This window comes from Anabas testudineus, chromosome 24 (assembly GCF_900324465.2).
Source record: "Anabas testudineus chromosome 24, fAnaTes1.2, whole genome shotgun sequence".
Taxonomy (NCBI): Eukaryota; Metazoa; Chordata; class Actinopteri; order Anabantiformes; family Anabantidae; genus Anabas; species Anabas testudineus.
Genome location: NC_046632.1, coordinates 9,612,496 through 9,669,336, shown reverse-complemented (window position 1 = coordinate 9,669,336; position 56,841 = coordinate 9,612,496). Strand labels below are relative to the sequence as shown.

Below are 56,841 nucleotides of genomic sequence, written 5' to 3'. Positions count from 1 at the left end.
CATTTATGTTGAAAAATATAGAAATATACGTAACAATATAGAAGTTCTTTTTCACAAATGTTTTTGTGTTTGTTTGGAGGATTTTTAGTATTTACTAGTAGGCCTACTCCTGTTATAAATGAAAGCATTCCTGCATTAGTAACCTTTCTATCTGTATTTTCTCACCACCAGAGGGAGACATTTACAATCACATTTGCAACTGATCACCGACTGTACAAAAGCAAAAACAGTAACGGTCTAGCTCTCAAATGAGCCACCAACTAAACATAGATAACAACAACAACAACAACAACGACAACAACAACAACAATAATAATGTCAGGCATAATATTATAATATTATTTGATTTGTTCATAAGTCACAATTTAAATAAAAAAATCTAAAAAATAAAATCTCTGGGCTCACATCATGTGTTCCCATACAGCCTGCATGTTGTTGTTTTATACTCAGGAACCAACTGTGTGAGTTCAGACTGCTTTTAGCAACAGAGAGGATGGCGAGGGAGGGCAGTGGGAGATAAAAGACCAGTGACTTTAGGTTGCCCTTGAGGTCTGATACACATAAGAGTATTTTTTCCTTAAGATCACCGGTAAATCTGTATTAATTTTGACCAGAACCACTTAAAAAGAATCGTTAAAGCGGATTAATCAAGCCCGCCCTGTTTAATGTCTCCCGTTAATTAGTTTGTCAGCAGTGTTTTAATATCGCCTAATGACTTCATATTTCACTGATGACATTAAAGGGGTGTTAAAAGAGGGGAAATGGCCCATTCAGGATTCAGTTCTTTCGCTTAAGACGCCCTAGATGAATAAGACAAGGTCATGGAGGCCTAGCCTTTAGGGAGAGATACATTATCAGGGGATGGGGGTGGGAGAAATCCCATAGAGGAAGCGCTCTCCCCTCTAAAACAGCATGACGGGCACAATGTGATACAGTTTTGTCTTAGAACAACACACTGCACAGGGAATTCATAATACAGCTTAGGGCAGCCACACTGTATTGGATGGCAGGATAGCCCCACAGTGTACAATAATACTGATACTACAGGACTAATGCATGGAGCTTTTTAGATAGGAGAAGTGAGACAGGTTGTCTTACAGCTCATTTGTGTGTTAAATATATTTCTGTGTTTATTGGCTGTTTTGATGAATGCACACAGATTAGCTAAAAAATGTTATTTAATACAAGAGTATACTAAAGAAGGAATGTATTTTTCAGTTTTTGTTTAACTTTGACTGTATTATGTTGTTTCTGTTACTTTATCTACTGCATTAACATAAATGAAGCAGGGTTAAATAAGAGGAACACCTCTTTAAAATGCAGTAAAACTCAACAGCAGTACAAATTACATCCTAAGTGTCGCACACACTGAGTGTCTATCATGTTAAACAACAGCCTGATATTTTCAAATGCATCGGCAGTTAGCCCTTTTCAATCTTCATCAGCACTTTCTTTCTTTCTAAGAAAGAACAAAGAAAACAGAAATCGTAAAGTTGTAGCTCAGAGTATTGAGGACGCTGCATTTTCTCTGTGATGAAAATCCTATGTTAAACAAAATGCTCAATGGAGGCTAATGGATCCCAAACAAGTGCATGTGCTGCTTCCAAAATGCTTTGTTTGACAAATCAATTTTCCCATAACCCGGTGAGGAGAAAAGTGATGCGGATTGATCGACCCCCCCGACTTTGTTTCCAGAATATTGTTTGATGGCTGGATAGATTAATTGGTATGACATCTGAAAGCCTTCTCTTGACTGTCAGCATTCAAGCCTCTGTGCACCAATCGAAGCTCGGTCTAATTGTCTCCTCCATAAAACCTCACTTCACAAATTAGAGACGCCCCCTGTATAAACTATTCCCAATGTAAGACCCAAACAACATCAGGCTGCATAATCAGACAAAGGTTTGAACAGGGGCGATGCTGCGATAGAGCGCATTAAAGGGCATCACTCAAAACGCTGTGCCAGCACAACTTCCTCTCGGCACAGTAGATCTGAAATATCCAAATCAGATCACAGCAGCTGCTCCAGGTAAACACGCTCTACACTCATCAATCTATAGCAGTTCATGCCACTTCAATCTGGAAACCTAAATTTAAATTAGACAATTACTGTGAGGACTACAAAGGGCAAATCAGCTAAATCAGTGACCTTGAAAGCACTGGTTATGTACACACACACATATATATATACATATATTTAATGCTGTTTAATGCTGTGTTGGTTATTAAAGTCTGAAGTTCATGTTATGTAATTGTTGCCTTTTTCCTTTAGCTTTTTAAATCAACATAAAAATAGAAATGCACAACATCAGAGCAGTCAGAAATGCAACCATTACATTTCTTGTTAGCTGTTTCCTGCCTAAATTTTAACTGGCTCAGCAATCAAGCGATTGCTCAGTTCTCAGCAGTCAAGGTAAACACATCTGTATTTGTGTTTTGGAAAAAGAAGACTGGGACAGTTGTAAAAATAATAAAACAGCCAATAATCTATGTTGTGTTGTCATTGTTCTACATAAAAAAGTAAAGAAATAAGACTGTAGTTAGTCGGGTATCAGCCCTCCACATTTCATCACTATTTATTTATCATTTACAATGACTAATTGCCTGACATGGCTTCAATTTTGTGGGCTGGGTTCTATACAGGGCAAGCTGCTCGGCTGCCCACCTCCCTTCACACGGCGCACCTCCCTATCACCCCAACACACCCACTTGCCTTTGAAAAACTGTAATTGAATGAGTTTATGTCGTCAAATTGATTAATCATATTAATTTGTACTTATTAGTGGGATGGTTGAAAGCGATGACAATTAGATTAATGAAATTAGTTAATTCTTCCTACCCACACCATGCTTCCAACCATAATGAACCAAAAAAAAAAAAAAAAAAAGGAAAAAGAAAAGAAAGGGAGACTGTTATGACAAAATTGGCAATCAAGATTTGGCTGCTAATTGAATGTCTGCTTTATTAATGACGAGTTTTATAAAAAGACCTTGAGAAAGAAATATTAATTGATTAATCAAAGTGCTCCAAATTAAAGTGGGAGTGTGCAAAGAAGAAGTCAAAAACATTTCAGTCACATTTGATTGTAAAGAATGCTGCAACGATTTTCACACAATGCTAAAACACTGTCTGACATGTGGCTTTAGATTTCCTAACTGAAATAAATTTAATAGGTTTTTATGCTGTGATTATTAAAGTGAAAATAATTATGTTTTCAGTATTTTGTGATTTGATTGTGCATGTCTATACCTCAGGTATTTGTGTATCAGTAAACATGTTTGCAAAAACATCGATGTGGTTAAGTTGCTGTGAAGAAAACAGCGAGTGCCTGTTCACTGCAGAGGATCCACTGTTACAAAGTGTTGCACTGGTTGAGAGACTTTACAGTAAAGTATTGAAGTTCCCGACCACATCAGTCCCGCAGGGGAGCCACGTCCCGGTGGGACCACAACCATACATTCATCATGGCTGTTTGCCTGTTGTGGAAAAACAAAAGCCACATAAATATATGTAAATCTAAGTAAACAGAGTGGGAGATCCTTTGTGCAGATAGACTGCTTTGAATTTCATTAGCTGTCCGGCAGTTATAAACGATACTCATGAAAAAGAAATGATTGTTCGATATGATAAAGATGAAATGTAATAGTTTATGCCACCATGAATCTGATTGGAAAGTCCACACTATTAGAGAGGCTGATAAGAGCATTTACGACTATTTGCTTTGTGTCATGAGGGGAAGTGGGCTGTTTGATTAATACGAGCAGCTGGCTGGCTCCAGGTTCAACAGATTGTGTTGTTGCATATAACTTAGAGAGGCAATGGACTGGTTTATACACTAAAATGGGAGCTGTCACACACGTGAGATAAGCAGGATTATGACTAACACATTATGCATTTACAAAGTAGCCTATGATGTCGGATATGCACGCAGTGTAAATGCAGGTGAGTAATGTTTTTATTTTCACTGGAGAAATATTCACTTAGGTGGCAAGATGCTATCTGCTTATGTGGGCTATACAAAAGTGTAAAATAGGCTGCTTTCCACATTCAAAAAACATATAAATCTTGCTCATAGTTATGCTGCTGGAATGGATTACACCATGAATTCATCCATTCAATCACTGTATTGGATCAGAATGTTTTTTTTTTACACACTTATACTGTTCTTTTCTTGCAAGTGGAGCTAAGCTTTTATGTTAAACCTTCCTCTTTTAGTCTAAAATAAAAAGAAAATGAACATTTGTTTCCTTTCTGTGTGTAAGTTTTCCTACAAATGTAATTTGGTGTGAAGAAAATTTTACTGCAGGTTGCAACACTTATTGTAACATAACTCCATCCACTTTATATTATTTTCACTGTTGCCTTTTAAAATATATCAATCAACAATCAGTTTGCTGTAATTTGTCTGTTGCTGTCACAGGGGGGTGTGATTATTAATGGTTAATTAATAATCCTGTTGTAAGCCTCCAAATGTCCTCAGATGAAATCTGTTGGTTCAAGCCTTGTGAGTGGGTGTTAGCGATTGTAACCTAAAGGTTAGAGGCTGAGGCAAATAGTTGCATTCACTGTCTATCACAGCTTTTCTGTATTGACAAAACATATTTCCTAATATCTTCTCTCCTCTTCCCAAAACACGGAAAACACAGACAGTTACCTTTAACCAGAATCCTTTTTATCCTGTCTCCTCGGCATTTAACATTTTTGGATATGAATGGATCATTTGACACATATCAAAGATTGATTTATTATAGTTGATAGTTACATACTGTGCACTGTAATCAAAAAGTCATGGAATAGTCATGCCATTACTCCTGGAGAATATATGTGTAGCAATAACAAATTATAGCTTCAACCAATAAAACCCATAATCTGCATTTTAACTCGAGTGGACAGCTTGTGATGAAAAAATAGTTACACTTTTTTAAACAGCATTTTAGATTTCTGTATGTGTTAAATTATTCCTTAGTGGTATCTTGTGCTGTTGTGATTGGGGCTGCAACTAGAGATTATTTTCATTATAGATTTATTTTCCTTGCTTATTCTATTAACCTTTTTTTTTTAACGTCAAAAATGTTCATCACAGATTTCTAATCCCAAGATAATGTCTTTAAATGTGATGTTTTTGAGCCTTTGTTACTGGATACCCATTTGCCAATGACTGCCTGCAACTCTGGCTCCCTAATGGTCCGCATTCATTCTTAATTGCAAGACTAAAAAATAAATTTATTTAAGAAAGTAACACAATTTTTTTTGCTCCAGCCCTATACATTTCAATATCTTGATGCCTCCGTGACAGGATTCAAAGCTTTCTGTGCCAAATGTATTGACAGCCATCAATGTTCGACTTGATCAAATGCTGCCGCACCAGTCAGAGGCCATCAGTGGTCAAGGTATCCTCATTGGCAGGATCCATCGTCTCTATTTACACAGTCCATCCTCTTTAAACTGTGCTATTGATCTTGGCCTAGGTCATGAAGGTTTGGCATCAAGCTGGGGGCGGAGGTGTGTAGGGTGGGTGGAGGAGAAGGACAGAGTAGGAAGAGAATAAGGACACAGAGGAAGAGGCTTCCCCTGGGTGTCTCTAGTGCCACTTTCTTCTTATTTAGCATTTGACCCTGGTCTTGGATTTACTGCTCAATGCAGGGGCCTTATTTTCAGCATATTGTCAATAACTGCCAATGTTTTGAATGAAAAGTTGGCACGGCTCTGCAAGAAAAGCTTAAAAATACTCTAAACAAACAGACCTGATCTATCTGAGGTCAAGTTTGAGATTTTTGGTTTTCTTTTCTCAGAATGTCTTGATATTTTCATAGGCTACTCTCCTGCTTTTCACAATGTGACATGTACTGTGTTCCTCCACACTTACCGTTCAATTATGGGTATTTCTTGTGGTCGCCTGTTGCTGTGGTTATTTTACAGCTCCACGCTTCAGTCCATTAGCAACACCGCTGCCAGAGTAGAGCCGATAAACCATCTGGCCTGGCTCCTGAAACAGATAGCAGCCTCTTAATGGAGTGAAAAGGTAAAAGCAATTAATGTCACATTAGCACATCACTAATAAGGCCTGATCTCCAGTATGCTGCAGTGAGAATGATCAGCCGGTTTGGACTGAGGTGCCACACCACAACACTTCTTTGTTAGTGCTGACAATGTGTTAGGAGAATTCATTTCCACAAACAAATTAAACACTTTCAGGTCAACTGATCGTTCACTGGGAACGTAATGACAATGTCAAGTTTTTGAGTATTATTATTTAAAGCTGCCATAACTGATTGTTTTTGGCCTCTGGGGGGCAGCACTACAAGCTATCACTAAAAAAGTGGAATCTACTTATATATAAAGTATATATATATATATATATATATAAATACATATAATATATATTTAACTCTTAAAAGAACATTGTTAAAATACTATTTTCTTATATACATGTAGTAATAAGAACATTATGCACTTACAACAATGCACCTAAGTATTAGACCTCTGTGCTGCATGTTTGTTAATTGATGAGATCCCTCGTGTTTCTTCTTGAAGGCTGCATTACTTTACCACAATCACTCCTTCCTCTGAAACAAACATGGCACCTGCAGTACTCTAGCTGTATGTGGCCTTGACTGAATCCCCGACACCGTTGTCCCGACCTCGCTCACTTTCAGCTCTTGCCTTTCAACTTTAATTTGAACTTCACACGACAGCAGGCCTTTCTCAAGAGCTTTCGCGAAAACAATACACGTCCTCTCCGGCTTGAAAGAGACTTGGGTTTTAAGATTTGGCTTAATTGTTGGCTTTTCCGGTGTTTAATTACAAAAACACCAAAGCGCTGTCTTTGCTGCTGTATAATTCAACTACATTGAGCTAATTATGTTGCGTTAATAGAGGGGTTTCTGTTGTGGCATCACACTCATTAACTCAGCTGTGACACTGACCTTAATTGGATAAGAGGCCGTTAAGTCACTATTCTCTGATTAAAATTTCTGCTCCCTTACAAACTTCAAACTCAACACTCACTAGTTCAAAGCACATGAAACAATAAGCTTTCATAACAGTGTAAATACAAAGTGCTGTATGTTGTCTACATTTCAGATGCAGAAAGTTGCTGGCTATACAATTCTAGAAAATCTCACTCTCTCAGTTGTACACAGCAGGTTTAATAAGGATCAGTCTGGAAAGAGAAACTCCACAAACCTCCAAAATGTCAACTACTGCAGTATCATCACTCACACTAAACGGACTTCTTTCTCCAGATTCTCCCATTGTCCTTTTTTGGTTGCGATCCTCCAGGGGCTGGTGCGCAGCACTGATGCTGTGAACTGCTCTGCAACTATTTAAAGCAGCTTGTAAAAATACAAGCTTTCAGGTCAAATAACGGGGCAGCAAACTGATGCATCTTTCCAAAGTCTGAGAAATATACAGTTAATATATGCACAACGTAGCAGCTGATCACGTTGTTGAATCGCTAACACTGCCTGTCACAGCATTTGAACATCTCAAAGTTAATATCAAGCACACCTCCATTTAACATAAGGCCACAATACAGACAGAAAACAGACTGACACCACCTCTGCTTTCCAATCCCCTGCACCCCTGTTCCCATACCCACACATGCCCTCAATTACCCTGTGAGCACCACATGTGCAACATCATTAATAAGATCCACTAATAATGGTGGCGAGCTCCATTGGCCGTGAGTGAGATTTGACTAATTACTGTAATTGTATTGGAGTCATGCTCATTAAATATGAAAATTGTGTTCTGTGAAATGAATGGGGTTTCATGATCACTCTTGTATGGACAGGCAAGAAATAAATTAGAGAACAGTTTCTCGTTGCGCAATTAACTACAGCACACACAGCTACCTGCCACACCCCCCGGTCTGGCAATATAATGCGTGTGTGTGTGTGTGTGTGTGTGTTCATGTGGTGTGTGGGTTTATTTTTGTGGATGTTTGCCAATTTGCCATTACTTGTTGCTTATGATTCTCTTTACACACACTGTATGCACGACCTGTTTGCCCATGATACGTGGAAATGTTAATATTGCACAGAGCATATAATTGCAATTGTAATTATTTTTTCCTTTAGTTTTTCAGCTACATTTATTCCATTTTTTCCATCTTATCCGACATTACTGGTAGTTTGTGTCAAGTATTTTCCACTTTTCTGAAATAGTTTGAATATTGGATATGACAAGAACCACAGCACAACATTTTGCCATTATTTTTAAACCACTTACAGAAAGAAATGCTGTGTGCTGTTAATTTACACACCTGAAATCTGTTATTTTAGACATTTATAAGCTCGAGCAATTACTGGTGAGCAACTTCCAAACCAAACACATGCGCCAGTGATGCTTTACGGCAACTTTGTTCATACTTCTTCCTATCATCTCTTGGGATTTCAGCAGCTGTCAAGACTCCAGAGCTTAGACGGAAGTGTCAGGGAGTGGCTATGTCCCAAAGGAGCACAGCATCTTTTCCCCTCCTTGTTTCTGCATGCTCAAGTTTGAGAAATCTTGCAATGCAAATGTGGTACTTACCTTTACCGCCCAGTAACAAAACTGTGTCACACTCAAAGCCTTCTGTGAGAGCCCTGATTTTGTCTGAGGAGATATAGAGGTGAGGAGAAGCAGGTAAACAAAGCATAATGTGGAGGTCAAATGCTAATGAGTGCTCCATTTGTTACGTCTGGCTCCCTGCGAAGGCAAAGTAACAACATCAGAGGCACCCAGACATAATAAATCATCCAAATAAATAATAAAGATTCAGGGAGGACTTCATGGTGTTCATTGTGCCACCTCGAATGAATCTACAGCCCAGTCCTGATTTCTTTCATGTGGCCTTATTTAAATTGCCCCATTTTAAATGGCCTGCTAGAGACAGCAAGATGTTTGCAAGTCCATTTTCAGGCCTAACGCCCTCACATATAATTTCCATCTGCTCACTGCTTAATAGGGTAAGACCAGAGAGAACCCCTCTATGAACTGTAATGCAACTTGCTTTAGTTGAGGCTGTATTGCTGCGAGACTCGAACAGATGCAGTGCCATGCGGGGTTTGCAGCTGTTGCAAGGCCTTAGAAAACCCACAGCTGTCCCCTCTCTGTCTGAGTCTCCGGTACTCCGAGCCTGAAAGACAGACGTGACTGATGAGGTGATGAAAAAGCTGAAGATGCAGGTGGGTGAAAACCATTACAGGTAGTTGTGGGCAACACTTTACTGGAGATCTAAACATTCGTGTCTGTCTTCACTTTAGAGGGAGCGTCACTCAGTCACCGTGGCCACCTATAGATGGCGCTCAGCTCATTTTGAAAAACAGCTGCCGCTCTCTGGGCTGTCCGTCACAACGTGCCACAGACAGCTCGGTGGTGGGGATGAGCTGTGGAGAAAGGCACCCTTACCTGTCCTTGAGCCAGACAAGAAAGAGAAAAAAAAAAAGAGTAAATTCAGCATGTATGTTCGCTCTAGCTAGGACCCATAAATCATGACCTTCTTCAATTTACACAGGGAGCATATTGATGGTTTCCTATCTCCTTCACTCACTTTCACCTAGTTGTATTGTCTAAGACAACACCACTCTGGTTAACCATGACTGACACTTTACAGCCTATTCTCAGTGGACTCTCACCTCAGCTGCTGAATAATCCACACGAGGGAAATGAAGGAGTGTGAGTGTACGGCCAAAGCTGGTGGTGACAGTACAAGGTTGCACTAACAGTGTGATCATAGATTTTCTGAAAGACGCAGGCAACAAGGTTGGCTGATTAACAGACCACACTGTAGCGGTGTCAGTGCCCCTTCTTGAGCACAGACAGGCTTCACAACCGGTGATGATTTAAGGAAAATAAAATATGGTTTACAAGGAGGAAAGTCACTCTGAGGACAGTGGGCCATGCCCGAGTTCTCTTCCACATGACTAAAACAGAGGAGAAAGTCATGTGAAAAAAGAGATGCTGTGACGATCCGTTCATGACACAAATAAGCGTTTTATTCTCCTCAGTTTTTGAACTTTTATCATTGTAGTTTATTATTATTTTTAGCCCCAGTTACATCTCAGCAGTCCTTAACTGCCGGTGCACAACAAATATGCATTCGCTAAATACTGATAATACTGATATGCTGTGCAGAACAAACCACACGTTAATACACAGTTGTTATTTCCAGCAATCAAACGAAGTGGCGGGCATAGCTGTGCTGAGAGAATAAATAAAAAATGAAAAAGTGACAAGCCCATCTATTTATTTATTTAATTCAATCTTCTGTTGAGAGATCTTTTCGTTGGACATCATGGTTGATTTTGTTTAGGGGAATGATTTGTGGCAGGCTGATTAAACACAGACCTACTCCCCCAGCCCCCATATTGGCTGAAGTTGAAAGCCCAGTAAATTAAATGACTTCCACAGGATTGCACCACAAAGGAAAGGAGTGTGTTAGATGTGCATTCAGCCAGTGTTTTAGCCATCACAAGGTCAAATGAGACGTTGTGTAGACAGCTAACCAACTGACAGTCGGAGCAGGAGGATGCCGTTACACCCCAAGGCAATGTCTTGCTAAATGTACAAGTGCACATATGGACACACACACACACACTCACACACAAACACATCACTGGTCATGCTAGGCACTGTCGGACCATGCTTTTCTTTTCCATAGTACAAAATGAAGGTAAAGCTGTACTTGAACTCTGGATATGCAGTAGATTCCTCAGCATGGATTTAATATCACTATTCACTACTAACAGCTAAAAGCAGCAGCGGATTACAGCAAATAATTTAAAAGTAGTAGTAGTGCAGTATGTTACATACAGGATTTGTAAATAATGAAAGCATTTCAGTATTTATTATTCATTTAAAAAAAGGTAATTTTGACTACATTTCCAAATTATGATTAAAAATCTATTGTAGTTTATATCAAGGTTGTGCATATTGTTAACTGAAAATGCTAATGAAATATACAAATTCTTTTATAGTGTCAATATTCTGAATATCCTTAAATACTAGAAACAGCTGCCTTGTTTGAGTTTAACAAACAAATGCTGAAAGTGGTATTAACAACGGAAACACAACGGCAATTCTCTGGAGGCGGGTAAAGATTTGGCAAGAGATGGGTACCAATGTCAAGAAAACAAAACAAAAAAAAAAAAAAAACATTTACATGAACATAAAATTTAGATCACAGATCTCTTAGACGGAGCAAAATTTCATAAGGTCAATTTGTTAAAATCACTTTTAAATTCATGCAGAATAGAAGAGGTAATAGGTATAGGAATAGGAATAGGTAGAGGTTAATAGAGGACCTCAAATAAAATAAAATAAGTTTACCTTGTCTAGATATTTTACATATTAATTATAACAAGGTTGTATTGTAACTAGAATATATTTTTCAATAAAAATCATTGGCAGTGATTACGTAAACCATGTGATTTTATTGTCACTGTACATTCAGTGCACTGTTAGATCTGACTCACTCCAAAAAGCATATATTTACACTTGGGTACAGTAGGCATGAACACAACAAACAAAACACAAGAAAATGCCACACAGTACTGACCAGTAAAACCCAGCTGTGGTTGGCTTTTTGTTTCTCAGTTCCAACTATTTTTGTCTTCTCAGGACTGTGTGTGCACAGTTACCCCGCCCCCACCCAACATAGGGTTAGTTTTATAATTAAAATAAACCAAAACTCCCTTTTAACTTGATTCATATATCACAATTGCTAAGGTATTGCTTTTGAAGGGAGTAAACCTCTTGGGTAATCACATGTCTATGGTACATACACTTAGTGCGGTCCTTTATACACTGCGGACCACAATGGCCAGGGAGGTTCCTCCATGTTTTATGTAAATCTCGTCATCTCAGAGTGCACGGAGATAAGATAAGTCCGCAAATGGAACAGCGAATAAGCAGCTTTCTCCTCGGAGGAATGTGTTCCCCAGTTGCAGTAGGTTCATCTACATTTTTTTAATACCCAGTCAGTGATGTCACTTTATTTCTGTGCCACTGATTCCCAGGAGGAACCCATGGCCCGCTTCCAAACTCAGTGTAATTTTCAAAATATGAATTGAGGTATAGGGTCTAGACGACTTCACTTGCTGTACGTCCTGCTGTGCCGATAACAGAAAGACACAAAGACGTAGAAAACAAAAGGAAAATTAGTGAGCATCCCACCTTGGACCAGATGTAACAGATGGATTCTAGCTTGAGTAATTACACCTTGACTCAATACTATGACGGACGTTCTACAGCTATTCAGGTGGGCTCTGAATTTGTGTTGAAGTTGCAAAAACACCATGAACTGATGAATGAATGAAAAAGGCAGATGAAACAAATGATCATAGTCATATCAACGCACAGCAGCTACAGTATAGCATAGTGAAATATGCACAATACATTTGCAGTGTATAGCACTGTACAGCATGTCCACATTGTAAACAAAGGATAACTAGATGTCAGTCTGATGCTCTACAACACAAGGAACATAGGTGGCCATATTTGCCTTGCATAGCCCAGTGATCACTGTTATGAAACTATTACAGACACCCATGAAATCGCCTTTGTAAAGGTTTAGACAAACCCTCCCCGCCGTCAACTGAAATAAAACGTCTCTTGTCCCCAAGGTTGAGCCAAAGCAGAAATTTAATTGCTCCATTTCTATTGAGAATTTCAGCTTAGGAGACAATTAGAATTAATTGGATGTGGTAGAACCGTTTTAGAACTCTGAAAATAAATTAAGCATTTTTCTTTTATTTTATTATATTAATTTGGGAGAAGGGAAAGTTGGGCAACAACTATCTGCTATCAGCCTTCAAAGTGCACAGAGGAGGTACATGAACGTTTTGGTCCAGTTCTTGGCCAGAACATGTTCATTAACATTTCACAAAGCCAGCACAACATGAACTGATGGTGCTCACTGAAACACTCTTTCATGCCTTAGACTACAGGCTGAGGCTCCACACAGTGTCTCATACTGACACACAGACTGATGTTTAATTAATGTAAACAGAGACAAAACAAAAGAGACAAGAAAATTTCATCATGTTTAGCTGCTGTAGAGGAGAAAATGCTCAAAATAAATGGACGCACAGCTGGATACTTAGAAGATTGAAGTTATTGCCATTAATAATATACTGTAAATATCATTGTGTTCAGCGGCTGCCTCAAAGTTCTGATTATTCGGTGTTATAAAGTATCTCAACACACTAAGCTTTGGTTTGCTACTGTATAGAGGTGATAGATCCTTAATTTCCACTGTGGGAAAGATTAGCTGGTTACACGTTTGCAGAAGTGCATCATGGGAATTGTATTCTCTACTGTATTGAGTTATAATTATCTATGCATTACATTACAGTGAATCAATAGCATCTGTTCCTGTGGGGATCATCTGTAGTTACTGGTCGCTTGGCTTTCTATTTTCTTTTTGTTTGGGCAGAAGCTAATGGCACTTGACACATTAAAGACAAAACTGCTTTAACATGTACTTCGTCTCACTAAAACCCTACGAGCAGCTGATTATTCTATCATTGTATAACCTGGATCTTATGATAAGACGTGTCCATCTAACCTGCTCAGGTTATCAGGACAGGAAGAAATATGTTGATAACTGTGTTACATGAATCCGATTGCTTCTTCTGAATAATTTGGCAACTGGCTTATTACAGATACTGCGCTCTAAAAGTCTACAATTACTTCTGGAATATATAGATCTATTCACTTAATTTGTGCGCCCCAGTGTGTCAGACTGCCAGTGTGTGGAGAAACGTACACAGAGTGCCAGTTTAAATGATTAGCACCTTCATTAAAGACGAGCTAAAAGACTGTTGAAGATACATATCATCAGCAAGCAGCCATTTTTGTTGAGCTTCAATTCAGAGTGTAATTAAAGTATTCTCAGAAAAACAAGTGTCAGTATATTGCTGCACACAAACTTTTAAACCTTTATAGAACTGAAAGTGTAACATACCAGCCATCTGAAAAAAGTGGCCATGTTAAATAAAAAAAATGGAAATTAAAATGGCTCAGCATCCTCATTCAAGAGAAACGTAGTGCATTATTTATTTTACCTTGCCACCTCGCAACACAGATCACAAGAACCGAGGGCAAAATTATCTTTGTCAAGTTTCTGCTGTGGCCGTTGTGTGTATGTCGCATGTCAGCTATTTAGTTATTTGGCAGACAGTTTTATCCAAAACCATTTACAAGTGAGAAAACACACACACACACACATACACGAACGGAAGCAGCTTTGGGGTTCAGCGTCTTACTCAAGGAGATTTTTATAAGCAAAGTGTAGGAGCTGAGGAACTGCTAACACTGAAAGTTGTCTCGAATATGGCAACTCACATAAAAGGGAAAAGAAATGTCCTCAATTAGGGCTTCATTATTGATTTTCCAATATTTCCAAATCATTTCCTTAACTGTTTTGCTTGTAAGCTGTCATAAAATAGTCCTTTGTGTGAACAAACTACATGAGAGAAGCTGCAAACACATTTTTTTTTTTGCATTAGCATTGTTTAGAAAAAAATATGTTGCAGCTCTGCCCAGTAGCGTCAAAACCATTTGTGATGATTTGAGGTCTATGTCTAGTGTTTTGTCTGCCTTTGAAATGAGTATCTTCGAGTTCAAGATCCGAATGATAAATATTATACTATTTATCCTGTGAAAACTAAATCAAAAATCTCCCTTCATCCCTCCCCCTTTTCCTCAGTAGCATACCCTGTAGTCCACACTACACTTTATATGAGAACAAATGCATAAAGTCCACATATGTGATGGATAGCATACAGACACACACAACTAAGCACTACTACGATCAACTCTGGAACTAATGCCAATATAGTGACACTTGCTGTTTGAGATAACGATCCAAACAAAGAGGGCTGAACATAAGAAAAAGCAAAACCTATTCAATATAATGCAATCTAATACTGTAGCGTCATAAAATATAGGCTCATAAATAGGAATAGTGTTGAATCAGCACCTATATGACACAAATTAAGCATTAATAGTGATCAGTAAGGTCGTGGTAATTAGGGGCTATCAGGTTACATTAAAGGGTGTATTAGATTGCATTAGATTGCATAGATGAGGCTTTATTGTGCCCTGTTAAACATACATACAATTATTTTGTTTGGGGAGTCGTATGGTTTAAAAATTCTTAGTATAGCTTATTATGTGTGTTTCACAGTATGTTTAGTTGCCAGTATTCCTGTATGACACCGAACACAGAAGTTTAAAGTAAGGAGGGGGTTTAGTTCGTGTAAGTATTAAGCACTGATCCAGACTTGATGTCACTAGTACAACCCTCATTATTGCCGCGTTACTCGTAGATGCTTAGTACAAACATATGATGACTAGCCAACCACTGTCCTTCTGTAAGCACCAAGTTGACTACAACCACTGAGTTGATGAAGCTACTATGAGGTAAATATATTATGAGGAAATTGAGAATCTTACATACCCGTGGTGGGTACAGTTTTCTTTGATGGCAATTATAAGAATATGTCTAACAATTCTCCCCTCCCCCCCCCCGCCCAGTGCAATTTCACACAATATACAGTACACATATTATATGTAGACCAGTTAGAGACTATTGCTTTAACAACCGAGAATAAAAAAAATATGAATGAATGACAGAAAAACACAGAATGTGGCTACGTAGCCGTGTAGTTCTTTAGGACATTTACAATAACACACTTCCCATGTGAGCCAAACATAAGAGAAGAAACAAATTCACAGAAGCTTCAGGTGATATAGAGCAATGGGTCTCTGGTTATAACAAGACCTCGGTTGCCTGATTTCTGTACACAACATCTTTATATACAACATCGTAATCCCACGTGAGTCAGGCTGATATTCACCCTTTCAAAACCATTTCAAGTTTCTGGTTATTACCATTTAAAAGTGTTAAAATGACTCATCAGTAATCCAAACTTCATCCTTTCATTGTCAATTGGCACACCCCCTTGATTTTTTCATGGGCTGTCCTTCGTCTTGCATTGGGTGATGCAGCTGTCTGTTAAACATCTGGCCCAGATGTCAAGCCTTGGCCTCCAACATCTCGAGGAATAGTTTGTGCATGGGGACTTTGCCCTGCATTTTGATGCTGTAGAAGTGCTGAACGGCCTTGGTGGCGGTCTGACGGAGCAGAGGCAGGGTCATTAGCAGCTTGCCTGCTCGTCGTGGGTCCTCGGGGTGCTGGGAGCCCTCAAAGTCCTGCAGGGCCTCGTGGAGAGAATCCTGGAGCCTTTGGACAGCTTCAATGTTCTCTATGTGCATGGAGTCTGGAGCAAGCAGGACGGTGGGGGAGAGAAGGAAACAATATAAAGCAATTTTTTATTAATCATATGTTAAAGCTACATATAAAATGCTAAATGAAAAACATTTTCTATTGATTAGGGTTGTGACAAAAAAAATGTATAGCTACAACAACAATGTGGTGTTTTGCAGCAGCATTGTTTGCCTTTAAATTCTGCATCCTGTCTTTGCAAACATGCAATTTTGGAAAGAGTTTTTTTTTTTTTTATTATTGTTAGTGGTTAATGACGCTCCTTAAATAAATGCCTACGCGTGCCCAGGACTCTAGGGAGAGAGAGAGAGAGGGAGAGGTACTGTAGGTCTGTATAAATATACAGTGGGACAAGAAAAAGATTCATTTCTTTTGGTATCATGGACCACATACATCCCCCCCTGCTAATGAATTCAGATGGCTGCATTACTAGGATATCGTTCAGCTGAATGATGGCAGCAGATGGCCTTCATTTCCATAAGAAAGAGCAGTTGGCCCCCTTATGTATAGGCTCTAAAATAAAACCAGTTGAGACTTATTAAAAACTGCTCTCTATGTATAAGTCTACAAGTTAGAAGAAAAAAAAACAAAACAGGCCTGTCCTCCAAAGGACAAGCTGACAGAGTCTTTCAATGGACAAACAGCGGTTTGCTTTCAGCCAATTTCACTGCGGAGACTTACAGTGTCAGGTCTAATCTGAGTAGGCATCATATCCACAATTCATTAACTGATGGATAAAAGTCTGCACGAGAAAATGTCAATTCAATTCAGCACAATAACGGAGTCAAAACAATTCATCTTGGTATATCTAACAGAATAAGATGGACTCATCTACTCCTAAACACAGTGTATTACCAAAGCTAAACCAAGTGTGGCTGCTGATTGAAGTGCGTGAGTGAATTAGATCAGCTCTGCTATGTGTCGTGAAAGTTGAGGAGTGAAGTAAAACCGTGTATGAACATGTAAATGAGGCAGAAAAAAGGAAAGTACAAGGCTAATTATGTTCCTAACTGACTGATTAAGTCTCTTTTACCAGTCGCCTTCTGTGTAAATTGCGTTTCTATCTTGGGAAATTAACTAGGCTATGTGGACCGCACATGTGTTCCAGCACTCTTCATTTGAAACCTTCATGTTAATACTGATCTGATCCTCGTTTGGCTGTGTGAGCGCGGGCGTGTGTGTGTGTGTGTGTGTGTGTGTGTGTGTGAAACACAGTGAAGAGAGGGGAGGAAGGAGAGAAACATTTTCAAATGTGTGTCAGTGTGTGTGAATGCACAGGGAGAGCGGGAGTGTTTTCATGTGCATGTTGAAGGAGGTTAGGGCTGGAATGCAAAACTAACTTTGAAGGAGCAATTTCCATGTAATCCGTCAGCAGCCTGGCGTCAATCCCGTCGATACTCCGCTAATTACAAAATCAATGGCCATGAATTTCCACAGCTGTCACACCCACAAGACCCCTGGAGCCGAAGCTCTCCGAGACTGTGCTGTGCTGAGCCGATGTTGCCCTCTTGCTCTCCCTGAGCCTCCTGCTCAACCCCCTGCCTTCTTCTCTCACTCTTATCCCTTACCTTTACATCCCTGTCTTTCCATCAACACCCCCTCCCTCCCTCCCTCCCTCCCTCCCTACCGTCCCATTTATCCTCCACTCTCTGCATTCTCCCGTGGAGAGTTTGTCATCACAAGACTAAAGCTCTGGGCTCAGCATTTTTCATTTTTCAGTCAGGCAGGAGAAAAGACTCCTAACAGGCATTGATTAGTGGGGGACAGGCCTGGCCTCATGAAAAGCAAACTGTCGATATGGGCGCAGCATCTTCACATTGGAACAAACGAGCCCCGTCGCTCCCCAACGCTCATTCCACTCCACTTAACACATTTTATTGACAGTCCCTGTTTTCCTAATGAAATGCTAAATATATCTCCCTCGGCTGTGGTGCGCTGGCAGCTACTGTTATGGAGATGGAGAGAACTGAGAGCGCAGTGTGTCAGTGGCACATACACACACGTGTGTGCACACAAATTAAAATATAGATGGGGGGGATAGATATAGGGGTTGTTGCATTAAACAACCATTCTCCTGACCTTTTTGTCCCCTCTTATCAGGTATCCTTCATTGTGGAAGTGATCGGCTCACGAGATATGGACAATCACTTGACATTTTTCGCTTATTTCTTTGTTTGCTTTAATTAAATGCCAACTATCTCGATTTATTTGAGATTTAACATACAGATGTACCTTCCTTTCAAGCTCATGGCTCCTTCGCTCTTGTAAAGCAAAGTAAAGGATATTTGGCCAGGAGGCGACAGTTCAGAGCAGCAACTATTTGAGGAGAAGGGATTTAATGTACTGTTGTTGCTTAAATGTATTCTCTACCATCTTGTGCCACCTCTTCATTGATGTTATATGATGATAACTTAGTGAAACTGAAACCTCCTTATGTTTCTCTGAGACTCAGATTGAAACGCTTTTTGTTTTTGCTCAAATTTTGGGATGCACATTAAAATTAAAAAGGAGCTTAACCATACCCGAGTTGGCGAGGGCAATGGCTTTGAGTGTGACAAACTCCTCCTTCTCCATGCGCAGTTTCTTATAGCGTCGCACCAGTGGCAGGATGGCGACGTGCAGGTCCAGCAGGCCTGAAATCCTCGCCTGCACCTCGTCCACCACGTAGTCCTCAGCGTACACAATCTCGTCCTCACAGGGCAGAGAGCGAAACACGATGCTCAGCACTAAGATTTCCATCCAGGCACTCTGCAGTAGACTCATCTGGTCTGCCAGCGAGAGAGTGGAAAAACCTGCAGGATTAAAAAGAATGTGTTTATTTTGTATTTCCAGGTACCGCTGTACAACCACATGACAACTCACGAGATCAACTTATCAGCCCCATTGTCTGTTACTGGCTTTCCCAAGTCCCTATATGTTTTATGGGCTGTGTATGCAAATCCATACAATCCCCAGAGAAGCCCAACTTGAAACTGAGGCCGACCACTGTATGTAGAGGCTTAAGAGAAGAATATAAATCAATCATGTGAGAGCCTTTGAAACATGAGTCAGGGCTGCTTCAACCGTCATCTATTAACAGTCGGTCCTTAAATGTCCCAGGACGCAAGTATGAGACATCGTTTAGTGAGAATAAATCCATCACTAACACTAACCTACAAATAAAAAAGAAAGGAAATAAAATCACTGTAATTATATTTAATGCCAGGTTTATTTATTTTTAGTAAGAGAATTTCATTTAGAATATGCTGTAATGTCATGTATATCTATAGATCTATCCATACATTATGTTAACAACTTCTCTTGTTAAGAGTCGAGGATCGTTGGAGCTAGTCCCAGCCAAGAAGTGGCAAAAGCCTGGACAGATCGCCACTCTATGACAGGGCAAACATATAGAGACAGACAAACATTCACACTCACCTTCACATCTATGGGCAATTTAACATAACTGCATGATTTGGACTGTCAGAGGAAGTCGGAGTACCAGCAGAAAACCCATGCAGGCATGGGGATAACATGCAAACACCACAAGGAGCGAGGTCACTGTACCACACTGAAGTCCTATATGTTGTACTAATTTATATTTGCATGATTGTGTAAAATATATTTAAAGCAAAGGTATACTGGGGCAGTTAAAACAATTGAATTGTTTTCAGGTAATTGTGCTGGGGCGACATAATATTATGTAAGTATAACAAAATATTCTTAATTTAGCAAAGTTAAGATGAACTTAATTTATCCAGTTCTCAAGGTTGACTCATCACCTGTTTCCTCTAACATTCAAACACAGCACATCAAACAGACGGACACCTGAAAGGACCTTTACCGCCACAATGCCTTTCACTAGTGTATGGTGAATAGCGGGGTGACTGGAGGTATTGACCAGAGCCTTGAACCCACCGCCCTACTTACTTAAATGTGAGCGTGTATGGACGGGAATGGAGCAGGTTGACTTAAAAAAAGGTCCTTCTGATGGTTCTTATCAAGCAAATAGAGAAACGATGGGGAGAGAGAGAATCAGGCAGAGAGAAAAGAGTGCTGGGGGTGTCATTGATTAGTAGATTGTAATCAGTCCACCAAATGCGAAAGAGGGATCGATCCAAGCCTCAGATCTGACAAACAGACAGTTGATGGAGGACATCCGGTACATGTTTACTGGGGGAGGGGAGGACTATGGGATCACAGAATGTACATACTGTAGGCTGCATCAGGGGTTCAAAGACTCTTTATGAAGATATTCATATTGAAGGAGTCAGTAAACCTACATTTAGCCACGCATTTAATTGACTTTACTAGAAAAAGAACAACTGTAAAAAAGCAATGTTTTTATTTAGAGATAAATCAAAATTCTTACGGTTTATCAGCTAAATAACAGAAGCATTAATAAATTATATTATACATCCATACGCTGTTCTACTTTATTTTTGCCTTTTCTTTACATGTCTTTGCAATATTTCCCTCCACAGCTGCCTCCTTCTTTTCTTTTCCCTGGCATGTGTTTTTTTTTTTCCCTTGCACTCAATTTGCCGAGGCGATGGAGTGACTTCCTGGCTCCCTGGGGGTCGCCCCGGAGCTTCAGGTGCGTCGCCTGGAGGTGGCTGAGTTAAGTGTCGCAGTGGAGGGTGATTCCCCCTGATGAAATATCAATATTTCACCCTACAGATTTACTGCTGTTTGACCAAACATGACACAATATTGAGCAAACGGGGGGATGTCTGCGTCTCTGTCCCTGCAGCTTCCTCCCTGTGTAATGACAAAAGGCATCCCACAGGTTTCCACAGCTCTATAAGAAAGGGACTTAATAGGACATAATGAACTAAGCTAGGCTCATTACCTTTTATTTAGTTACTCTGAATTTCCTATTAAATCACCTACATGTTGATTGACAATAGATCATTCTCAATGACAGATACAGGTATGTTAAAAAAACTAGCCCCAGTGAGCTGTGACTATTGAATTAGCTTCATAACATCAAATACATGTCAAAAGAAATGCAATGACACCTGAATTATGATTTATATAAAACAATAAGCAAACGCTGATAATTAACAATATTTGTTCAAAACAACTAAAACATGATAAAAACATTTCCCAGCACTGTAAGTCTACATGTATTATTTCCTGGTTACAGGTCATACTGAACCACTGCACCTATTATGAGGTTTACCATAATAGCATTTCTGTAAGGTAGTCCTCAACGCAGCTTAACGTGTTTATGATTGTTTGCAGAAGAGAAACTGCTCTGGGTATGCAACAGTATAGTGCAGGTACAGATCCGATAAGCAATTGAATCCCTATTCACTACAATGAAGAGCCTGAGTGGTCGGCAGTGAAGCTTGAAGCTGTCATTGAGAGCTAGGTCTAAAACAGACAGCACTTCACTCTCTATTCATTTAGTATCATTACAGGCCTCCTAAGAGCCCTAATGGGCCTAATAAAAAGACAGAGGTAATAATGAGACTAGAGGGCCTTATATGAGCAGGAGGAGTAGGAGGGGGCGACCAGGGGAGCAAGAGAACAGTGAAGCCAGAGAGTGTGTGAAACATATGATGGTAGAGGGTGTGAGTGGTGAAGAAAAACAGGAAGAAAGCCATGCTCTGAGCTGAGTGAACATGAAAAACCAAAGGGCGCTGAATGCCGTTGCTTTGAGCATAAATCTACATGGTGTGTGTGTGTAACAGCTGCACAAATGAGTGGTCACCTCTGACCCCCTGATAACTGCGTGTGAAAGGTCCTGCCAGCGGCTGGCTAGAAATAAATTACAGCTACCAACTTAAAACCGTAACAGTTTTATTCATCAACTTAAAATTTCTGTTTTATTTTGAAAGATTATAAGATAATATTATAAGATAATATGTGTTGCCCATCTTTAAAGCACAATTCAACAATAATATTTCAGTATTAAAACAAAAACCTATTCATGTGTGCTTGTTTCCTCCCCAGGTCCCCACATCTACATCTAGATGTTGAGGGACTTTTGCATTAATGGATTGATCTGCAGTAATGACTCTTATTACCTCATCGTTAAGGCCATTTGTGCAGTGGACTAGAGAGTAATGGTGGGAGTGGACTGTTAAACTGTAGGGACCCCTTTTGTCTTAATCGTTACTTGATGACACTCTGACCCCGTGGCCCTGGGTAAAGTGTCCCCAGAGTGTCACCTGCCCCTTTAATAACTCCGTCAAGTCTGGATTTAGATCTTCATAGCATACAAGATCAATAGTTATACATAGAAGACGTAACAGAGACTGAGCTCCAAAAATATGGTGGTGAATTTCTTGAATTAATTTCTGCACCCTTGTGGCAATGAGTAAATTGAGGAGCTTGAGGCCCTCTTTGCCCTCTTCTCTGAAAAGCATACCTGAATTTTAAAAAGACCTAGTCAAGACATTATCTTGTCCTCAAGTTGTTCGATGAAAAAGAGGTCAGGGATAAAACGGCTTCTTTTGTCTCAGTGTAAATTCTGAACTGGTGAGACAGCACTCCTCAGCCTACGTCCACACAGACTCCCCTGTGCCTCTGCATGAGGTCCCCGGGGTAGGTTTGTGAGCAACACCGTCATCCAAACCAAACTGAATTAATTAAGGTGTCAAATGTAAATCTGATCATGAATCAGCGACTCAGGCTAACAATGGACAGAGCTTGTGATAACTGGAGAATAAATCCTCTGGTTGTTATATTTATGATCATGAAGGAGGATTTTTTTTTACTATGCAACATTACATACATTTTATATTATTTTGAAAAACTCCAATAAAAATAAAACAAATTAAACTGCACAGCAAGTCTGACTTAAGAATTCCTCAGCAAGGACTGAGGATATCCGTCAGTATTTCCCTAAATAAATCAATTTTACCACAGTCTCTGTGTAGTCTCCTTAAGTACGTAAGAGGATTGGTTTCTTTAAGTCTGGGATTGAAATGGAATACATTGACATAGAGGCGGATCCCACACCCCAGACTCTCCCACCCCGCCCAGTCAAATCAAAGGTTTCAGCTGCACTTTATTGATTAGATTTTAGAATATGGGACTAGCTTTTCCCTTAGGTGCAGATGAGTAGCAGATGTTAATTATCCTGTGTGTGTCCATGAATGTGTGTGTGTGTTTAAGTGTGTGCAACAGTCAGTGAACTACTTCAGTAATCTCATACAGGATCACTTCAGCAAATTAAAGCACAACTTCTTTCCATTACCAACAGCAAGAACTATTCAGTTGCCTTTCATACATTCAGCTATCAAAACTAGAAACATTTGATTTAACTATTAATAGAAATATGTATTTTTTAAATGATGATGATTTAAAACTGCTGGTTGGAAATACATCTTCAATATATTATGTTACTTAAAGTCTTCTGCTATTGAATTTTTAAAGCACATTCATGGCTTTAATAGAAAAAAAAATGCCTGACTGTCTTAAAATGTAAAATCAAGGAGCAATTGTGTTCATGAAACCATTTTCCAGACAACAGTCATTCATTAGCAGCCATGTCTTTCTACCTGGGATATGTTTGGCCCACCCGATGATGACCACCAGCTCGCGGTCGGCCAAGTCGCACAGCGTGGTCAGGGCCTTGATGTCTCCGTCGGGCATGGTGGGGTCGGGCATGGCATAGATCTTCTCTGGCTCCACCACCAACAGATGGGAAACAATCTTTGTCACTGAGAGAGAGAAAGATGAGGAAACATGAGACAACCGTGGGCGACAGCATATATAGAAAAACTTTGTAAAGAAAAAGAAAATAAAGGCAAGATGGATTACACTGGTAGACAAAAATCTAAACAAATAATAAATAAATAATACATTTAGTAATACAATAGTAATACAATAGTAATACAATACAATTTATAAATTTTTAACCGCAGTTATTCAAGTTCCAACATCTCTACAAAAGTCTCAAATTATGTTTTGATAAAAAGACTTTCTTATGTGCTAAAGTAACAATCCATGTCTGCAACATTTAGCTGGGCGACAAAGACTCACATGGCTTTTTGGCAGGAGGTGGGAGGGTGAGACCGAGGTAGCCACCATTCTCTGCATCCAGCCTTCGTTTGTACTTCTGTCGCCCTCCTCTCACCCGGTCCAGGCGTACACCTGCAAGAAAATATCAGATGTAACTGGAAGTTAAACTAAAGAGTGATGGCAACACAATGCTTATGCAGCAAGACATAATTAATTTAAGCAACCATTCAGTTTGTTGGTTCAGGACAAATTTCTGAATGAAATGAAATTAATTTTATTTGTACAGCGCATTTAAAAGTTGACAAAGTATTCAGAGAAATATTTCATTCATATACATATATGCAGCATATGCACATGCATAGGTTAAAGAGGTCTATACTTCTTCTTTATTTTTCTTGTTAACCTTTTGACTAAAAAGCAGGACCGTTCCATACGTCTCTGTCACAGATGGAACAGTGTAAGTACCTTGTTAGTATACAAACGTGACATATGTGGGATTATCTTGAAAGCCATCTCAGAGGACACTGGCTACATCAGATGCACCTTGTGTGCTGGATTTAAACTCTTGTATTAAAAGTCGTTTGAGCATTGAGAGGTAGAGCAAACAGATTTTACATGGTCAAGTGGAATTGAGTTGTGTGAGATTTCCCAGTGACTCATATAAATTCCTTTGATTCCCCTGGAAACAAAAGAATCCGATTAGGATGGTCTTTCAATTTCCTGACACTGACTATCCACTAACCTAATTACCCACCGTGCCCAGAGGGAGTTCATTCTTCCCAGCAAACACAGTGAGATCATTTTATGCCTGGCAGATTGAAGCTAAATCGAGAGCCCCTCTCCTAACACAGCTTTCCATTTGTACGCCTTAAAGTGATCAATAAGGCTTGCAAATAGACTTCTTGTTCTTTGAACACATGTGGATGCGGTTTTAATTAGTCAGCTAGGCAGCTAGGAACTGGGTTTGGAGCTTTAGTTGTTGTTTTTACCATTAATCTTGATTAAGGTAAATTTAAAATTATAAATTGTGCTTCAGGAGCCTGTGCGCATGTACTCCAGATATTAAATCAATTCAATAGCTTCTCCCTATTTAATGGCACACATAGGCCTAATAAAGGCCATTAGGAAAGGCTTTCACAACAATAAGCTTGTGTAATGCAAAAATACATTATATTAAGCAAGTGTATACGCCAAAGCCGTGCACCATAGACTTGTCAGACTAAGTGACAGTGAATTGTTGCTGCCCCACATCTACCACCATCCTCACACAGCGAACAGTGACACACAGGCGCGCACACACATACCCACTGGTTTCCCTGCTGTTGGCTGCAGGGTCATGTGGCTGCAACAAGCGACAAGTGGCCAAACAGCCGGAGTTAGAATTCCAAGATCCGCGGGGGCTGTTTGAACTTGGACATCCAACTGGCCCATAATTAATAGACGCTGACAAGAATTAAGAGCTCAGCGCTAACCAGTTTCAGTTTACAGTTTAGCGGCACTGCAAACGGCAGAGACCCAAGGAAGGAGGGCAGCGGAGAGAATGACAGACAGGGAGGACTGAGTTAGAAAACGCTGGAGAGTGGCAGGTTTTGGGGAATAAGATTAAACAAGCTGCTGTGTTTGGCTGAATGAATCAGTTTTCTGCACGACCCCTTTCTCTCCCTTTTTCTGTCCATTTCAGCATCGGGTGTACAGCTCCTCCCTGACAGTCCAGCCTGTCCCAGCCAGTGCAGGATTATCTCCTCCCCATGTGATACGGCACAGTACTGAGAATCTGACCACAACAAGACAGCTGGATGAGGCCCCTTTTAGAGGGCTGGAGGGCGGGGTGGAGGGGGGGTTTGTGTCATCGTCAGCACCGCATTCCACACGCCGGGCCCAAAAACCACAGCAGCGGCCATACTTCAAGACAATCACATCCAGAAGGGTCTGGTTTTGTGAGAGAGCGTGTGACATGGGAGCCAGCCGGGTACACGGATCATCTTCAAAGCATCCAGATCCATTTTTTATAGTTGCTGGCCCTTCATAAAGTGTGGCAGCCAAAATATGGATGCAGCCGGTGTGGTTATGGGGTAAAAGAGTGTGGGGAAGGGGAGGTGGAGGAAGTGTGTGTCCTGGATATTATGAGCTCGGTAAGATCATGCAGTATACACACTGCACACTGGGGGAGAAACAGACAGTCCTGACAGTCCATCCTTGTGTGTGTGTGTGTGTGTGTACGTGTGTGTGCATTCGTGGAAAAACGATGAGGCATGTTTGCATAGGAGCGATCTTTACAGCCACCTGACCCCAGCTTCCCTTTCACATCCAATATCTCTATTGACTAGTGCAACATTAAAGCACATTCCTGCCTGAAGCATGCCTGTTGTAGAAGCCACTGAGCGTACATATGTGCTATGTGGCTATTTACTCACTTTAAAACACTCCTCAGTTTAAAGTCACATGAAAAAAACACTGTTTTTTAAATTCAAGGTCACAGTCTGCACAAAAACAGCAACAAAACCAAAAAATAGTCAAAAACAAAATCACTGAATGTTTTATTTTATTTGTTATATGTCCCAATGCACCTTCTGGGTGAAATATAAAGTCTTTACTATTTGTCAAATTTTTGTAAAAACAGTAATAACTTAAACACTGGAATTAGCCTTTTGTTTGAACCAGTTCAGCTTTTTATTTCTTCGTACGTAGCTTTAAGTTTGGAATATTTTTTATTCTACACTGCATGACACTGTCATACAGTACATATTCTGTGTCCTAATAAAGCCCACAGTGTTTATTACGGCTGTTGTGTTGCATCAAATGGAAATATTCTAGAGGTCTGAAGCATCTTGCTATAAGATTTAATTATACCATGTGACCCTCAAGTTCCTAGACAAAATATAGATGACACGACCTCAGTGTCCCCAGTTATAGCTCATTAACACACAGTAGAAGAAACAAGAACAACTCAAGAACAAATCCAACATTAAGTGAAAATTAAGTGGATGAACAATAAATATTCAGCAAAAACAAAAGGTGCATCTTTTGTGAGAGAGACTGATTGATTCTACGCAGCCGAAGCTTTCGCCACATGACTGTGCATGTGGCTCTCACGGCGTGCATCAAGCTCGTGTGTTATTACATGAACATGTGCATGTGTCTCTATCTCACAGAACTATTTTCAGCCCCTCACCTGTCAGAGGCGCTTCTTTATAGAGAATGTGTCAGGATTGGCTGGATGGCGAATGCTGCCAAAGGGAGATTAGGAGCTCCCTATTTTAGCTGAGAAAAATCAGAGGGATGCAGCGTGCGCCCCCCCCCCCCCCTCCCCTCCTACACGGTTGCTCACCCTTTTCACGGCACAGGGACCTTGCCCTTCTAGAGCGACTTCTGAGGGCCGAGTCTGTAAGACTGTGAAGAGCTAAAGGCATGTTCATTTTAAAGAGTCTGGGTGGGCTAAAGAGTTCAGGAGAAAGTGGATATGAGACGAGAGGAGGAAAAAAAAAGAGTATCAGCATGATGTCCCACCTGCTCTTCCCGCAATAGGCTGACAAGACAAAGCTGGAGTTGTTCTCCCGCAGCCTCACACACTGGCATTGCTCTCTTTATCATGTTTAACACTTTTCATAAATCTGAGCCGGCGTGTCCACAAGGGGTATTACGGTGTATTACGGAGCTGCCCAGACCACAAATGTGGCTGTAATCGAAAACATCTGCACGGCCGGAGATGGCTGAGTGGATTCACGATCCCTGGTGCATTGGTGTAGGAAGCGTTTGGTTTGTGGCGTTCGCACAAATTGTTGTGTGTTGAGCCAGACGAAAGAGAAACAGACGTAGAGAGAGGTGGCTGCCAGTAGCACCTCAAAGTCCGACTCCATGTCAGGGGTGACATACATGCATGTGTGTGTTGTGAGTCGAGTGTAGTGTGAATTGGAGGGTTGGAAAGAGGTCAGCACTTCACTAAATCCCCTTCTTCAGAGTAACACGTGTTAGCGTCCGTGTCTGATCTATCACCTGCCAGACAGTGAGGACAGGCCAGCACAGAGCATCTGGGTGGGCTCTCAGCTGCAGTCTGGCAGCTACCCTGACACCCCAAAAAGCAAACAAGGCCCCATACATGTGCTGTTGGACAAGCGAGTTTGTAAAAAAGGGGCAAAGGGTCAAAGGGCGTTCAGTCCTTACAGTTGAACTCCCTCTGAAGAGGTAGTGCTAACCCAGCTTTGTATCATATGCTGATCAAATGTATCGGCTGAGACTTTCAAGACCCTCATGCAGTATAGACCTTTTCTTTATTTTGATGATGTAATCTTAGTGTAGGCTATAGATTGGTTTCTGATCTAAGCCTATTGATTGGAAGGGACCTGACAGTCTGTGATATTGGATATGGCTTTACTAATCTTTTGCGTATGTGGCTGGAGGAAAATAAGGCTGTAATGTTACCCTGGTTGCCACGTTCGCTCAGGAAAGACTGCTGATCCCTATCTGTGGTCGGGCGAGGGCGAGACAGTGGTGTAGATTGCCAAAATAGCCTGGCAGCTTGTATTCATTCACCACATTACAGCGATGTTGCCACAAGCAAAGAATACATCACAGAAACACCGAGCTAAAACTGACAAACATCAACTTCAGAACAGCAAAGATTTAAGTCTTTTATTTTAATTATAAAAAAAAAAAATCATGGCAGAAATTCAGTCTCAATAGGACAGTTAATATTTTAATTGCTGATTTGATAACATGGAGACGTGATTAGTTGATCAAGGATCTAAGTGGATTTTGTTAATGCAGTGAAACTATTATCCTCTGCAGATAATAACAGAAGTGACCCGAACCACTGAGTCAAAAAAATGCTAATTCAGTCAGGAAATTCTTGCATCACTTAACACCGTACAGTAATGCTATGGGGGTATTAGCGCTGCTATTAGCTGCGGGCACTGACTCCTGGCAGTAGTGACTGACACCATACCTTCCGCGAGTTGTAATTACGTGAGGGTTTTTCCACTGGACCTGTGACCTTTTTATCAGCCTCAGTTGGAAATTTAAGGGGTCAGTGAGTGAGGCTGGTTTCCTCAAACTGCCGCTACTGTCTCAACAACTCATCCAGACACTGTGCAGTGGCACAGAAGTAAAGCCAGATCTGGAACGAGGACTGCTATCTACATGAATCTCTTTGATTTTCCTCGTGTGTTGTGATAGGAAACTGTATACTGTGTATTTATTTTGCTTTCCCTTCTCCGTGTTGAGCTGATCCTTCAGCATACCTGATTTGTTTGCACCTGAAACACACCTAAAGCCACCAAACTACAACAGAACTGTGGAATGAAGTCAGCGCCAGGTGTTGCAAAGAGAAGGGAGTTCCCCTTCCCACCAGTAGTGGTGGTCTCACTCCGGCAGCTGGTCCTCTATAATTCAGGAAGGCATGCTAAATTGGAGCTTAGACAGTCACGTTAAAAACATTTAGACACTTTTGGTACCACTGATCACGTTCAGTTCTCTGTGCATCGTCTGCAGTGTGACATATTTCTTATGGTACTACAAAAAGGTCATAATTGACATAAATATCAAGGTAAAAAACAATTCACTAAGAATAATTATAAAATGATAATCTGTACGAAGATAAGTGCAACGTGTTTATAAGATGTTCATAAGATATGTGATGAAACATTTTTTGCCAGTGCTTGAAACCTTCATTTATGTTACTTTATGACATGTTCCCTTTTTCATAACCAGCTATTGGTCACTTCATGTACGATGATCTTATAACTTGAAATAGGGCAAGCTGCTGTACGCCGACGGATTTCACAATCAGAGTCTGGAAGATGCCGTGCCACTGCACTGTTCTGTGATTAAATGTCCTTTTTCCTTTAAATTGAACACCATCACTTTCATAAAAGTCACCTGCTGTGCCACATGCCACAGTTGCTGTGATGTTGCATTCAGAAGCGGCAGGCGGTGAAAGTGACAGCATCAAATTCCCCCTCACACACACACACACACACACACACACACACACACACACACACACACACACACACACACACACACACACACACACACACACACACACACACTGTTCACATCAACAGCTTAACTATTCAGCTTGACAATTCCCTGCCGATTTTACTTTAAACACGCGCTAATAGTTTCAGGTTTATTCCTGAGGCAACTTTGCCGTGGTGTGAGACATTTGGGCTGAGATGAAGACATCAAGCGTGGAAGCGTGTCTAAAAAGTGTAATGACAGTACACCTGATCCTTCAGCCTGAGATGAACTAAACTATGTCATTATGCAGAGAAGTTGTCTTAGTGGAAATGAACGAAGAGCCTGACATACAACTTGTGTTACCAGCACAGATTGTAGTTAACTGCTGTTGGCTTCTATTATGAGACGTGTTTGGTGCTGGCAGAACACAACCAAACTAGATGGCCATGATTTATTTTTAGGAAATGTATGACTGTTGTGTCTCTAAGTGAAGCTTATAAACACTCCTTTTTATAATAGGATATGCAGTATTACACAATCAGTATTCATGGCAGAATTTAGTTTGACTTCACATATAGAACTCATATAATGTTGTACAAACGCAGACACTTTGTTCAGATTTTTTTAATTGGGGGGAGTCTTGGAGCGACTCATTAGGGAGTGTTAAGGTTTTTAAAGCATTTGTTTTAACACCTATGTTGGTAAGTGAGTCAAATCACTGTTCAAATTGTTGTCATTTAACCTGATTCAGTAACTTTAGAAAAGTGTGCATACTGAAACGCTTCATCTGAAGTAACTTCAACCTAACAAATATGTATCAGTGGAATATATGACATAGAGTTTGCATTAGGCACTGTCACATTAGTGCTATTGTGATTATGGTGTCATAAGGTTAAAGATACACTCATGCACATCCATTAACACTACTGTTAAGTTTGGCTTCATTTCGCTAGGACCTCTTGTGTTTAATATATTTATTATTGTTGGCTGTGTGCAGAGACCTCTGTTTGACAGTTTTGCTGGTCATTTATTCTCCTGCACACAGATGAACAAACATAGGTTAAATAAATTGACATTTAGTATTTTTGAGGCCTGACTGAATATAAAACTTGGCCAGAAAAGCAGCTCGTAAGTTACACGCAGTGAAGTCCCATTTCAGCATTCAGTCTGATATTAAAAACTGGGTATTGCAGTTCTTCCAGGAGACCTTCCAGTGGAAAAAACCAAAAAGAAAATCTATCTGCTAGATTTTCCCTCTGTACTCCCAAAGGTCTCTCACTGGAGGAGAAACAACACTTGCAGGAAGTGAGGTGGGATGTTCGGAAAGCATTTAGTGGATCAATATACCAGGCAAGAGAGGGGAAGGGAGGCAGACGGAGAGAGAGAAAGTGAGGGAGAGAGACACCCCGAGCCCAGGGGAGAGGGAATTCTTGTGGGAGCAGCCTGTGCTTTTCAAGATTCTGTTACACATCTCAGTTGGTCTTGGTAGGAACATCCAACTCAGCAGCTTTTTCCACCCATCTCAGTTAAACACTAGGAGGCTCGGAGGTGTGAGGAGAGGTAAGTAAGTAATTCTGTGATGTCACCGGTGTCTCCCTGAGTCTCCACATACGGCTTTAATATCTGATGACTGACCAGTCTCTAGCCCCGGTAATACCGGATTAGACTCACAGTCACAAAAGAGCAAATGTTGAGTCGTAAGCTCGAGATATACATAGAAGTAAATATCATTATAATATCATATCAAACATTGTGTTGTAAAAATGCCCCAAAACACATCTGAGATTTAACACCATTTCTTGACAGGATCTAACATGATTTGAGAATTTAAATACAAAAAAAAAACCTATTTCAGTAACCACATTTTGCCATTTCTGCTTGATAATTGAGAATTTTCTGGTGACTGATCAATTCACACATGATTTCTGAAGAAAACAAAACATAATCCAGATAATAAAACCAGCACTCACCTTCCTTCAACATGCCAACTTTAAGACATTTCATGAAGCGACAGGCCTGGCACGACTTGCGTCTCCTTTTGGTGATTTCACATTCGTTGGTGGCCGGACAGCTGTACTCGATATTCCCTGAAAAACATCAAAGTTTGGCACATCAAAAAGTGAGAAAAGAGAAGGAAAAGGATATCAAATCAGAAGTAAACACACGATACAGAAAGTAAAACACCTAATAAATGTGCGCGCGTTCACTCCCACACACACACATACACGCACCTGTCCCAAGGTGACCCCGTGTGACACTCCTGAAGGAGAGGAGGGTTTAGTGGCATTTTGATGGGACATGTTAAAAGCACCTCCCTGCCCCAGAGTCCCACCCCCATTTTGATTCCCAGATAAATTAGCTTCATTAATGCAGAGTGTCCTCTTTGCAAGGCTCACCACGACCCCTTCCAGCCCATCCTTCTTCACCTAAAGGATGATGGGATAGCTGCCCTCCCTCAACAACACTAGGGCTAAGAGATGGACGCACAGCCGAGCGCTCTGCATAATGTTCTCCTGTAAAGACCGCAAGCTGCTGTTAGACTGGCCCATCTGAGGCTCCCATATCATGTAGCAAAGCTCGATGTATTATTCAAGTCTGTCTCGACGGCTGTTGGCTCACTATGGAAATATTTCCTATGCAATTTAATCACTCGGGTCCAAAAACAGGCAGAAATGCAGACATATTGAATCTGCTGCCATGTAACCGCTGCCTGTCTTTCTCACCAGGTTCCGGTTAACAGTTTCTTTCCGGATCATTACACGCTTACATCAAAAGTTGATGTGACCCCAAGAATCCAATGACAAATCCTCTTTCCCAAGTATCCAAATCCCTTGATTGAATGTTTAAACAATGTCTCATAAGTCCAGAGATGTATTAATGGTATCTAAAAAAAGCAAACCAGGTGTTGTCTGTTGCAGTTCTGCCAGATCTGTCTTTCCCACACACACACACACACACACACACACACACACACACACACACACACACACACACACACACACAACCCCCTGTTGGTCAAGGAGAAGGTGCCAACATTTGTCAGGATCCCTGGCATCGATGGTGCCAGCAGGGTCACATGCACAGTGAGGGGCCCAGGGCACCATGCCAGGATGTTGGACAAGAGTGCTGTTGGTTTCAGGGTGGCTAAATTCTTCTAAACTGAGGTATTAGCATAGAGAAAATACACTGCAGTGCTCATTTATTGATAAAAGTGCATGCTGTGAAAAAATACTGTACTCACCAAATTTTATACGGCATGCACGAGATACTAAATCGTATTGTTTGCTATTTGTTCAGTCAGAGCACAACGATTTCTATCTACTAATTTTAAAAAGGTTTTAAAATGTACTACATTTACACAGAGAATGTCAACAATACAAACAACAGTCAGTACGCACAGTAAAGAACCTGTGATTTTTGAGGAAACTGACTTATGATGCCCCACAATGCAATGTACAAAATAAATAAATAAAAATCCTACAGTAGGGGTGTTTTTGTATTTAATTTAATAATTACTGCAACATGCATCCTGGATGTGTATAAGGTGATATATATATATGTGTGTCTCTGTGCACACATGTTCACTGTACATGTACTATAGGTGTGAGTATGTGTGAATATATGTGTATTTGTCATTTTTTTGGGTTTTATTTTTACTATCAGGGCAAAGTTTGCACCGTTTTCACTTAAAGTAAAATATTACAGTTCATAGTAGTGGACTATAATTACATATACACAATAAATTGTAAGTATATATAGCACGTCACATGAAATTTCATGGCACATAAACTCATGAAAATATGCACATAACATAAAAATGACAATGACAATTAACAATCATCTTTGAGCGGTCTCACCAGGTACTTCAAATTACTCCCAAAACTACATAATGCACTTTATTTGATGTTCCCTATTTGGGTATATAAATAATGTGAAAATTGTAATTGACTGTATACTAAATATAAGTTGACAACAGAATAAAAAATAAATAAAAAATAACAGCAAAATAATGATACAAACGTGCATAAATTGTCTGATTACTGTCCACTATAGAGTCAAAGTGTTGTTGGACACAGGTGTAGTTTTGTTTCCCCTCCTTGTTCTTACCCTTGCTTAACTTTTCTCGATCACATTTTTCATCCATTACGATATTGTGCACTAATTTGTAAAGAGGAAAGAATAGAATACAGAGGGCTTTCATCAGGTTATAAAAGGTCGCATTCATTTAATATTTTTAGGAATATTAAAGGAAGCATTTTATACTTGAATGGATCAACAATAACCAGTGTGTGTGTGTGTGTGTGTGTGTGTGTTTGTGAGAGGGGGGCTTGCACTGGCGGTCCTGAATAGTCTTAAATTGCCTACCTCTAAAAAGCTCACTGTCGGAATACTCTCTTAGTTAATCAGGTCTTGTGTCCACCTTTATTTCTTAAAGGACATTTCAACCACTCTAATATCCTTCCTTAACCTCTCTTATTTTCCCTCTAAATTTTGATATATTATTATGCCATGCTATTATCCACGCGCTCATCTCCACTCAAGCTGGACCTCTCCTTGTCCTCCTCCTTTACCGAGGCCGGGACCCCCCTTCCTGATTACCATTCCATTAAAGCGGCTTCTCCTTTCAGTGGATGACCATGTCCCCCGTCCCTTGTCCCTCTACCTTTTATTTAGACGTCTCCTCTGCGTTTATCTCTCGCTCCGCTCTCCCCGTCCTCTGTTATTGCCCCGACAACACGTGCCTCAGCTTCTAATTGCCCCCCACCCCTTGGGTGCAGGTCTAGAAGGGCCTGGGGGCAAAGAACAGATCTGCACCTCCCACCCTCCTTTCTTGATTTTCTCCCAATGAAATGCCTGGTTCTTAATTACAGTCACCCAACACTGATTGTTATTGACTGAAACTCCCGCAGCTCAGGACGAATGACGGACAGATTAGGTTCATTACAGGCTTGTCCTCCACAAAGGGGAGCGAGATGAAGAAGAAGATGAAGAAGAAGAAGAATCTGTGCATGATAACACAAACTCACACAGCAACTCTATTTACAGTGTTTCAGATATGTCTATAAATCCTAAGTTTAAGACGTAACAAATTAAAACAATGCAGGTCCATGAGCTATTCCGTATGATCGTCACTACTATTTTATTTGTTCTGTTCAGTCTGGTTGTCACCACAAAGAAGTGTTTAATTTTTTTTAACCACCCCTTTACGCAAATACTCATATAATAAATTAAACTCTTAAAAATCTGCTACAGTAAGTATCTTTAATGTCAACATAGCTGGTCCCACATTATGTTGTTGCTGTCATCACTGACATATAGTTTATTTTGTGTTTTCGCAACAGTACAAACCATTAAGTAGATCAAGAGAGTGTTTTGCCTTTTAATAGTATAATTAAATACATATAAGGGACAGATTAGGTTGAATTGTGTTGTATTGTTTCAAAAATTCTCAAGGGTTTGGACAAAATAAAGGTGTTTTAAAAACCTTTTTTACATTAACGTGCTTTAATGTTGCCACGGCTTCACTAACCTGCCGTCCAACACCATGCAGACACAAATGCTGCAGATAAAACACAAAATTCAGCATCACCGTTTGCGGCACACTATCTTTATCCAAGTGATTACTCTGGATCATTTCTCACACATGGCAAAGTTGATGCCAGATGTGTGATCCACACGCAAACACACTCACATTTTTGTGTGGCAGTCAGTGTGAGGACACTCATTGACATTATGCATTCCCTAGCCTCCTACTGTCACGTAGGCTCTGGTAATCTACTCTGTTTAAATTTTTTTTTTGTTTGTTTTTATTTATCACATGCACTGCCTTACACTAACTCTAACCATCACAACTAACTGCCTCACCCTAAACTTTGCCCTAACCCTAACCAAAAAAAAAAAACAATTTTAAACCCTAAAACCCAGTCTTAACCACGAAACACCCTTCATATTGTGAGGACCGGCTAAAATATCCTCACTTTGTAAAAATGTCCTCAGTTCAATGGTTAAACTTCATGCTGGTCCTCACAATGATAACCATACACACAAACACACACACATGCACACACACAATCACAACCCGGAGCAGATTTACAGTCTGGGCCTAATGCTTGCTGCAGACATTATAATCACTACACTGTATTAGTCCCATAAGAGGAGAGTGTTGGATACCAGCGCTGAGGAACACGTGACAATGGATTCCTATCAAGTCCTTCCTGGCAATCACAACTATCATGGGGGGGAAAATCAAATATTTTAAAAACTGCCCTTCTGCGATGTACCAGAAGTGACCTAAGATTAAGATTTAACTCACAGTGTGCAGACACTGGATGTCAACTCAGGTGAGTCAATCAAAACTGAAAGAGTGAGTGGGAAATACCTTGTATTGTTCTTTTGAAAAAGGCTTTGCAGGCCTCACAGGAGGCCACTCCGTAGTGGTACCCCGAGGCAATGTCGCCACACACCAGGCACAGCCTCTTGGGAATAGCGTTGAGCATGTACTCGCACTTGATTGGCGAGTCGTCCACCATGCTGGCAGAGCACTCCTCGTAGCGACGTAGACAGGCGCCGCCACCTCCGAGCATGGCTGGGTTGAACATTGGAGGGGAATCCAAGGCGTGGGAGCGTCCACTGCTGCCGTTAATGTAGCCGCCGCTGGCGTCTGAGTTACCGCTGGGACTGTGGTGACTGCCTGTATCTACCAGCGAGGAGGAAGGACTGGATGGCTCAGTTTTCACGTAAGAACCACAGCTCGAGGATAGGTGTCGGTCCTCTGAGGGCATTCTGGTTAGCAACCTGTGTAAACACATGAGGAGGTACAGTGTGTTTCAGTACACGGTTCAAATATATGGTAACAAAATGTTTTTCAAAGATCTCTATGAGTACCAGATGAATTCTGTTAAGACTCCATGAGCCCAAAAACATGATGGTTCATGTAATCTTTCAAGTCAAAAAACTGTCTGCACAGGCTTTCTAACAACCCCAGTGAAACGGAAATGGTGTCTGTTTACCTCACTGTTATCCTGAGAAATGGGACACAAAGACCCCTACTTGAAGGTAAATATAGCTACATCAGAAAACTGCAGCTCAGTGGAATTATCACGACTAACAAACCTGACAAGATGTACTGATCATTGCTTTCTTCCATCATCGCCTCGTGACCCTTCAAGACATTCATCAGCTGCAAAAGAGTATGCAGGTTCATCTGAGATTGATAGATTATGTTACAGACACAACCATTAATGTGTTGGAATGCCAGGTGATCTACTACGGTAGCTTTTTTCTCTCAGGCAAAATGGTAACTAACGACCATGTCAACAGATGCCCCATACATCTTGCAAACAATGCCCACAATTGGTCAGCTGCCAGAATTAAATGAATGAATGAAACTTCAGAAGGCTGTTAATGGACACAGAGAGGTGTTACACTCAGCATTTGGAGGATCATGGGTAATACATGACCCAATCAATAGTCCCGGTTAGTTTGCAAATGGACGGTGCCGGGTTACGGTGGGTTTAAGCAAGAGGTTGGAGAGGCTGGAAGACCTGGGATTAAGTTCCTTAAACCCCAAATTCATTAAAAGGTTTGGGAAAACACACTACATCTATTTCATGTCTTTAAGATTACTTCCTTTTCCCCACTTTCAAGGGCTATTTGGCAGTTTTTTGTCTCTTATCCTACTCAAGGATTCAAGGACGGTGAGATGTAACGTTTGTGACTAAAACTGAATTATAAAATAATTATGACCAGATGTTATAAAAAAACAAGGCAAAGCATCTGGGAAAGTTTGCATTGACACTACATATATAAGAAAAACAATAAGACACACAGTTGTCTATTTGCAGAGTATATGCACAATACAATAAATAAAAACTGCTACTACTTGACAACAATTTCTCTTCAAGGCGGTACTGCCTTTATATGTTGTTGTACTTGAAGTGGCTTCAATAATATCTGCTCACACAAAGCATGACACGAGGCCTGAGTCTGTGTTACCGTAGAACTACTGGCTCTGTCTGTCACAGTTGGTGCTGATCTCACACAACGTCCGCCCTACATGTGGGTTGTAAAACTTGTGTGAAAAGGGTGGGAAGAATGTCTGAAACTACTGCAGCAGCAAGCTGCTACGAGATTCGTCTGAACGTGCTCCTTTTTTATACCAGGGACTGCCCCTTTTTCCAAATTTAGTGCTGTGGTTAGATCCGAGTTTCCTTCTGTTGCCTCTTTGCATAAGTGTTTATATATAAAGCCATGAAGTCATCAGGTCCCGACAACATGAAACCTCGCATTTGACTGCTAACGGGTAGCAGCTGGAGGGAGGGAAAGAGCAGGAGATAGCCTGTGCCCCTGAGCCCAGATCAGATCTATTGATCCTCTGCTTCCTTCCTGTTCCAGATGAGGCATGAAAAAATAAACCCTCCTCTTACGGGTCCCAGACATTCCTTATGCATTTTTAATCAGTCAGGACTGTTAACATAGTGCGAGATGGAGCGATACAACATTATGTTCAGTCTTCATTCTGAGGATGATGCGGTTTATAAAAGATTCACAGGACTCACGTTAAATCTTGTTAGCAATCAGCATGAACATATAGGTATATTTTCTCCCATCTGAGGGAACTGGAGAGAGAGCGGCGTGGTAACAGTTAATACATCACTGCAGCCAGATAGAGGGAATCCCTATGGAATAGTACATTGTGGCATATGTAAAAAGTAGTTCATTCCACACTTAGCACACAGTAACGCTGGGGAGATGTTTTTTTGTTAGGTTTAATGGAAATTTCTAATGGGTCCTTTCAAATCTGTCGAAATGAAATAATGGCACGAACCACCAATTCGCGCGGCCAGAAATAGCTTCATAGTTTCATAATTTGGTTTCCCACTCTTATTATAAAGCGACATAGCATTTTCTAAGCGCTGCCTGACTCTCCTCAACCCATCCTGCTCCCTTGGAAACACACACACACACACACACACACTCAAACACGCACAAATGCATCGCACTTAATATCTAATGGGGTGGTGTTTGCTCTGTCGCGCAGAAAAATGGCACAAACTGAGCAGACAAGCACGACTCATCAGACAGACGTGAAGGTCACCTGCTTTCTCTCTTCTGCTGTTCTTAGAGGCCCAGATGCTTCCACAGTGGAAGCCTCGGAGCAGCAGACACACAGGTTTCTGTGTCTGTCCACCACACTGAAATAAAGAGAGTGTCGAGAAACCTCTCAAAGTGAAAACTACAACTGTGCTCAGACTGTTTAATTCAACCAAGACGCATGTCAGATCAGTGACCGCTGCTTTTTTACTTTTTTTTTTTTTTTTTACTTTGGAGCCAAAGGGTGATGGGTGTGAAAATGTCCCAGCAGAGCAGATTGTGCGTGTGTATTTTGGCATGCCTCCTCATGCTGGCTGTGTTGCAGATCCCCTGCTTCCCTACATAAATCCTGAATCCATCCACCTCTTCTCTAAACCATGAAATATGTTTCCCAGCCACCAAATGTCAGCACAATAAATTTTTACCAGCAGTCAAAAAAATAAAAATGCATATTCAAAACAGTGCTCCAAAATGTCCTCTTGCTGTCCTTCGCTGGATGAGTGAAGGGTTAAAAAAATCTGGTTTTCCATATTTACAACGCATTTTCTAACTGGGGGGAAATATTATTGTTGAGCTCGGGGTTAAGCTTGTTGCAAGGAACACGGCGTAAATCATGCTGCTGAACACACAGTCGAACATGGAAGCGCAGAAGGACAGAGGCAAAGAGCCATGCATGAAATTAGTTCATTAATCTTTCTATGATAGGCTGTCCTTGTTTGGGGCAAACTCTATCAGCTTTTAACTGAGTGCCCCTTCCTGCCTGACACATAGATTACACTGTTAGTCTGCGGCCGTGTCTGGGAAATGAATGGTCATGCGAGCGGGAAAATGAGGTAGCGTGTGTCGTCCAAGTGTTAAGTATTAACAACAACATGTGTGTGACACAGTGCTGGCACAAATGAAGGTCAAAAAAAAAAAAAAAAAAGAAAATGAAAAGAGAAATAAAAAAAGTGCAAAAATTTCAATGCACAATTCACCAGTTGCTGCAAATAATGCTGCAAAAATACGTTTTAAAAACACATTATGTTCCTCTAACCTTGGAGTTTCACACCTGGACACAGCCTCTGAAGCATGCACATGCAAAATTTGAATTACTGCCTATCAAGTCGTGCTGGGTTCAAACAGCATCTTAAAGTCTCTGAGGTGTTCTGGTCATTGTCTGCTGAATGAGATCATGCGTTTGCTGTATCTGCCTCCGAACTGTGGAATCAGCATTTAAACAAAAAACGTGTATTTACTTGATTTAGGTAAGTGATTTTGTTAGTACTATAAATTCAGTTGTATTTCTGTGTCTGTTAGGATGTTTGCATGTATGTGTGCATCAGTCTTTTTTATCTCTGATTTAGACAAAATGTACATTTTTGGAAAATAAAGTTTAGGCCAGCCACTAATTCTAATTAAATAAAATGTAAAACACAGTGAAAAAGGTCCGTTATAAATTCCTGGAGATGGAGGTGGCATCGTCATATGTCTGTCTGTCTGCTTAACAATTATATGAGTCAATTATTAAGCCCCCAGTATTTTGCACTTTTAAAGAATCGAACAGGCCACAGGGTGTATTTAGAAACATAAGGATACACAGTTTTAAACAGATTTCTCTCGCAGAGTCATCAATGAACCTCTTTGTATTTTTATTTATTTTTATTTACCCAACCCAGCACTTCATTTATACTGCATAGACTTACTTTGCTTCTCTCTCTCTCTCTCTCTCTTACACACACACACACACACACACACACACACACACACACACCAGCTTGTACACAGAACTTTCAGCATATGGCCTCTTCAATGTCACTGCCACGAGGAGAGGCTGCATAGATTTCCCACATGGATGATGTCTCCTTACCTGGAGGATCAACCCCGATCTACATACACATCCACCACCTCCAGGAAATTGCTCTCCCTGCAAAGTCAAACACACCCCTAACTGCCTTTTAAAAAGAAACAGAAGAAGGAGGTTATGGAGGAGAAAGAATAAATGAGCAGAGACTTAAGCCGTCATTGGGAATCAGAGGGGGACTCATGAGGGACAGTTACGATATTGATTTCATAAATAAACAGAGATGGCCATCGATCCTAATGTTATTTTGCATTTCAATTACTGCCCAGAAACATAACCTTCAAACGTCTGCTTCTCCACAGTAATAACATCCACTGATAATCGCAAGCGAGTCTTGTCCGGCGCAAATTGGCTTTTCTCTCTCCCCATCTTTTTTTTTTTTTCTTCTTCTAAATGTGTAAATGACACAACTTTGCATTTGCCTAATGGTATTAGGGCATGGGCTGAATTTCAAGTGAGACTCAAGCTGATACAGTAAGCGCTCCGGTCAATTGACACAATGCAAATTAACGTGGTGAAGAGGAATTAAGTTCACAATGTGAGACCTCGTGAAGTTAAATTAAACATGCTGGCCGACCCACACTTCATGATTAGACTCGCTGTTTCTTCTTCTCCTTCTTTGTGTTTGTTAATTTAATTTCATCAATAAAACAAACTCATTCTCAGTCGTCTCTGAGCCACTCAGCCTGAGCACATGTAAGCCACATTCCTGCTTTGATAGAGAGGCTGCAAAAAGACGTCCATCTACATCCTGATGAATTCAGAGTCCTTGACAGGCTGCCTAAAGGATATATCTATATCAAGAGGGGGTCATGACATGTAATGAAGTTATTTCTCCTCTCATGCCGTCACACAGCACCACTCTACCACAGAGCTGGGCTGTGCAGCCATCTCCATTAATAAACATGACAGTCTGAACACTCGGAAAACAGTGTCATGAGAAAATGCAGCAGCGAGTTGAGGTGTTTTTTATCACTGGTAATTTTTCCTCAGACTCGAAAGCTGGCCATGAAGAGAAGTTGGAGGGGAAGCAGCATTTTTTCCCACAATGTGAACACAACCCTAGCACAGTCCCACCACCTGCTCCCTCCATCCGTCAGTGGACTCAGGAGGTTGGCTTCCCAGTTGATTTTACTCATCAACTCAAACTTAACATTGCGGCGCGGCTCGACGGATCTCACCACAGTGCAACGATTTAACACTTTTCGTCCATTTTGGCACAAGATGAGTGAGACTGAAACAGTAAACTTTGTGCACTCACTGCGGTGATTAAGCAGACAGTTAGACACCGGTGTTACCAAGACTTAAATGTTAAAATTCTATATAATATTTCGAAACAAAAAATTGGTTTGAACACATAAAAGTAGCAATAAGACCTGAATTTAATGGTAACACGTTAAATTACCCCCTATAAACCTCTGTTGTTTCATAATACTGATCAAAGCTATGACTTTTCACTTTGTTCTTTCTGTATTGGATGTTTTTATGACACTCTTTGGTTTTTATACAATGGTAGTTTCCATTGTATAAAAACTCAACTTTGGCGCAACACAGTTCACTACTGCTCCACACACAAAAAGCGACACCTGGAAATATTTTATGCTTGCAGTTAAAATATTCTGTTGCAATTGAATGATTTACTTTCTGATACTGCACATTTAAAAGCAATTTTTTTATAATTTAAAGATTAATATGCCACATATTTGTTAAGAAACATCAATAAATACAGTTTTCTACACATAAATATCAACTGAGAAGTTTAACTGTGTAGTCATGACTTCTGACAAGATGAAAGATGCGTTTACATGTATTACATCTGTTTGAGATGAACATTCATCATGTTCATAACTAGTGTAATAAATGCAGAGGCGATGCATGAAACGATGATGTGTTTCTTTTAACAGACACAGTCAGGTGTTTCCATGATATGGCACCGCTAAAATTAGATGCCAGGTCAGCGTGTAATTCTTTGATCTCATCCAATATGTGCCTGTACATATGTGTGTGTCTGTGAAAGTGTCTTTTCATGTGTGTTTGTGATTGTGTGTGTGCAAACATTTGACAACCTTAGTGTTTGTTTGGTCGTGAAGGGCAACTATGGAGCCAGCAGGTGGATTGAGAAAAGAATTGTATAGTAATAATAATAATAATAATACAGTAAAAATAATATTTAATAACTGTCATGGTTGTTCATAGGGCTGAGAGATTTGAAATGAATTAAATTAGAAATTAAGCTCTGTTTTTTTCAAAAAATACAAGACTTTTGCTTCTCTATCCAGAATATATGATTGAAAAGTACCTGAGGAGGCAGATCACAAAGTTTTCCGAACTCTATTTCGGTTTTTGTCATTTAATTCACACTTGAGCGCGCTAAATAAGCTAGATTGTTCAGATTTTGGTTTGATTTTGGAGTCAATTCAAGTAACACCAACATAGTACTTGTGTATTTATTTTTGAAAATAAAAACTAATTTGATCACAGTGAGTTTCAATTAACATGGAAACTAATCCATTTATATATTTTATACATTTTCTTAACTGTGCATCATTGATTTCATCCTGTTAAAATAATAACATATATAAAAAGTACCCAGTAAAGTAACTGTGTGCACATACGTGTATATCTATTAAGCATTTTCCCAATTATATTATTTTGTTGGTAGAGGAACATTTTTGCAACTTCAGCAGAGAGAAACCTCGCACCTCTTTCTAAAAGTCCTCAGGGGGACTATGTCATTAACATTAAAATAAAATACAGTTAAATAAATAAAATAATATTAGGACGATGATTATAATCCATTCTGTGTACAGACACATCATTTTGAACATTTAGACAAACATTTATAGGTTTATAGGGTAATTCTAATGTTGGTATGTAGTAAAAAAATGTGTAACTAAATGTAACTAAACAGCTCAGTGGTAACAGAGGAGTCGACCTGAAAACACATTCACATTCACACACTTACATAGAGTTTTTATGGCAACACATGTGAGTGTAAATGTGACGACACGTGTAAAACGTGACTGACCCACCCAAATAAACATATTTTTGCATTCATACATATATGCAGGGTATATATGCACACACATCCAGACCCACAAACACAGCATCACTTGCACACATGCACACACAGAACCTGGCCCAGGATCCCTGTAGATTAACAGCATCACATTGTTGCTTTGTTGCCTAGTTTATAATCATTTTAAATAAAATTTAAATGTTTAAATATATGATTTTAAAAAGTCCCCTGTTCTAACTGGATAGATGTGTGTTAAATGCAGTTTTACAGCTTCTGGAAAGTGATGATTGTGCGAAAAACTGCACTGCACAGGAATTACAATATTGAATGTCACTGCCCTAAAAGACAATATATGAAACCGATATATTTAAACACATGAAAAAGAAACAAGACCCAGGTCTGGTACTGTTATGTGAGCTATCAAAACAACTAACGATTTCCGTAAACACTTGTGGTTAAACATTGCACTTCTGGAACAATTTCTATCAAGTCAAAGACATATTTTCTTATTACAATTAACTTTATTGCAAAAATTACATTGCTGTGCATTATGTGTGCTGCACATTTTCATTGTTAAATTACATTTATTTGTTATTTCAGTGCAAGTTAGTATGCCAGTAAAATCATCAAGGTGATTAATCATTTTTATTATTCTATGCTGATTATTTAAAGTGTATAAAATCCATTTTATACACTTAAAATTACTATTAACAGTCCATATGCAGATGTACTTTTGTGCATGAAGGTGTTCAATCGTGTATTGTCAGTCATAGAAAAACAAGTAAAGCGCAGCCCGAGGCAGATTTTATTTCACTTTTGTCTGTTGAACGTATCAGGAGAGGGAGCTCTGATATACATAAACATAAACTTAACATCACATAATGCTTCTTTTGTATTAATTCTAGAGAGTATTAAATATTTCCAATCACCGTTTGGCCCACTCATATTTATTCAAAAGTCTTTCCAGGTGTATGAGGAGTTCATCAAGGTAACAGTAATGAGAGTTTCTTCTACCTGCTTCATCCCTGTACTCATGAACTAAATGCACAATAACAATACTCCGCACTTTAATCCTTTTTAAACAGAAACGACTGTGTTTTCTTTACGCGTGCTGCCACTTTGGAGATGATCACATGCCTCTTGATGAAAGTGCAAAATCCCAACTCACGCACACGTGATTTATACTTGAACTAAACACTAGCGAGCAGTTATCTGTCGCCTTAAATGTTCTCTTGTCTCTCAACAACACACTCTCTCACACCGACTGATTAACTCACAGTCACCACGTTGGACACCGGCTGCTGCCAGAGGCCAGTGTCTGGATATCATCTGCACTAATCTGCCTCTGGCTCTTTGCTGTGACTGAGGTTAAACCCTGAATCCTGATGCAGAGCTGGACAGCTGTAGAGCGGCAGTCTGACCTAGACTCCCTGCAGGACACACTACTGCAGCCTCACTACAGTGCTGAGCTCTGCTGTCCCGTACAGGGGAAGGTGGAGCAGAGATAATGCAAGGAACTTCCTGTTTTTTTAATTGTTTAAATCAGAGATTTTTTCACACACAATAATTTAAAAACTAAACAATTACTTATGACTTGTTCTCTCCTTTTGTTAAAAATTATTGTTCAAGACGTAAATAAAATTCTGTCACTAAAAAAAAGGAGAAGAGTGGAGAAGTAAAATAAACAGAAGAGAAAAAGAAGTAAAAAGAGATGCACCTACTGGCTGTGGTAGCAGAGAGGATCAGGGATGCACAGTTCGGAAACATCCATCAGTCCACGTTAAGCATTCCAGGTGTTGGAATAAAAAAAAACAACACGTAAACAAACAGCTGGGGAAACGCTGGAGGAGGAGATCAGTTCCTAAGTCTCCACATATTTTGATGAAATGTTGGTCAGGTGTTCCTGGGTGTTGTCTTCCCTCCCTCCCCTGATAAACAAACACACACACGCACACACACACACACACACACTAAAAAGCGCTTCTGGCTCAGCCCGACAAACTCCAGTCTGCACAGGTGCTGCAGGAGTGCGAATGGGGAGTAGAAAGAGTGGATTTAGTGATGATAAAGAGAGGAAAAAGAACCTAAGGTGGAGATAAAGAGAGGAAAAAGGGAGCAAGCGTAAAGAAGAGAACAAGGCAGGGATGGAAAGAGAGAATAAAGATAAGAGGCAGATGGATGGAGAGCAGCAGTGGCGAGAGCGCACTCAGGCTGAATAAGTCAGTGCGGGGACTGAGTCTCCATTGAAGACATGGGGGCTCTTTAAGAGCAGGAGGGTGTGGTTTGGTGCATATGGAGCGGCTGCTATTGGTCGGTTTCTGGAAGGACCGTCCTGGGAGCAGCCAGTGGAGACGAGGTGGGATGGGCTAATGGACGACCAGTGAGTGTCCAGTCATTCACAAGGGAGCGCTGCAAAACACAGAGACACAGGCAGACCCCCTGGACGGTTGGATGGAGACAGGGGACAGACAGGCAGAGAGAAAGAAACAGAGAGAGAGAGAGAGACTTTCACAGCTGGTGTTTACTACTGCAGAACTAAACTGAAGGGGTCAGTAATAATTGACAAGCAACAGAAGTAGCAGCACGTTGACTAAGTGTGATTTACACCAGTCTGTTTACTGTGCTTTAAAGGGCTCAGAGCCAGATTACAGAGCTAAACTGTTCCCTTTACTCTTTTATCCCACCCCTCTACAGATCTGGCTTTCCACAGGCTGCCCTCCTTTAAAGTTACGGCAGCTGCTTCCCACAGCAATTTCACCAGTCACACCGTGAAGAGAGGGGGGGATCTACCAACCCTGACAGAGGCAGGCTGTAAGAACCCGAGAGCGATAACGACCTCGACAGGAATGATAATAATGATGACGACTCAACTGAGAAGTTTGAGTGGATCTTTACCACGTCTGCGTAATGTGTCAGCCGTCAGAGGAAACCTAAAGCCCCCAGCCCCCCCCCCCCTCGCCCTGCACCCTGTCCTCCAACCCACTTCATCAACCCACATTTTCCTGATCGATACAAAACCCATCACATGCTCTTATTGATCACAGCATTGCCGTGTCGCCAGAAGCCTCGGGACAGACTCAGTTTCCCAACCGTCTTTTAAATAAAAAGGAATTATAAATTTGAACTGCTTCTTTTCATGTCAGTCTGTATCAGAGTCACAGGAGCAAAGGCCGATTGCTATAATAAAGGAACTGAGCATTCTCTATTAAACTTTTGATCAATATTTTGGCATTTAATGTACTTTCCTGTGGAGCAAAACCAGGATATTCCTGCTGATCTGATTAAGACATCCAGACATAATCAATAGAGGGGATATGTTTATGTTTTTAATGAGACGGAAAGAAAAGACAGGAAAAGAGGACAAAAAATCTAATGTATGATTTCACATTAGAACAGAATTAATCAAATTAGAAATAATGAAATAAATATTAAATAGACATGTTTTGTTAATGTTTGTTAAGATTTAAGTTATAGAAAATGTTACTATAATCAAACTGGACATCCTCATCTCCCAGGATGTCTTTATTTCAGCCTATTGTTCAGACAACATAGTGTTTTTCATTTTTCTACTTCACTGCTGTTCTCACATTGGCAGTTTTATAAGGTGTGCCATATTGTACTTCCCTCCTTCTCAGCCAGCGAGCTTACCCAGGGAGGGGACACTGGGCTTCACGGCATCTGACAGGAAATCTATTGAGCGCACAGCCTGTAATCCCACTATCACACTATCAACAAACGAAGAAACACTAATCCAATCATTACATCTGTATTTAAGCTAAACAGCAAACCGCTCTGCAACCAAGTGTGAGTGTGTGGATTTTGGAGCAGATCACAGCCAGTTTGTCAAACCACGATGCACTTTAAGGTGGCAGTTTACGTTTTCAGAATCATTTGTTGTTTTGACATTGCAGAGATGATCTCTCTGAATGCTGGAATATGACCTTAATTAATTAGAACGGAAAAGCGAGTTAGTTTTTTTCTAATGGCATGAAATGAAGGCTTAGAGTGAGAAGCAATACCAAAAAAAAAAAAAAAAACCTGCACAGAAATTGACTAAAACGTTTCTGAAAGAGGTTAAAAAATGCTGAGATTTCACAGTCTGTGCTAATTAAGATGTTTTTTTTTATTTTTTTTAGAAAAGTGAAGAAGAACCAATCGTTATCTGTCAATATATAGTAATTACACATTGTGTTGAATTGAGGGAAACAGTCACTCTGGGTGTATGTAATTAAATTCTTGATTCATGGGAAAACTGGTCTTGCATGTCTGACCTTCTGACCTCGGAGCGGAGGCATGTGCGACCCGATCGCTCCGCAGGAGGCTCACTGTGTTCTCCTCTCTGACTGTGTGCTTTGCAGTCAACTAGTGACAACTGCTGCATGTCAACCTTAACAAAAAAAAAAAAAAAAACTTTCTCCTTTCCTAGAAGGAAACATTTACCTGAATTTCTTCTACTTTAGTAGCAGTGTATTTATTAATAAATCAGACAAACTGAGTGAATTACCACACAATCAAAAAAAATATTTAATATAGAAGAAAACTACTAAAGTAGAGTTCATTAAGGAATATTTGACCAATATTTCAGTAAACCTCTCTAGAGATATAGATTCAGCTTCTTTGGTTTTAACCTTCAGTTTCTTTAAACTTGTTACTGACAGTTTATAAAAATCAATAATTTCTCTTAAATATGTTGAATTTCTTTTTCTTATCTTATTTATAGAATTTAATTATTTCAATAAAAGCAAGCTGTCGCACAGAAGAAAAATTATCAGTGAACAAATTATTATGTTGAGTCACATTTATCACCTACAAAAGGCCAAAATATGACATTAAATATAACATAAATATTGTTTCTACATTGAAATAGTAATGTTATTTGCTGCTATTTACCTACAAATAATCAGTATTTATATAACTGGAGCAACATCAGGTGCACAGCTCAGTCTCCCAAGAAAATGGCAGCATGTAGTGTAAAGCAAGATACTCGGACTCAAACCGGAGGAACGTTTAGGTCAGCGTGGCAACTTATTTTTAAAATCTAAATATCTGTTAGTTATTATTAATTGATTATCAGGCGTAGATAACTTATAAGGCTAATTTAGCTGCATGTTCAGGTTTATGTTACACTAATGTAGATTTTTTTTTTTGAAGATGGTATTGTTCATGTTACGTTATGTTTAAATCAAATCATATAAACATCTTGAAGTCAATATCCTACTTGGAAACACACTGTGTAGAACATATGCCCACAACAAAAGAGCAAAGACACTGTGCTGAGAAAACCAAACGTGACCTTAAACAAGAGTGAGCGTCTCACATGTGAGTGTAAAAGCTTCAGTTGCCGCTCCACATTCATGCAAATCAACAAAAAAAAACGTGTCTTTATCCAGCTGCTTAGATGGAGCTCACTAAACAGACCTTGGATCCCGCAGCTCTGTCATTTGCACACTTCCCTCTCGCTGCCACACACTTGTTTGGCTCGTCTGCTGGAGGAGTGTGGAGAGGTATAATTACTATAGCCACAGGGCTGCATTAATCAGCTGGGTGCATTTGTTGGGTTTTATTATGTCCCACTCCCTTCTCTGGCCATGCTGACTGAGCCACCAGGACTAGACAGCACTGGTGGAGTACCGCAGCCGCCCTGCTGCCCGTTCACGCTGGGTTAATAAATGCTATTAGCCTCTATCTCTTGCCTCTTAATTTCTCATTTAACTGGGGACAGCTAAAACAAAACTACACAAGCGGTGGTGTTAATCAGGGACTCGTAGCAGGACTCAGATATCTTGATTGAGAGCCCAGCTCGCACAATGAGGCAAGGAAATGTAAGAGGGCAGGGAGAGTGGACTTATTTTTGATGTGGCACTGCTTCATCATGTGCAGTCGGTTCACACTGAATACTACTGACAGGGATGAGAAATTCTTTTATCTACATTTTAAAGAAATATATTTCATTCCTATAAATTCAATGCATATAAAGCTGCTACTAGTTTAATTGTGTGCTTGTTGTCTTATTGTTCCAATACTTTCATTGCTGTTCCTGCTGCACCATTCATTATTTAAATGTTTTCAATCACAACAAAACACTTTGGTTAAAGCCAATCGCCAAATGGCATATATTATCTTAAGGACATTTTTCCAGCCCGGGTTGTGCTCCAGTGAAAGCCATTATTGTGATCCCAGCGACAGCAAATGGTCTCCACTGTGTTTAATCGCATCAGATATGAACTAAATCAATGCTGCGCCCATGCTCTAATTTTAAATAGCTCCTTGACACCAGTCAAATCCGCGACGGCTCATGTGCGTCACTTGCATAACACAAGAGGGTCTGGATGGAGTCACCTCTAAACCGAAGCCAGGTTGTCTCATTGCCATCCAGAAACAGGATCAATACGTTCATCTCAAGTTCATTCCAATAAGGCACCTGGCAAAAAACAGTCCTCGTGATGTCAGCCCTTTAAAGCTTTATGACGCTTGTGCGTACGAAGCAAGCTGCTGTGTGTAGAGCCTGCAGATAAAACAGCTAGCGCCAACAGAAGTGGGTAACTTTACACTGTTGACTTGAGCATCTGCTGGACAAACAGACTTAAACATACCATAATGAGACTTATTTTAATCTTAAAATAATCGTAAGAACACGATGCAGCAACTAGTGACCGCTGATAGGAATAGAAAATGTACCAAGGAGTATGAATGTACTCTTATATGTGTACTGTAGGTACATTCATTTGTAAAATAAAGCCTGAGACAAAGCTGACATCAGTAAACCTTACCAAAAAATGTCTGAAACAAGAAACAAGAATGAAATTGTACGTTCACTCAATTCCTATCACGGCGCTGCCGGTTGGGCTCATACTGACTTCAACGTCTCAGAACACCCACAGGGCACTAGTAACTCTTCAATTACAAGCCTCACTCGGAGGAACGGTTAACTTAAGTACAAAACTTTCAGTTTCAAATGACTTGGAGTGTGTTTGATAGGGAAATTATCCTCTTAGCTTGTCCCAATCCCACATTAAAAGAGGCAGTTACTGTATAAACTACCTCTATGGGCACATAAACTGCCAAAAATACTTATAAGCTGGTGGCGTATCCTCAGATATCACTCAGAAATCATCAGATTGTTTTAAAATTTAAGTAGCTACTGACCACACACACGAGAGCTTGAGCCTTGGCTAGAATAGTGAGGGCCAGTTTACATGGTGCTGATGAATATAATACTAAAAACAAACATTTATGCAAAGCAGCCTCCGCTGGCAGTCAGTCTCATTTTGAAGACCAGCTTGGTATTCCAGACTTGGCTCCCCTAAGATCCAGGGATGACTTTCATTTAGTCTCACCTCTCCATCCAACTGGGGTCACCCCTGTTGGTATAGCAAGCACAGCAGTCACATTGCTCCACCATGCGCACAGATTGCTTACTAGAACCTCCTGGAACCTTTCATATTTCCCAGTCAGCATTTTTTACAGGATAATTTTGGCAGCCTTTAAGGATATCGCTGCCTTAATAGAGGATAAAAATAAACGGCTGGTGGAAGGGCTATATCAGGCTGGTATAATCTTGTATTCTACACTGTGTGGAGCTAAACGTCTGGCTTTGGCTCCATTCAATGAGATTAAACTTCTCCCCAGTTGATTCCAAAAGACCATTTGTCCTATTTTTAAAACGAGAAAGAGCATTTTGAGCCAAGTATATCTAAAAAGTCCAGTTAAAGTGATTAAAATACTATGGTGTAAATGGCACGATAGAGCATCTTCTAAGAGCGTCTTTGGTCTATATCCCATTGGACGATTCTGGTCAGCAGATTCTTATAGGTGGGTTGTCAGTTTTTATTGGTACGTGTGCATCCATTGATGTCAGCTGCACTGCATGTGTGCATCTGGATATGTGCATAGAGCATTTGTGTGTATGTGTGTGTGTGTGTGTGATTGCTGTATGTCTCTCTGGTTATAGGAGTGACTGACTTCTGTTTAAGAAAGCTTGTCAAAATGTCTCAAAGACGGAAACAGCTTAATTCAATCAGCGCTACCGCTTTCAAGACCACAAGGGAGCCAGCTAATGGTGTTAGAAACTTGAAAAGTTGGAAAATAAGCTTGAGGAAGTTCCCACTACCTGGGAAAGAAGTCTGTTCCTTGAGGCTTTCCTAGACTATATGATAGTAAAAGCTCCACTCTTCTGGGCCTTGTTGCTTCTCTGTGAGCTCAAATGCTGGATTTTAGTTTGTGCTCCTCCCATGAGGGGCAAAGCTTTGCAGAAGTTAGAGGAGGGTTATATGAAGTTCAGTGAAAATGCTTTTCGAATACTCAGCCAACTTTTTAATAAAAGACAAGAATATGGATCGAGATGTTCCACAGAAGCATGTTTGGAAGTGAGTGGTTGGGGAGTTGGAGAATATACAGGTTTAGTTAAATGTGAAAAAAGTAAGCCTTCTTCTAAATAGGCATCCTGTGGGCATTCCCTTTCAGAATTATGAGAAAGAGACAAATGTTATGCCAAAATCTCGAGAAAACATGACAGCCTGTATCTACGACTCAGCCATGCAGTGAAAAAAAAAGCTGTGGGTCTATAAGGCATGCACCTCGTTCCCTTTATGTGCCCTTCCCCCTTCTCCGACATTCACCCACATTAATTCCATGATTGTATCTTCCTCTAATTTTCTCCCTCGTTATGCATTTAATGTTTCCAATTTGCCGTCATCACAGAAAAACGCCACAAGAAGCTATAAATTCTTTTCTAATTCCAAATAATTAGGATTACACGGACCAGTGGTTTTCAATCAGTGAGATCATCTCAATGATAGATGGTAGGATAACTGGTCATTGCCAAGACATAAATATTGTGTCGTTCAATTAATCTGGTCTAATGAGGTGTCAAAGCTGCCACTCATCCATCAAATACAATTAGGAATAAACACATATGCATGGAGATGGGTAATTAATAATTAGCAAAGCAAAGAAAACAGTATTGGTTTCAGCAGCCACATTCACAGAGCAATTTACCACAGCTCTTTCTTCATTCGACTTTTCAAGTGAGTGAGACAATAGCGCATCACAGGAATAGAAATCTGTTTTTACTCGTTTTGTGTCTGATATTTGCTTCTCTCCTCTCTTTCATCAACCTTAAAGAGGCAGGGCTGCATCACCGTTTAACCTTTAAATAAATAAATACACTCAGGTGCCTTCCATCCAAATAACCTGGAAGTAACAGCACACTTCTTTGTAGGAGTGTTCCTGAAACTTAATGATGGATAGAGTTCTTTTCTGGAACGAAAAAAAAAAAAGAAGAGGAAGAAAACATTTATTCTAGATCTTGGGAATTAGGGACTGTCATCAACAGTTTGTCTTGGTCTCTCACAAGCCCACAAGGCTCATTGTCCTAAAAAAAAGACATTTTATACAGAGTGTTCATTGTCTTTCTTTTTCAGAAGGCAGTCAAGCATCCTGACAGAATTAAAGTGCAGCGCTGGGATGAGTCCTCTGGTATGAAAAATAATAATTTATTCTGCCAAGTTCAAAACATAATGTTCCATCTGACAAATCACTTTCATCAGAACCTGTCATTGAGAGGTAGAAACATTGGTGACCTACTCGTGTCAACTCTCAGCCAAAGGTCCTGCCTATTAAACCCATCTGAGAAAACTGACACCTGTCAGCCAGGAGCTGTGGTGTAGTTTAACTTGTGACATGACACAATCACAAGGATTCACCTCCACACGTGAATGTTTTTGTTCTAAGGAAGAAATATGACGATTATATTAATTTAAAAGGTGGATCTGTTCCATTGTTATGAAAGAGATCTCTCAGGAAAGTCTTGAGGGAATTTCCTTAAATTTGGCACAAACGTCCACTTGGACGAGAGAATGAACAGATTAGATTTTGGTGGAAAAAGGTCAGAGGTCAAGTTCACTGTGACCTCAAATCAATCCCATCCTTGTCAGGAAAATATCTCATGAACTCCTAGAGGGGATTTCATTAGATCTGACCTAAACATTCACTTGGACTCATGAATGAACTGATTACAATCTGAGTCTGGACAGACATGCACGTAAACTGGAACCTGCAAGGTAATTCTAGTTTTCTTTGGTTTTACTGTCACTCCAAATGTCAACGTCAGTTTTTTTGAAATTCCAGATCACATCTTGTTCTGATTCAAGGTTGTTGGATTTGGCAAAAGTGACCTCAGATTTTCCCTTCGAGCCTTTCCGAGTCTGGACTTGCAGACACCAAAACCGCAGAAACAGATTGGAAACAGCTCGAGTGGATGTTTTGATGTCAGAACTCGTGAAGGCCAAATTATGAAAAGCAGCAAATAAAATTAAAGCCAAAGGAGGTAAGCAACTAAGTACATCTACTAAAGTACTGGGGTTTAGTACAATTTGGAGGTATTTGTAACTGTACTAGCCTCTTACAATTAGTTAATACCCTAGATACTTTTTAAAAATAAAGGGTAGTTCTAGTTTGAGTAAAGCTTTATAACTTCTGGTCATAGCTATTTACGGAACTCTTCCTTTCTCCTCAAAGCAGTGCTCCAGCAGAGGATGGCGCAGACATGTGACGCAACAAACATCACCGTGTTGGCTTCATGATGTAAGAGTCTACATAACAGGCCAGAGACGCTGCGATGGTTCAGCTGTAGCAGTAGCAGCAGCAAAGAGGCAATTACCCAGAGGCAGCAGGGCGAAAGACAGGAGGAAAATCAATACATAATTTCAGCATTTCAGAGGGTGTTTCCTTCAAAGGAGTCAATGTCTCAATTCACCAGAGTGAGTTGTTTGTTTTTTAAGTAAAACACCTTTTTTATTTCATATTGTACTTTGTGTTAAATAATAATGACTTGCCTATAGTCCCTTTATCTGTTATGAGTTATATAAGACATTTTCATGTGGATGAATAAATGTAAATGCAATAGGAATTTAAATCTATTGAATGTGAGGTCTAGCATTAATAAGATCTCACAGCATCTCGCCATGAATTCTGAGTCTAGACCTGATTCTAAATTCACAATAAACATTACACAGACACCTCTGCACATCCTGTGAGTGGCATATTTGGGAAGAATTCACTTCACCTGACCTCAGGTTAAGTGTCTGAGAGGAATTTCATCTCGTCCTAACAGCACAGGAGCATAGTGTAAGTTCATACAAAGTTTACAGCTACCACATACCGCCATTTTGTACCCTGTCACACTCGGTTAAGGAGGCGGGCAGATGGGCAACCCCTGCCTACTCAGCACCAACATGCCATAGTTAAGTGACAGAAGCCAGACACAAAAATGAAACAAATCAATAGTGGCGTCTCTTATGGAGAAGACTAAACCACAGCACAACATGATAATGACCACAAATCCACTCAAGCGTTTAGGCTACCCCCAGAGAGGCGCTTGTTTAAATGAATGTAGGTTAGTATGACTGACTAATCGCTTACTAAATTAGAAAAGACAATATCATACGGCTTTGTGCTGCCTCTGAGAGATTTGTCTGCTCTCGCTCATAGGAGCACATATGGCCCATGATGATTGTTAAACATAATGGTACACCTTCTTCCATAACCTGGCAATTATTCCACCTGCAAAAACTTCAGGCATTGTCTCCTTACAAAATAGTAAAATACCCATTTTTAGGATTAGATATAGCTAACTTTTATGTCGTGGATTTGAATATGAAAAGTAGACTGGAGGGGAGTGCAGGGAGCCCAAGGGACCCAAACACAGACTTCCTCTAAAATGTTAATCGTTCGGCTAATTGAAGGTATGTTCTTTGTCGGCTCTGCATTTTGGAGGGTCCCTTCAATGGGCCGAGCGAGCACAAGGTAGCAGGGCGTTCAGATGTTATTGTATTTGACTGCTGCTGCACCGGGGTGCCAGTGGATTTAGGTGCTTTCAAGATAAGTTAAGGGGACACGCACACCCACAGACGTGCATGGATGCACACACAAACCTGCATGTATACACATCCACCCACACTGCGATACATGCGCACACACACACACTAACACATGTACATGGCACCCATTTGCATTTCAAAAGAGCATAATTGCCCAGGGCGGTGGCAGGGGGAGTGTGGCCTCAGGATTCCCCGAGAGCGCCTGTGAAGTTAACGAATCACAAGTCTACACTCAACCGAAGCTCCTCTTTCATACAGGCACATTCACACCAACATCCTCCTGAGTAAAAGGCAGGTAGAGTAGTCATACATTGTTGCACAGACAACCCATATACTGCTCTCTCTCTCTCTCTCTGCATTTCAGGAGAAAATTTTGTGAAATATTTTTCCTTTCCCATGTTCAAGAATATTTTTTTAAATAATATAATAAATATTAGACTGACCAACTCTACGAGTGCACACACAAGAGACCAGTTTCAGTGTGCATGCAGCTGACCAGAATTCTGATTTCTGCGTCTTTTTCTATTTTGCAGTTGTGAAAATTGATGCAGATTCACTAATTTTTATTGTGAAGAACAAGATTGACTAACCTGCACTGAACTGATAAGAAAATACATCACTGCATATGATAATAATCTGCTTACTCAAGTTAGTAAACACAGTAAAGCTATATATTTTTAGCCAGACTCATGGCCGTACAGTGGGCGATGGCCACGAAAAAAAAAAAAAAAGGGAAGCCGAGTCTGGTCTTACACAGACTACAGTTAACTGAAAGCTAAGCTGCCTCGTTGCTGCAAAGAGTGATGGCCTGGCAGAA

The 56,841-nt window shown here is 40.3% G+C and overlaps 1 protein-coding gene across 4 annotated transcripts; it reads right to left on the bottom strand.

Moving 5' to 3' along the window:
• Positions 1-15,958: 15,958 nt before the first annotated feature.
• LOC113149433 (estrogen-related receptor gamma-like) lies at positions 15,959-45,916 on the bottom strand. 4 transcript variants are annotated; one of them, XM_026341553.1, is made up of 7 exons: positions 45,867-45,916; positions 36,570-36,985; positions 32,161-32,277; positions 24,254-24,364; positions 23,770-23,931; positions 18,799-19,068; positions 15,959-16,271 (listed from the first exon to the last, which is right to left on the bottom strand). In XM_026341553.1, exons 1-7 carry the CDS (start codon positions 45,914-45,916, stop codon positions 16,027-16,029), a joined length of 1,371 nt encoding a protein of 456 aa, XP_026197338.1. In that variant the 3' UTR covers positions 15,959-16,026. The 4 variants fall into 4 exon arrangements, with proteins under 4 accessions (XP_026197338.1, XP_026197340.1, XP_026197341.1 ...); XM_026341555.1 differs by lacking the exon at positions 45,867-45,916 and having other exon boundaries at positions 24,236-24,364; positions 36,570-36,687; XM_026341556.1 differs by lacking the exon at positions 45,867-45,916 and having other exon boundaries at positions 23,770-23,946; positions 24,278-24,364; positions 36,570-36,687.
• Between the last annotated feature and the right edge of the window lie 10,925 nt (positions 45,917-56,841).

What these genes read in the sequence shown, in the direction of transcription:
- LOC113149433 (XM_026341553.1), bottom strand. Translation starts at nt 45,916, where the DNA reads ATGGATGTTTCCGAACTGTGCATCCCTGATCCTCTCTGCTACCACAGC. An exon ending in TTTCAAAAGAACAATACAAG is followed by an intron (nt 32,278 to 36,569) that starts GTATTTCCCACT and finishes GATGTTTTTCAG; the next exon opens with GGAATATCGAGTACAGCTGT. An exon ending in CATTGCCCTCGCCAACTCGG is followed by an intron (nt 16,272 to 18,798) that starts GTATGGTTAAGC and finishes TGCTTGCTCCAG; the next exon opens with ACTCCATGCACATAGAGAAC.